At 37.6% G+C, this 72089-nt stretch overlaps 1 long non-coding RNA gene across 1 annotated transcript; it reads right to left on the bottom strand.

Annotated features, from left to right (window-relative positions):
• Positions 1–55404: 55404 nt before the first annotated feature.
• LOC118762908 lies at positions 55405–64971 on the bottom strand. Its single transcript, XR_004998660.1, has 3 exons — positions 64961–64971; positions 57307–57313; positions 55405–55516 (listed from the first exon to the last, which is right to left on the bottom strand). It is a non-coding gene; the product is annotated as an uncharacterized LOC118762908 (long non-coding RNA).
• Between the last annotated feature and the right edge of the window lie 7118 nt (positions 64972–72089).

Genomic DNA, 72089 nt, shown 5'->3' with positions numbered 1-72089 from the left:
CTTCCTTTCACACCACATTAAAATGTCCGGTTTTCTCGTAACTGGGATAGGAAAGAGTCCCTGGCTCCCTTGCAATTTATAATAACGTCGCGAACAAGAGGCAGTCATGAAATTATAACAATATGAACACTAACTATAGAGTCATGAGTATTTTTATAAATATAAAACCGGTAAACATGACATTTCGTACATTAAGTTTTGTTATAAAGATCTTATATTTACTTCTTCATTTAATACACGCGCGCATACACACACACACACACAAACACACACACACACACACACACACACACTCACTTATTAATAAAGATGCAAAGATATCACAAAAACTGTTACTCAGAATTTCACGTCCCTTTCTTCGGACAGTTTTGGTTGGGCATGGAACAAAAATTGGTTTTGTTTCTTTGGTCTCTTCTGCTTACGGCCTTTTCAGTAACTGGATATATGAAATTAATATTACGACTTAAAATATTATTTTACACAATATGATTTTAAATCGGGATTTTAAACACAACTGTCCAATGAACGAGAATGTGAAACTCTGAGTAACAGGTTTTGTTATGCCTTAGCAGTTTTATTAATAAAGCACATTACTCTACCTCCGGTATTCGAGTATTATTTATTTCCACCTTGTTTCACAGTTATGTGCTTACTCTGGTATATAAATATTATATTGTATATTAAGTGCAGGAAAATTATATCAAAAATCATCACAGAAGAAGTAAGTCCAAAATAATATTGTGTTAATAGATAGATGTATAAATATATAATGTATAATTATTTATTTAAAAGGTTTAAAAGTTAAAAATATCTAAGATAATTAAAACTTTTAAACCTTTTAAATAATCATACTTCTATATTATACATCTATATATTAATATAACATTATTTTGGAATTTTATCTTCTCTGATAATATTTTGATGTAATTTTCCTTCACTTATTTCATAGTATAATATAATCGCTCTTATTAAATGTCTAAATTTAGAGTTTTAGACATTTCCCTACCAAGAGCACTTATTAAAAAAATCAGTATATTGTATTCTCTTTGAATATATTTGATTATCGATATATATATATATATATATATATATATATATATATATATATATATATATATATATATATAGGGAGAGTTCACGAAAAAAGTAAAAGACGAAGACAGGTGGTGTACAAAACAAACAGATGTATTAGTATAACGCTCAGGAATTGAAAATGTCTTTTACGTTTCGAGCCTACGCTCTTCTACAGAAAGGGACACAGACAAAACAAGGAGAGAAAAATATATATATATATAGCTAGATGTACACATACACACATACCCAAATGTTGTAACATTTTATAACTAATTTTCGAATCTGCAGTGATCTAATTTGATATCAAAGTTTCAAATTGTTTTTTTTTTAATTCAAATATTTGTTCATTCCTGTTAAATTTTACTTCGATGTGATTCTAAAATTGATAACTTAAAAGTCATAACATAGGGTCTTTGTGGGTTATATAAAATTTTGCTTGCAAGTAAATTATGCGAGTCAAACGCAATCAAGAAATGAGTGCATTTTAATGATTCCTTTAATGTTTAAGTTCCACTTATCACTTTCTCTAGTTGTCTTTTTTACCCAACATCAAAAATACGTATTTAGAGCAGTTTCAGACTTGCATCCAAAAATGGATAACCATATGTGAACTTCTTTGGCATTTTATTTATAGATTTCAGGCAAGCAACCGCTATATTGCAAAAGGGATTAGATGAATACAATAAGCCATTTTCTACATCTGGTACCACAGGTTACAATCACAGCCTTCTAACACATGACTCTCTTTAGGATATTTCTGCTTATTGTAATGTAAGCACTCCTATCCAGTTTCTAATCAGGCTCAAGTTCTCGCTACTTGTTGCTTTATGAAGTGAGATTTTTGTCAGTGGGAATTAAAACACCTGTATATACATTACATTCTGGCAAGATTCCCTAATTAGCACTCGCGTTATTCAATATTGTCTTATTCTCGCATAAGCATGACATCAAATAAAACTAATTGTTAAATATGAAGCATAAACAACTTGTGGCGTCTGGTCCAATCACCAAAACCTACACTAAATTCAATCGAAAAATAAAATTGAAAATATTGTTTATTTTCATATATATCTATCGTTCTCTTCCCACACCAAAGATGCGGTCGAAAAAAAAAGTTCTTTTCTCAAAAAATCCATTTTTATTCATATTCTTTTCTACTCTAGACACAAGGCTCGAAATGTTTGGGGCGGGGGCCAGACGATTATATCGACCCCAGTACGCAACTCGTACTTAATTTACCGACCCCCAGAGGATGAAAGGAAAAGTCAACCTCGGCGGGATTTGAACTTAGAACGTAGCGGCAGACGCAATACCTATTTCTTTACTACCCACAAGGGGCTAAACACTGAGAAGACAAACAAGGACATACAAACGGATTAAGTCGATTTTATCGAATCCAGTGCGTAACTGGTACTTATTTAGTCGACCCCGAAATAATGAACGGGAAAGTCGACCTCGGCGGAATTTGAACTTGGAACGTAACGGCAGACGAAATACCTATTTCTTTACTACCCACAAGGGGCTAAACACATAGAAGACAAACAAGGACAGACAAACAGATTAAGTCACTTATATCGAGCCCAGTGCGTAACTGGTACTTGTTTAATCGACCCTGAAAGGATGAAAGGCATAGTCGACCTCGGCGGAGTTTGAACTTGGAACGTAACAGCAGACGAAATACCTATTTCTTTACTACCCACATAGAAGACAAACAAGGACAGACAAACAGATTAAGTCACTTATATCGAGCCCAGTGCGTAACTGGTACTTGTTTAATCGACCCCGTAAGGATGAAAGGCATAGTCGACCTCGGCGGAGTTTGAACTCAGAACGTAGCGGCAGACGAAATACGGTACGCAGTTTGCTCGGCGTGCTAACATTTCTGATTTCTTTAATTAGGCACAAGGCCCCAATAGAGAAAGGACAAAACAAAAACACATTATTTACATTCGACGTATAATTGTCCTCTTCTGATTTGTTGTTAACACAAGGTTTCGGCTGATATACCCTCCAGCATTCTTCACGTATCTTGGGGAAATTTCGAACATAGTTTCTCATTCCTACAGTATTTTTCGATGTTATTATTATTATTATTATTGTTGTTGTTGTTGTTGTTGGTGGTGGTGGTGGTGGAATCGAACGCGGAAACTACTACGACATATGCCCGTAGGCAATTATGGAGTGAATCTGAGGGCATATACATCTTATATTTTCCTATCCTTCCTTAGTACCGCTTCCCATATGCTACTCATATCTGCATTCGGTCTGCTTAGGAGGTTGTTGTGTTCTAGCGTATGTGCTGCTTCTTTTAGTTTTCGTATATTCCTGTGGTGTTCTCTGTCTATTATTTTAACTTCATCCTACAGTGGGAGGTGGTCTCCATTTTTCCATACATGCTCAGCTCTACCCGATTTATCAATATCTCCTCGTGTTACGGCTTTGCGATGTTCCTCTACCCTTATTTTGAGGGGCGGCATGTTTCGCCTTTGTATAACCTACCACAACAGCATGAGATGGAGTACATGCAGTCTTTTGCTATATTCTCTTCTATTGATGGTTCTACTAGAAAGAAATATTTGTCAAGTGTTATATTACTCTTGAATAGTGTCCTGATGTCATATGGGCCGCATATCGTTTGTATCTTTTCGGAGAGGCCTTTCACATAGGGTAGACAGACTGTAGACAGTTTTATTGGCCTCATCCTCCCTCTTCTTCATAACTGGAGTGGATAGTATACTTCTGGGGTAGTTGTTGCTTAACAGATCGTTATTAGCTTGATCATTTCTTTGTGGTGTGTATCACGATCGCTGCTTATATTCCTTGCACGATGTTTTAGGCACTGAGCAATCTTTCTCTTTACACTGTATGGATGGTGGAAATGGAAGTTGAGGTATTGTCCACTAAAGGTCGGCTTGCGGCATACGGATGTCCTGAATACATACTTGGTGCATGTTATTAATTAATACGTCCAGGAATGCCAGCTGATTTTCTGTTTCCCTTTCCATTGTAAACTGTATGGATGGCCTTATTGAGTTCACGTGATCTAACAGTACTTGAACTTCTTCCTGGTGTGGCCATGGTATAAAGGTGTGATCAACATATCGTAGCCATAGTGTTGGTTTTAGTAGTGTTGATCCTAAAGCCAAATTCTCAACGTATTCCATGTATATATTGGTTAATATTGGTGTTAATGGTGAACCCGAAGGTACACCCTCTTCCTGTCGATATATATCAATGTCCATACTAAAGTAGGTTGTTTCTAAACAGGTCAACATTTCTTATTGTATACCAGTGCGTTCCTTTAGATGGGTGTCTGTCACTAGTTTTTCTTGAATCACCGATAGTGCTTCACCATTTGGAACTTCGGTGAACAGACTTATCACATCTAGACTCACCATCTGCTTGGATTCAGTGGGGGTTTCCTTGATCAATTCTGTGAAGTGGGTGGAATTCTTCATGTACGATGTTAACTTTCCTGCTGATTGGCTGATTATATCTGCAACGAAGTAGCTCAGTGGATGACATGCTGAACCTCTACAGCTCACTATAAGTTTTAATAGAATACCATCCTTATGAATCTTAGAGAGACCGTACAGATCTTGTTGGATTCTCTTTCTATCATCATCTCTGGTTATTTTCCTAAGAAATTAAGATAACCTCTCTTGGATTTCGTTATTTAGTTGAGGTATTTTCCAACACAGATCTTGATCACGAACAAGGATCACTTTACACCAATGAAGTACAGACAACTGACTCAACACCACAGTAAACTTCCACACATGTACGGTCTCCCTATATAGTATTTTCATTCTTTTATTCTTTTACTCGTTCCAATCACTTGAATGTGGCCAAGCTGGATCACCACTTTTAGTCGAGAAAATCGAGCCCAGGACTTATTCTTTGTAAGCCTACTACTTATGCTATATTTTGCCGAACCACTAAGTTACGGGGACGTAAACACACCAGCATCGGTTGTCCATCGATGTTGCGATGACAATCACAGACTCAAAAACATATACACACACTTCGGACATCTTTCAGTTTCCGTCTATCAAATCCGCTCACATGGCTTTTTCCGGCCCGTAGCTATAGTAGATACTTGACCAAGGTGCTATGCAGTGGGACTGAATCCGGTACCATGTGGTTGGTAAGCAAGCTGCTTACCACACATCCACTCCTGCACTAATATGTAAGTATATGTAAGATATCCTGCAAGACTGTATAAACGGGTGGTTAAAATAACTTCTGCGTTAATCTCGAACTTATTACTATATTTTTAATATGAAATAATTGAACTTATCCAAACATTGTTAAATAATTTCTAAGTTAATTTCTTGTTAAGATTGTTTTGATTCGAAGACTCACTTCGCTTAGACATTTCGAGATATGTGTCACTACGCAAAGAAAGCTGTGACCAAAGAAATAATTAGTTGAATAAAATGAAAAACTGAATAAAAATAGAAATTACAAAAGAACTAAATTATCTGACAGATTTGAAATTACTCGAGACATAAAAATGAAAAAAGTTTACCGTTCTCTTATATAGGCATTGGCTTGTATCCAAGACATTCCCAGAAGTCTTTAAAAAAGTTTTTTTTTTTTATTTTGTAATGAAAACTGTCAAAAGCAGATATTAGTTAAAATTAGAATAAGAATATTATAAAAAAAAACACATATCAACGCATCAGAAATTAGCTGTACATAAAATTAAAATTAAAAATAAAATGAGATACGAAACCAGTAAAATAACACCACAGGCTCTGTCTCAGAGTCACTGTCGACTATGGAAACATTATTTTTGTGGCTGTTGTTATTGTTGTTGATCAGGATGTCTTTGTGTTGTATTATGAAAGCGATTTATCAGGAATATTACGAGGACAGCGTAAAAATATTCTTCAAATCCATGGAGTACAATGTTTATTTCTCATATTCGTAGTCTGCAAAATAAACACTCTGATTAAATAGATCTAAGTAGAATATTGATGAGAATGTTGATTTATGCTTAATAAAAATTTGAATTTTCTCTTTCCTTTGCATAAATATTAGTTTATAAATGTGAAATTTCTTCTCCTTTTATGTCGTTATATCTCTGAGGTAGCGGTTGTATGTTAAGAAGGCTACGTTCCAAATTAAAAAAAATAATAATAAATGTTCCTTCTCGAGCCAGGATCATAAGGGCCGGTTTCCCGGTTTCAGTGGCGTAGAAATTCCCCACCTGGACGGGAGGCCTGTCCGTCGCAGGATTACTCATTTTTCCCGCTGAGAGGAGGACTGGAGCAACGTGAAATGAAGTGTTTTGTCAAGAACACAACTCATCGCCCGGTCCAGGAATCGAGACTACAACCTTACGTTCTTGAGTTCAACACCCTAACCACTAAGCCACGCGCCTCCACGTTCCATACTGCAACATTTTATATAATTTTCTTGTAGTACTGGAAACTGTGGAAGCCCATCATGTAATGTAATGTATACAAATACCCAATGTATGCGCTTACTTGTTCACACGTAGGTTTCAAATTGGCGTGGTGGAGACAACTGTAACAAAGTGCTGGGTGTTAAAACACATGAAAGTCACAGACAGGTGATCCAAAATCTGGGGTGGATTGCCTCGCCTATCTATGACTTTCAGGGGTTTTAACATCCGATACTTTGAGGGATCCATCTCAATCATGTAAAATTTGTACCAAATCATCGAACAGGCAGAATGCATAGATTGAGTTCGTGTGTTCGATAATGTTTACATCACTATCGCTTCTAACGCATATTTCAATATATATATATATATATATATATATATATATATATATATATGTATGTATGTATGTATGTATGTATGTATGTATGTATGTATGTATGTATGTATGTAAGAAAAAAAGACGAACACACATGCACGAATTGTGCGTGTTGTTAGTTCGTCTGGCGGCGTAAGATAATATATATTCTTAATGGACTTTAAGGTACCCTTAGACTAAGGGCATTGAGAATTTATTCTCTTTCGTCTAAAAATTGCAGCCGCCGAACGAAATAACAACACGCACACACGTCGTGTATGTGTTCGACATTCTTATATACCTCGCGCTGCTTCTAATTTATATTTCAATATATATATATATATATATATATATATATATATATATATATATATAACAAAAATAATATGAGGGAATATTATTCCAAGCTTAAAGGGAAAATTTCAATTTAGAAATACTAATTCAAATTTCACAAAATATACCACACACACACACGCACACACGCACACACACTCATATATATATATATATATATATATATATATATATATATATATATATATATATATATATATATATATATATATACATATATATGAATTTAAAAAAAAAACACCTTTTATAAATTCAATAATGAAAAATTAAATTATACCATTTAGAAAAATTACATATTATAGAAAGATTAAATATAAGATAAAACATATAACAATGATTAAGTAATGTGCAAAATAATTAACAAAACGTATATATTTGGTATATATTTAATCTTTCTATAATATGTAATTTTTCTAAATGGCATAATTTAATTTTTCATTATTAAATTGATAAAAGGTGTTTTTTTCTAATTTATACACACACACACACACACACACCACACACACACACATACACACGCACCCACATATATATATATATATATATATATATATATAGTTCATTTTTACGTACAAAAAATCCTTTGAGCATTATACGCTCGTAATACGCATCGTAATAGAGTAGCTATTTTTGCAGTTTATCCAACAAAAAGTTTCATTGGTTTTCAAGTTTCAGCTGGTTTTCTGCCGTCAAAATTCTGTCGAAGGCCAGTAATCTCAAACTTCAAAGTGAGTGCCAACCTTCTTGCAAACGATTTATAGGTGTGCGTTTTTTTATGCGTTTATATGTGTATGGCTGTGTGTGTGTGTGTCTTTGCGTTTGTTCTTCGCTTCTGCTTTACAACTAGTTTTGGTTTGTTTAAATCTGAGGTCCGACAAAATAGTCATATATAATATACACTGGACTCTAAAAAACAAGAAAAAAGTACTGGGTTGGATTTTATCGATGAAACTCTTCTGTGTGGTGCCCCTGCTTGTCTGCATTGGACTAACTAAAGGAAGTAAAAATAAAGAGGGGCAATATTCAAACATAGAAAATGGATCTTTTCGGTTTGAACGGCGGTTTTTTCTAGCGGTGTCATATGAAATTGTCACACATAATTTTGACCCTAGTATCGATCTATTGCATTTCAATCTGTTATAGGGTTAGGGTTAGAGTTAGGGTTAGTTAGAGTTGATTAGGGTTAGGGTTGGGTTGAGGTGCATTTTTATTTCTTCAGAAATGTAAATAAACCCAATCTGTGTCTTAAACGAGGGACAGATTCATACGGCACAGAATGTTTTCACCTCAATAGACATCATTGATTGGTGAAAATTGCAGAAATTGAAGAAAAAAACAACAAATATCTTACAAACTATAGAATTTTCTCAATAAAGCCAAGAGAAAAAGATGTTTTATAAACACATTCTACCAGTATACGAAGTTTAAAAGTGTTTAGTTACGTGGAAATTATTTTAAAAAGTTGCCGTTCAAACCGAAAAGATCCTAGAACAGTTTCAATGTAGTTGTCAACAGCCTTCAAATTTTCTAGTTAGACTGATTTAGTAGTATTTCTCATTCTATGATTTTCTTGTATTTTTGTATGTAACATCTTACCTAATTCTTAGCGATACATTCTCCAACATTGGTTTTAATTAACTTTTAGATTTCTACATAATTTTTGGTATTTCCAAGTATCTCACAGCTACCTGTTAACATAGCATTTACGTTGTAAGTGTTAGTTTCCCTAAAATCAGAAAAACAAATTTGTTGCTATTTGTATTAAATTTCTTTCATTCGTCAATAGATATTTTTTTGCTTCTACAGGAAATATTTTAAAACTGTTTTCTAATTGAAGAATACACTATCTTCTTTGTGTTTATGCTATTTTATACTGGATGAACTGCGATATATATGTGTGGATATGTTTATCTTTGGATCTAACGTCTAAAAGGTCTCACGTCATTGCTGATGTGGAAGTGTAGCGATACAACATTTGGGTGGTAAGGGCTATACACATTTGAATACTATGAAACAGAAATTATCACGTGACTTCTGACATGGAAACATAATGTCGTATTACATGGCGGTAAATTATATATAAATTCTACTACAATAAAAATGGCAATATAGGAGCCAAATATATTTCTAACCTGATAAAAACTCTCTCAGTGTCTTGAAATGCAAATTATAGATCTTGCGGCTTTATTGTTCCAGACAATCTGTAAATGTTAATTTCCAAAATAAATTTTCTTTGATGAGTCAAATATTTCTTGTCTTAGGCGTTCTTTGAACTTGAATACTTATTTGTTATTATTTAACATTTATCTGTCCGTCAAGATAAAAATATTCATTGAATCGTTTTTAACTGAAAATTCGATTAAAAATTTTTGGTGCTTGGAGTGAAGTTTTCTTATGTTTGTCATATTGTGTGTTACCCAAAGTAGTTTGTGCTTAGTATGCTTCCTTTATACATTATTGTAATTATCTGGAAATAGTGATAGACACAACAGCTTCCAGTATTGCGATGACGGTCATAATTTTATGCTTAGACTTAGTTATGAGTGTATAATTTTCATTGAGAAAATAGTTCATTGTTTTGTAGGAACCTGAAGCAATCTTAATTATTTAATTCGAACTGGATTCACCTATACATTGTTCTCATATACAAAAATGTCCATCTTTAGATTTTTCTACTGTTACATATTTTAATTATTTATATTTACATCTTCACTGGTGCAGTTATAATATGGCTTTGGTTTATCGAATATACCGCGTGCCTAATTAAATTTCATCTTGTAATATTAAAAAAATCTGCCTGATCTATTTTTCTCATTCATGTTGTAAATTTTTATAACTATAATATTTTCTTCTCTAATTTTGTTACTTTTGGCGTTGATATTTTTTTCAAGGTTTCAATTGTATTACGTGTTCCACATTTTAAGCTCTGTATCTCTGTTTTTTTTTTTTTTTTTTTCATCAAATATGCTTCTTCTTCAATTTGCTGACAATCTGTATCCCAAGTTATTTATTAATCAGAATTCTTTACCATGGTTATCAAACTTTTGAGTTTGAATGTAACATCAAAATAAACTGAAAAAATATTACTTCATATACATGTAGACATTTATTTGATGGAGGTGAAGTGTAAAGTTCAGACAATAAATTTATAATATCCCCGAGGTCGTTGAACACATGTTTTGTTCCAGATAAAGTGGGCGATTACATTTGATAAGTTTCGCATATATTCATAATATTCGTATATTTTCTTACAACAAAATCTGGATATACATTCCATATTTGTCAGTGACAAATGAGATAACCTCCTGTACAATCGTATATATTTACTCGTAGTACTACCATTAGTTGATAAGAATAAATATAGTGAAGTTTAATGCTTCGCAAATGAGGTCATAACAAGACAGAAAGATATCCCGTGTTGTCTCTCATACTTGCCGAAAGACATGAAAATATTAGAAATAGATTTAACATTTATTTTACCTCACCACGTTCTTATTTGCAATAAACATTTGATGTTGCTTGTATTTAATACATTCATACTAACTTAATCGTTGGTTATCTTGATTTTCATGTTTGCTTTCAAATTCAATTTGTAAGTTGTTGATTTGTTTTGTTCGTCATAAGTGTGTTAACAAGAGATTACCAGCCGGCGCCACATGAAAACATTAAGAATACAAATGTTACACAATCAGCAATATAATTCAGATAATACGTTAATGCATTATTTAAGTCTGTACGTATGGGTGTTTTTGTTAGTTGTTTTTCTTAACTTATTATTACATCATGTCATTATATATTTTACTTAGCGGTGAATTAACAATGCCGGTTCTTATATTGCCTAGTAATACTTTGTTTTAGGAAGAATACAGTCTATGACGAAATTCTGTGATGTTAAATGTATTGAATGCTTATGTGAGATTGCCAATATTTCTAGGTGGTGTTTTGGTTGTATACTGTATTGATTATTATATTAAATAATTAATTTGATTATAGTTGTTGTTTTGAAAGTTAATCATTTGAACAGATGCAGTTAAAATGCATTTTCGGCTTTTGCTTGTAGATAAAGAGATATGTGACGTGGGCAAAAATCTGCACATAGATTTATATATTCATATCTACATGGTTATCTCTCTACTTAGCCAGATTGCTAGTTTATTTATCTATCTCTATACACACGCAGACACAGATACGCACGCGCACACACAGACACGCACACACACACACACACACACATATATATATATATATATATATATATATATATATGTATATATATATATATATATATATATATGTATGTATATTCAGGTTTCTCTCTCTCTTACTCTATATATATATATGTGTGTGTGTGTGGAGAGGAGAAACGCGGTTATATATGTATGTATATATAAAATTAATCAAAATAATTAATCAAAATAAAAACATGATGCCAAGGATTCAGAGGTACATATGTTTCGGGCCTTTATTAGACGGATTTATAACAATGCATAATGTGTATCTATGGCCTTCTTCAGCCGCGCACAACTACTACCTCAAGGACATGTATTACATCAAAAATTCTACGTTGGGGATGCAAATCCTCTCATTCGCGTACGACATAATGCGGCAACAGCATAAAAATGAAGCGTCCATCTCGTCCTTCTCTCAATGTAGAATGAGGAAGTTTGGATGTTGAGGCAATATAAATAAATGAATAAATAAATATATACATATATAAATACAGACAGACGTGAAGGAACCTGGTAATAAGAGCAAATAGGGATAAAGATGGAGGGGCGAGAATTCAGGACGAAGGATAAAAAAATATATTAAAAAATATATAAAAAAGTGAAAAATAAGAATGTGAGTATAGAAAAATCTAAAAATGTAGAGTATAAAGATATAAAGAGATATAAAAAATATTTAAAAAATATTAAAAAATATAAATGAATATAAAGGTATTAAGTTATAAAAAAATAAATAAATAAAAAGTAAAAAAAATAAAAAATTATCAGAAATATAAAGGGTATAAGAGTGTAGGAATGTAAAAGAATATAAGGATAAGGGATATAAAGTAGTTACGGACCGACATGGTGGTCAGGAAAATGACAAATTCTGGTTGTAGAAGCCTTGGGTGTCATAAATCAACCGGGGCGTCTGGGGACCTAGTGTATTGTAAATTAGAGTTGTTTGGTTAGGCCGCTTATCTAGTTCTTCGTAACGTATTAAGTGGTCATCATGTACATACGTACACGCATGGATATATACACCCATATACACGCGCACATATACGCACGCATACGCAACTATACGCATACAAGCATACATACGTACTCTCGTGCAAACATATACAGATATATATGGAAAAAGGCGCATGTAGTTGGGTACACGAACCGACGCGCATACGTACGTACATACATACACTCACATGCGATCATATAGGCACACTCGCACTTACACGCATGTACAAGACGAAGTGGATCTCTATGCGTGTGGGCAGGAATATGTATACACCTGCACTCGCGTCCACCCCCACGCACATGGGGGAGTAGATCCCTATGCCTATACACAAAAGTGTGCATATGCACTGACACAGGTATAACAAAAAGATCCGTTCTCGCACACGGGTGAGATACGGAGTCATAGTGGGTACAGAAGGTAGACATGAACGTAAGAAACTTGCGGGCAAAAGATTTTAACAGAATATGCATACACACATATATATATATACACACACACACACACATACGCATATATATATACACATATATGTATATATATATATATATATGTACATATATACATATACACATATACACACATATACATACACACACATACACACACCCATACCCGCACACGCACATATATATATGTGCATACATACACACCCACATGTACATACATACACGCATATATGCATACACACGGACCCACGCACACGTATCCACACGCACACACACACACACCTGTGTGTCTATACGTGTGTGTGCACATACACTTACATACACATACACAGACACACACACATATAGGTATAGGTATAAGATATTAAAGATATTAAAAGATGTATAAAAAATGTATATATGTATATAAGAAATCTACAAACGCATGTAAAAAAACGGACCCGCGCACACGTTCCACACGCACACACACACACATCTGTGTGTCTATACGTGCGTGTACACATACACTTAAATACACATACACAGACACACACACATATAGGTATAGATATAAGATATTAAAAGATGTATAAAAAAATGTATATAAGAAATCTACAAAAGCATGTAAAAAAATTTATTAAAAAAGTATAACGGGGGGGGGTACACATATAAACACAGATATTTACTCATATATACGCACACACATATATACATATACATACATACACAGATACACGTATAATCATAAAGCGGATACATAGATAAGTAAATAAGGAAAAAAGCTAAAAATAGACATATATAGAGATATAAAGTGGTAAAATAGGGGTAAAAATAGGAGTAAGAATAAGGGTAAGGATAAGAATTAGAAATAAAAATAAGAAATAAAATATAAAAATAAAATAAAGAATAAAAATAAGAATAAAAATAAAGTAAAATAAAATAAAATAAAATAAAAATGTAATCGGGTAAAGCTTAACATGAAATGAAGGTAAAAATAAAGGGTGGTTGAAAATGTAAAGTTATAGGTGTGTTTTAAAGGTGACCACGTAGGGGCGGGCGGGGGGAACTGGAAATTGGAAGGGTGGGAAGCGGGGTTTGGTGGTGTGCGCTCAACATCAGAGCCAGAAAAAAGGAAAAAGGTATAGATATAGGGAAACAAAAAATCTAGATAGGAAGAAGGTAGGTGTAGGAGAAGAAATATATAGGAGAAAACATATATGGGAGACAAAATATGTAAGACAAAATATGTATATATAGGAAAATATATATAGGAAAACGAGATGCGCTGGAGCCGACAGGTTGCACTTGGGTGGGAAGAAATTGCATGGGGGAGTTGGTATAATAGCCTAAGTTTTGTAGTATTTGAAAGTATTAATAAGTTTGTGTATACAAGACGGCTAGAACTCTGACCTTTTGTTAATAAGATTGTGTTTCTCCTTGAATTTCAAGATATTCAGGAGTTCTACACAACATAGTTGGCATCCTGCTCTGTTATTTAAATAAGGTGCAGTTGATCCGATGATGACCACCTGAGTTTGAAACCTATGCTTTTGTCTTTTAATTCCCAAAGTTTCTTAGAAAGGGAGGTGCTGCTAGCTTTATGTCTATGCTTAAACGAGGACCGGTGGTTGTAGTATCTAGATTTCCAGGAGGTCGAGCAACCTATGTAGGTGAGTGTGTTAAACTGGGTACTCACCTCACATGAATAGATTACGTTTTTCGCCCTACATACACCACGTAGCGGACACTCGGATGCACATATGCAGTTGCAGTGCACTGCATTTCCCGGTCGTGTGCTGTTAGTCCTAGGCGTAGGTGTTGCATTAAGTGTAGGGGCACTGTTATCCTCCTGGTTGTTGATGGGTGTGGTGTTGCCTCTGTTGTGTTGGCGGGTGTTATTACTAACTGTTTGGGTGTTATGGTTGCCAGCCCGATTATATTGACTACTGTCTGGATGAATAGGGTTCGATTGGTTGTTATCGCCTGCTCTTAATCTAGCTGTTCTAATGTTAATATAGTTATGCTTAGCTATGAGGCAGCTCATGTTGGGCAGGGTAGAGTAGGAGATCCTAATGGTTTTGTTGGAGAAGATACTTCTATACTTATGGGTGGGTGGAAAGTTGTTGGAAATGATAGAGAATATTCTCTTACATAATTTACCCTTAACTGCTATGTTGTATGGTATGTTGTACCATATATATTTGCGTAATCTACTATTTCCGCCTCTATTTCTCCTAATATGATCTGTGTTGCTCTCGTCGGAAGGGTTATCATTGTGTACTATTCTATTGGTTCGCCTTTTTCCTATACGTTGCTTAGAAGTTAAATTAGAATTAGCGTTAGCTTGGGTTGAATACGGAGTTCGTTTATAAGTGGGAGTTTTACAGCTGACGGACGTTCCTGGAGGGTCTACATAGGATATTCTCTGGGTATACCCAGCACTAGAGAGAGCCTGGTTGTAGTCTTGTGCGTGATTATTGAATATATCTCTGTTAGAGGATAGCTTAGTGAGTCTGTCTGAGATGGCTTGGACCGTGGTGCTAATTATACAGGGTGGGTGGTTGGAAGAGGTGTGGATATATTTAGTCGTTTCTTCGGGTTTCCTATACGGGTGGTGAAGGTACTTATTCAAGTCTAACGTAACATCTAAGAAGTTTACTATTTTTGTGTTAGTCATAAATTCTAGTTGAAGATTGAAGGATTTGAAAAATAGTCTGATCTTTTTCCTAATTCTTTCTAGTTTACTCCTATTGTTAGTGGGGTATATGAAGAGAGCGTCATCCCTGTATAGACCCCCCTGTAGATCCGGTACCTCGGAGAAAAGCTTCTTGAGTAGGTAGGCCCCGATCAAGTCAGTCACCTGAGCTGAATCGCTCGAGCCCATAGCCACATCAAAGTTTTCGGGGGTATCGGATCTGGTCCAAAGTTTACCGTCGAATTCTATTATAGTTTTTCTGGCTAATAGTATTATGTCGATTTTTTCTCTGTCTATGAGCGAAAGGCTGCGGGCATATATAAGGGATTTGTTAAGTAAGATGTAGGATATACTGGCGTAGTATTTAGCTATGTCAAACTGGATGAATGAGTAGTTGGGTCTGTTGGTGATTGTGTTAAACCATTCAAGCACATCGTTGGTGTTAATCCATAGTTGGAGTGGGATGTGGGGTTTGATGTGTGGGATCACCTTGTCCAGGATAGTCTTACTGAGTCTGCCTATATCCGATTTAGTCGGACAGGTTAACCGTACTCCTACGTTATCCGGGAAGTCTTTCTTGTGGTCCTTAATACTGATTTTGGGTACCTGTGGTTTGATCGGTTCCGTTCTGTCTAGGAGGTCTAATTTGGTCATAACTTCTTTGATTTTGTAGTTAATTTTCTTAAGGTTATCTGTAGAAGTAGTTTTATATTTTTTGCTAAGCTCTCTCATGATGAGCGATTTGTAGGTTTGGTAGTCCAACCTATACCAGTTCCCAGTCTTGTCGGCGAATGCAGGAAATCTTTAAGGATCCTTAAGTGGGTATATATATATATGTGTGTGTGTATATATATATATATACATGTATATACACACACACGAGTGGAAGCTGAAAAGTTTGGCGCTTCACACACTGTTCGTTTCCACAGTGTCTTGATGATCTGGGAGCTATAGTACAGTAGTAGAGGACATGTTCCTAACTTCCGGCACAGTGAGAAGGAACGTGAAACTACATGGTTACGAAGCGAACACCTTAAACACAGAGCTGCGCTGGCCACTATATATCTCTGCACACACAGATATACGCACACACACACACACACACACACCACACACACACACACACACACACACACACACATGTATATATATATGTGTGTGTGTGTTCGTATATTATTATACGTAGATGTTCCTGGCTTAATAAATAGTGTTACACTCATGATCGGTAGATTGTTTCAATTCGTAAACCAGGCGACTCGTGTTTATGGTCAAAACGCTTCGTTTCACGTTATTCCAATGCTCTCAGCTGTCAAACATTAGTACTCCGGCGGTCCTTCAGGTTTTCTAAGTCCTGTTAAAGAACTTGGAAGGTTGAGCCTCCAGCCACGATCATTTCAACTAACCCTTGTAAATCTTTCTTATAACTCATCCATTTTGCGATATAAATAACAGAAGCAGTTTAATATTAAAATAACAACCTCCACGTCTCTCCTCCAGATCAGTAAACTATTTAGCATTTCCATCAGGACTATCTGATGCAAATATTTTTCTACGAGTCACCATAATTCTTTTGTTAGCGTAATCACGCGAAACTTTTTATTCTGTAAAGCATTTGTATATAAACCCTGATGGTCAGTATCATCGGGGCTAGAATCATTCAGTGTCAAATATTAAATTTTAAATGAAGTATATTGAAGTCCAAAGTATGTAAAGATGCACTCTTCCTTCTCTCCCGCATATAAAGCTGCGGGCGTAGCTGTGTAGTCAGAAATTTGCTTTTCAACCATATCTTTCCGGGTTCAGTCCTACAGTATGGGACAAGTTTCTTCTACGTTGTTTCAACTGAAAGAAGTCCCTATTGCATGTGTGTATGTATGATACATATATATATATATACATATATGTGTGTGTGTGTGTGTGTGTGTATTTATTCCCACCACTGCTTAACAACCGTTTTAATGATAAATTTGGGCTCACGCACACACATTCAGACACACTTACTCACACACTTACAAACACGCGCACACACGTGCATTGAAAATTATTAAATGTTTCTTCGGAAATTTCCTAAATGGAATGCAAGATTTTTGTGTCCAGCGATTTTGTGTCAAATTTTACAGCTTAATACTGTGGTCCATCTTCGAGTTCCAAGCGTTTAGTTTCACATTTCAACAAGAAATTCTAAACAATTTTCAAGAAGACACTGTTACTTCCTTACCGTAGTAAACCAATTCCCCTTTCTTTTGCGTTTATCTTATATTCCGCGTGGAACGGATATACAAACGCAGCAAAAATAAATACCATTACTCTTTTACTCTTTTACTCGTTTCAGTCATATGAATGTGGCCATGCTGGAGCACCGCTTGTAGTCGAGTAAATCGACCCCAGGACTTATTATTTGTAAGCCTAGTACGTAAACACACCAGCATCGGTTGTCAAGCGATGTTGAGGGGGTCAAATAGAGACACAAAAGCATATACACACTCGTACATATACATATATATATATATATATATATATATATATACATATATACGATGGGCTTCTTTCAGTTTCCGTCTACTAAATCCACTCACGACGCTTTGGTCGGCCTAAGGCTATAGTAGAAGACACTTGCCCAAGGTGCTACGCAGTGGGACAGTACCCGGAACCATGTAGTTTTTAAGTAAGCTACTTACCACACACGCCATGTGAAGAAATACTTCATACCTAGAATCAGCAAAATTATACATATGAAATCTCACAGAAATATATGGATTTGGAGACACGAAATTCACTGATTTATCTCTTTAGTTTATTTTTAGAATGTTAGGCTACCAATATATTAAATATTTACAAATATTTACGAGTCCTATGAAGAAAGGGTATTAAATTATGTATACCTAAAACATAAGCGTTTGAAATGCTTCTTAGTAAATGCAGGAAGAATTGCAATAACTGACGCATATTAATTATACAGTGTCACCACTTATCTGGATGTTTGTGCCCTGCGTTACATTCTATGCTAATATTTTATGCCCAAATGCGTCGGCCATATATAATTCTCAGTACAGACTGCTGGACACAAGATTAGAATGATAAGGTCAGTGAGGAAAATTACCCATATTTATGGTTATCGTTTCAAGTGCGAATTACGTAAGCGTTTAAAGAATTTTCTGTGCTATGTTTATGCCCTTTTAACACAAAAGTGGTTAAATATTTATTATTCAGTTTAAAGATACTTGTCCAACATTAAACAATGGTTATCAATCCCCCCTTCTCTCTCTCTCTAACACGATCTTTCACCACAACTTTCTCTCACTCTTACTTCCTGTTTCTGTTGTACCTGTATTTCAAGGAGCCGGCCTTGTCACTCTCTGTGTCACGCTGAATATCCCCGAGAACTACGTTATGGGTGCACGTGTCTGTGGAGTGCTCAGCCATTTACACGTTAATTTCACGAGCAGGCTGTTCCGTTGATTCGGATCAACCGGAACCCTCATCGTCGTAACCGACGGAGTGCTTCCATACATATATACATTCATAAGTACATAATAAGCTTCAAGTGTCTGCGGCTTTCAAGACTTGGCAAAAAAGGAAAAGAAAAGAAAAAAGCTACGAGACGTCCAGGTGAATTTGTTGTAGAAAAATTTAATGTGAGGTGAGAGTTCACTGATATCACAACAAGAAACGCAAATAAAGGTAGTCCTTCATTCATCAAGACTAAAAACGGAGATAGAGATGTGGAAATGAAATTACAATGAAATTACCAATCCTGTGGTTCAAACATGTAAAATAAAATAAAATGACTGAGGCCAACCATATACACCTTGAAGACTCTTTCAAGAAGTTAAAGGCTTATAGCACCCTGGCATGACATTAGGGAAGATAGACATACAAGAATTTGGAATTCTTTGAACTTAAATTGAATATTAATAGATTATTTGGCATTCTCAGAAGATATATATATACTTTGTGTCGTAGGGTATGCGATTTTAACGGCCAAACTTGTCAAATTTCACAACATGGAGAAGCAAATTTTGACAGGACCTTGATGTGTGTACCTACCTTGAGGGAAAGGCAATATGTAGGGGTTTCTAGGTTTGCAGTAAATTTAGAAACAATGCTGTAAAGTAAACTAAATTGTGTTAGTTGACTTTTAATAATGGTTCCATGTATGTGGTACGTTCAAAAAATATCCGATTTAATTTTTCCCATCAAAGCTAATGCCGCATGCGCAATACCATTTAGGTAGGAAGTGACATCACTCTTCCTGCGCATGTAGGGAAGCTTTCATGCCCGTAGGCCGAGTCAGTTCCCGGCTGTTACGACTACAATAGTCATATGGTGCGCACCTGTCGGATTTTCGTCCTTCACCGAACGCCCCGAGCAGAGATATCATGTCAGGTTTTGCAAGAGCTTCGTAATAATCAAACTATCCAGAAGATTCAGCAGGTCTATGGCGATGATGCCATAGGCGAAACGCAGTTCAAGGAGAAGTAAAACCGTTTCAAGCATAGTTGCACCTTAGTGGAGAGCGAGGCACGCTCAAGCAGGCCATCCACAAGCAGAAACGAAAATCTGATGAGAAATAGCTAAGGAAAGCCGTCTTTTAACAATCCCGGAATTTACGCACGAAGTGGGACAAGATCAGTGGATTCCATTATAGTGAAGAATTTGTGTCGGTGAATAGATAAAGTCGGATAATTTTTTATTCAATCCCGTAATCCAAGCTTTCCTGGTAAGCTCCCAAGTAAAACACTGATACCAGCACATTGCACCCAATATTCCAGGAGCAATCTTGGCTCTCTCCAAGTTTAGTAATGGGCCACGTCATAAAATGATTCTTTAAATATAAAGGTAATGAGAAATATGAAAGAAATGAAGAAGTATGTTGTGATATTTATGGAACTTTTTACGGGCAAACGAACGTAACTCTTCCATATATTTTGTACATGAATAGTAAATGAAAACATTCTATTTATGGATAAAGAAATATAGAAACGTTAGAAATGAATGACAATCAAAATGTCACAAAAATAAATTTACCTTGAAATATGGAGCGCAAATGTTAATAACATTTGCGTGATACTTACACCATTGACAATAAAATAAATGCTTAAATATTTAAAGCTGTTGATACAAATTTGTGGCAGCAAATAAATATATTTTTAACTAAATAGAAAGTGATTTCTAGTAGTAACACTTGAGTTAATCAATAAATGCTTCAAGAGAATTACAGTGAAAATGTCACGTTAATTCTGTTTTATATATGGAAGGCAGATGAGTGAATAAAAACTTCAATGTTTCCATAATAGTTAAGTGACGAGCACTAAATGAAGCAAAAAAATAAGTGAAGTTATTGAACGGAATCTTTAGCGTTTGAAATTTCAATGAGAAATATTTCTACTGTTTACATGTAAACAGATAAGGAAGCAAATATTTTTCAAACGAATGACATTGAAAATATCATTGAACAAATTAACGTCGAAATACCGAGCAAAAACGAATGACGAAAAACTGTTTAATGAGCCTTTGTTTCCAAAGACTAATGATACCAAATTTGAGCGCGACGTTTGTGTTTCTTGATGTTGTTAGCAATGCTCTATAAGGGACGTTATTAACAAATATGGTTGGTGGATATTGGAAGGCTTTAGTGAGAGATTTCATAAAAGCTTACAAGCGGTATAAAATGCTTTTATGAAAGATAAGGGTATATATCTTCTAAGAAGAATGGTCTATTTTCGTATGCAAAAATAAAACAAAGCAAATGAAGTCGTTCCTGAAAGACATATTGAATTATGAAGCACAAAGTTTGATAGAAATGGATCTTTTCAGTTTGACCGGCAGTTTTTTCTAGCGGTGTCATATGAAACTGTCACCCATAATTATGACCCTAGTGTCGATCTATTGCATTTCAATCTGTCTTAGGGTTAGGGTTAGATTTAGGGTTAGGGTTGGTGGAAGGGTATATTTTTTTCTTCAGAAATGTAAATAAACCCAATCTGTTTATTAAACGAGGGACATATTCATACGGCACAGAAGGTTTTCACCTCTATAGACGTCATTGATTGGTTGAAATTGCAGAAACTGAAAAAAAAAAAAACAACAAATATCTTACAGAATATCTTAACTATAGAATTTTCTCAATAAAGCCAAGGGAAAAAGATGTTTTATAAACTCATTCTACCAGTATAAGAAGTTTAAAAGAGTTTAGTTACGTGGAAATTATTTTAAAAATTGCCGTTCAAACCGAAAAGATTCATAGAAATGTATATAGCCACTAAGTTGGTTGACTGTTCAGGGAAATGAGAACGTTTATCAACGTGGGTGACTCATTGCAATTGACCGGCTTGTATTTGGTGTGGATAAAATCATCAACTGTTGTGCTATAGAATCAAGCTGTTACGTAACCAGATCCTGTTACCGACCAATAATCGAAAGCTTTTCATAGACTGTAATAGAGACGAACTACTGTTTTAGTTTACCGTGGAAAGAAGCATTTAAATGTTAATTAATTCGTCCAGTTAGATCGTCAAGATATTCCTGATGGCGTAATCATTTCAGGTAGTTCATTTCGTTCGTCTCCATTCTTATTTAAATCTGCTATGATAACATTTTAACTTCATTCTACTAATTACCTATGGCCTAAACATCTGTATATATAAAGGCATGTGTGTATTTGTGTGTGTGAAGTGTGTGTGTGTATGTGTGTGTAGGTAAATGTGATTTATGCACGTCCACCAATTTAGCACGAATGTCGCCCCAATTTTAGGACATTCGTCATGACCCTAGATGTATTTTCGTCAACTTATTTTTCCCAGAGGCACCGGCGAATAGCAGTAAAGATAAATTTTCAACGAAAACTTTTAACAATTTTCAAGTCGGAGAAATCACCATTGTTTGCAAACAGGAGTTAAGTCTCCTTCTATCGGCGAGTAAGTTTTTGTTAAGATCTTTGTTGTTTTTTCTTCCATCGAGGAAAAAAGTGTTTTGTTGATACACGGGCAGCACACACACACACGAACACATATGCAATAGGTGTATGTACGTGTATGTATTTGTGTGTGTGTGTTGCCCATATATATATATATATATATATATATATATATAAACCAATTTCAACGGATGTCGCCCAAATTTGACGTCGGTGTTACTTAGTTTGTTTGAAACAAAGAACTTGATTACCGTAATAATTCTAACTTAATCCCCGGCAAAGCCGCGTTGTACTGCTAGTATGTAATAAAACGATAACAAACAAAGGCATATACAGTAAAATATGACATATACAGTAGAAATATGATTCAAATTTAGCTTCGAGCATGAGAGATAAAAATATTTTCTTTAATAGAAAATGCTAAATTTTAACACATTTCAAAATTTTGGACGATAATTACTTAGTCAATGGTATAAAAAAGCAACTTTGCAATATTATATATTACTTTTTTTATACCGTTTCATGTTGATTACAAAATGTCACTCCCTTTGTATACAGAGCGAGGTTTTTCAGTAGATACAGGCAAATATTTCCATACAAATGATAAACATCGCCCTTTTCTAGCCTAGCCAGGGTCATGGGCCCGGTTTCCCGGTTTCTGTGGCATATGTGTTCCCCTTAGCTGAACGGGACGCCAGTCCATGGCAGCGTTACTCAAGAAACAGGAAGAGAGAGTGAGAGAAAATTGTGGCGAAAGAGTACAACAGGGGTCGCCACCACCCCCTGCCAGAGCTTTGTGAAGCTTTTAGGTGTTTTCGCTCGATAACCACACACAACGCCTGGTCTGAGAATCGAAACCGCGAGTCAGCTGCCCTAACCAGTGGGCCTTTGCACCTTCAAATATTTACATATTTGTACTTATAAAATCGTTAACGTAACATATAAGGACATATTATTTTTAGAAAGCCAATGACTTTATTAAGGTAAAATTCATCATTATCATTCTACAAAGAGTGAATACAGAAAAAATGGATCAAACAAAACAAAGGTAGACCAACAAATTTAGAAACATTGTGATTTTGACTTCCTGTGGTGTTTCTGATCTGGTTGATCACGGTTAAGTGTTCAGCAGTAGCCAGCCAGCATACTGTCATTCCAGAAGCCTTGTTATCTTTTTACTATAGCACTAATGTCCTGGTGAAATCTTTCACTATGTTCATCAGACACTGCTCCAAGGTTATCTGCGAAGAAATCCAGATGGGATTCCAAGAAGTGAACTTTCAATGACATGTGACAACCAATTGCTGAGTAACATATCAGGATATACTTGATGCTATGCTTGTAGGCCATTGCTTTCTTGTTGCACAAGAAATTCTCACAGATCCAATTGAAAGCATTCCAGGCAGGCAGTTCCAGTTCATCCAGTGTTGTCTTGAAGTCGACATCTTTGAGTACTTCGCTAATATGGGGTCCGACAAAGATACCCTATTTCAGCTTCGCCTCTGAGATTTTGGGAAGCTTTTTCTAAAGTATATTCAACCCCTCTGGCATTTCTCTTCTCTAGTGTCTTTACAAACTGTTTCATCAATCCAGGATTTAGGTGCAAAGGGGACAATAGGATAATATAGGACAGTCCTAGCTGGTATGATATTCTGGATTCCGGTTCGATTCCCAATAATGTCTAGCAGTTGTCCGGCTATTCCATAGACACAAGAAACATCAGTATTTTGTGAAACCAGACTGCATTCCCATTAAAATTACAATGACTTTTAAATCTCCACATATTTTTAATGAGTATCTTTCATATACCATGGCATGAAGTAAAAGTTCTATATTCTCATATGATTCATGAAGATGAAAGGAGTTTGCAATAGGTATGGAGGGCTTCAAATTACCATTAATGAAAATATAGCTTTTAAACTTCGTGTTGAAGAATCAATAAACAAACGCCACTCTACAGAATCATCATTTTGGGATAAAAATTCTAAAACTCCATCGATGTTGCTGCAGAATCAAAGCGGGCCTTCAACAGAAAAACACGTTTGTAGGACCACATTTCTCAGCCGAAAATAAGTCATACGAACACTGTACTCTAGCAGATATTTCTACATCAGTCTTGATGCCAACAGTTCTGCTTTTTCTTTTGAGAGGGATAGGTCTCTAACAAGGTCGTTCAGTTCAGCTTGGGAAAATCTTTGAAGTTCAAAGTTATCGTCATCTGCCACGTATTCTTCCTCAGCTGCACTATAGTGACAATCAGCATTATTATTGGATGTTTCATAACCATCATCTTATCGAACAGGTATTAGCAGACTTCCATTGTGAAAGACAGGTTTCATTGCAGAATCCAAATTGGGACATTTCAGCTCCCTCCATATCATTGGAATTGCAAAAGGCATGGACTTCTTCTCATTGAACCAGTCACGTAAGCCATTTCAGTAAGTTGAGCAGATAAAATGAGGTGCCCATAACTTGTCCTGAACTCCAAGAGGACAGTCAAAGAATAGTTTATAAATCTCCTTGGTCTCTGGTGTTTTTGTACGTCTTTGAGCTTTCACAATAATTTGAACACAGACATAACAAAACACACCAGGAAGATTTCTACACTGTCTTGACATAGCTAAAACACTGTAAAACAATTAAGGAAATAGTTAAAAATGGTTATACTTATATTGAATTTGAGATGATGAAATATATCATCAGACCTATTATGACTGGACAATTTGAGATGTTGAAATAACATTAAGCAGAAGATTAGTCAGTATTTTTTGTCGAGTATATATTTATGACATTTTAAAAACAAACCAGGATGGTAGAGATTTTGAAGTTTTGACCCCCTCCCCCACCGCGGCCTTTGTCACAGAGAGATAAAATGAAGAGAATGTCAGAGAAGGAGGTTAACGACTTTCACAGAGATGGTACTGAAATCATCAGCGATTTAGTCCCAGAAATACTTTCACGATTCAAATAGTAATCGTGAGTACGGGAATATGAAATGCTCTGGCATATTTCTGTGGCATTAAGTAAACAGAATTACGAAGTTTGTGACAAAATCATATTTGTCAATATTTTGCATCACGCAGTGGGGCTGTTAATTCCTACAGAATAATGTATTAGCTTCCAAACAGTACGGTTCCAAAAGCCAATACCAGTTAAAGCTACAACGTATCTTACTTGCATGTCAACACACATCACTATATAACACTTTATTAAACAATACACATAGGCGTAGGAGTGGCTGTGTATTACGTAGCTTGCTTACGAACCATATAGCTCCGGGTTCAATCCCACTGCGTGGCACCTTGGGCAAGTGTCTTCTACCTTAGCCTCAGGCCGACCAAAGCCTTGTGAGTGGATTTGGTAGACGGATATTGAGAGAAGCCGTCATATATATATAGGTATATATATATATATATATATATGTACGTGTGTGTGCATGTTTGTGTGTCTGTATTTGTCCCCCTCCCCCAGTATCGCTTGACAACCGATGCTGGTGTGTTTACGTCACATTAATTTAGCGGTTCCGAAAAAGAGACCGATAGAATGAGTACTAGGCTTAGAAAGAATAAGTCCTGCGGTCGATTTACTCGACTAAAGGCAGTGCTCCAGCATGGCCGCAGTCATATGACTGAAACAATTAAAAGAGTAAAAGTGTATTTGAACAAAACAGTAATATATATGTTAGAACAGTTTTTACTCTCTCTCTCTCTCTCTCTCTCTCTCTCTCTCTCTCTCTCTACACACACACACATATATATATATATATATATATGTTTGAACGGTATCGCGAAAGTCCTGGCTGGAGGTCCAAACGTCTCAGTTATTTCACGGGTCTTCCAAATACTTAAGGGCCGTTGCAATAATTGTCTGAATCTGGGAGGGTAATCTGTTGAATAAAACCATAGTTAAATGGTCCTAAAATATATTCTTTTACCAAAAGACAGGAACGTGTCAGTACTCCTCATATATAAACATATATATATATTTATACATATACGCATAAACATACATACATAACTACACGGACACATAGAAACGCACACACACTCACACACACATACACACACACTCACCCACGAAGTTTCCTCCTCGTGCATGCATATATATATATATATATATATATATATACGTAAAATAATATATACATGGATAAACGTATGGACGCACGCACACACGCACGCATTTATACTTATATTCATATATACCATTATTTAATTATGTATGCGTAAGAATGTATGAATTAATCGATGAAAATGATGGTATTTACTGAAATTATACATAGTTTACCATAGGTTTTGTCAGCTACATCCGAATGAATACACATTTTAAAATATTAGCATGGAACCATTTTAGTATTTTGTGAGACAATTTTGACGTACAAGTTACTGAATACTGAGTTGATTGTGAAGCGTTCAGAGGAAATAACGGCAAAAGACTGTTGAGAAAACAAAATATTTAATTTCCCGATGGGAAATAGAAAGTTCTTATTCGAAACGCTGTTGCTGAACGAATTTTGACAAGAAAATATAAAATGGGTCACGAGAAATGTGTATATATATATACATATATACATACACATCTATATTGCACGTACATACATACATACATACATACACACATATGTATGTATGTATGTATGTATGTATGGATGGATGGATGGATGTATGGATATATATATATATACATACACACGCACACACACATATATATATACAGCTGTGTGTATACATATACATATGCATATACAGTGCACGATGGTTAAATTGTCGGCATTTTGTTATTTTGAATGCCACGCATACACATAGTTCGTTTTTGGTTTTCCCGACTACATAGTATTGTAGGGTCGGTTGGGCAACGTCTGTTAGAAAATCACCACAGTGACCCAAATCAATCTGCTAGAAATTCGGTGGCCTACATCAATTGCTTCGAAGCGGTAGTGTTGCCCTTGGTCAAGAGGGTTGTTGCTGGAAGAGGGTGGTTGTCTGGCAACAGTACTCTGCACCATGTCTTACAATCAAGAGAACACAGTTATGATTCTCATACAATCTCTGCGACTACATCACCCTTAACATCTGGCCACCTAACTCTCCAGCCTGCAACCCTCTTTATTATTATTATATGTGGGGCATAGATGAGCTAGAGACCAATAAAACTGGTTGTAACACCAAAGAACTGAAGGCAAGGATTATGGCAGCATTCACCAACTTTAACAAGGAGACCGTCCAGAAGAGTTGCAGGAGATTCAGAAGTCATCCGGAGGCCGTGGGTAAAGCTAATTGAGATTTTATTGAATAAATTTATGGTTTTCAAGATGTTATGTAATTTTGTGAAATATACCTGTTAAAATGAGATGTCAGTACTGTTTTCATATTTGCCTATTTCAGGCGATAGTTTATTTACCGCACCCTGTAAATATACATATGCACTGTATATCTCAACTAGTAACGCTGTATAGATACGCCTAAACACTATACTGGAAGCTGACTAGATGATCATGCTCTGCCCGTAGCGCGAACTCATACCGTTGTTGTACCGTTGGTACTGTTCAGAAATAATACATATGCACACATACAAACACACGCATATATATTTGTGTGTCAGGGTATGTGTATATATATATAAGGATAAGATCGTTAATTTAAAATGAAATAACGATTATATCAAGTGGCCAGCATGGACAAAATAACATTCAAAAGTAATAATTATTAAAATTATAAATTAGGGTATCTACGAGATACCACCATGCTGAAAATAGCAGCCATAATCTGACTCTAAAACCACCTTAAGTATCCATATAGCAACACGGAGAGAAGACAAAGAGACAAGATGAAACTAGTAGAAAATTACTGGATAATTCCAGATCCCGGATTTCTGTCTTTGCATTTAGGAATGCTTTGCCTCATCAGTGGAATATACACAGAAGGAAACATAAATATATAAATGCAAAGTCAGAAATCCGGGATCTGAAATTATCCAGTAATGTTTTACTAGTTTCATCTTGTCTCTTTGTCTTCCCTCTGTGTTGCTATATGGACACTTAATGTGGTTTTAGAGTTAGATTATGGCTGCTATTTTCAGCATGGTGGCATCTCGTAGACACCCTAATTTATAATTTTAATATATATATATATATATATATATATATTATTTATCGATACAGTTGTGCATAGGGTAAATGTGTTTGAAAGTTGTGCTTTCTTTGGTATGTTTGCTCGCAAACAATACTTATTTTAGTGCTGTTGACACCGCTAGATTGAATGGTACTGCCCAGGTGTCGAAATCATAATGATATCCGTTGGGGAGGTGATGATGGAAGTATGTTGGATTGTTGGTATGGCTGTTTTTGTGTATGTGGAGTAGTATTATAACACATTGTTTTGATATATATATATATATATATATATATATATATATATCAACAATTGAGAGTAAAATTAATTAGTTAGTAATCAATTTCCTTCGTGGGTTATTCTGAGTAAACACTATCTGAGAGAAATTTTTCTTTAAGTATTAGAAATAGCTAAAAAACTTTTTTGGCTGCTATTTCTAATGAGTTCAGTATGTGGCAAAGTAATTTATTTTACTAAGCCCTTTTATATTAATGTAATATTTTGAATTCGCCTTAAATGGTCCTTTTACATACTGAATACTTGATGAAATTGATTAATAACTAATTAATTTTACCCTCAATTGTTGAAATTATAATTCATTTCTCTCTGTTTATTGCCTCGGTTTTCACCGCTAAAATATGGTGTTTGCTAGTTTAGCCCGCGTGGGTGGAAAGGGAGAACAGGAATTCTTCGCTTGCATATTTTGAATTTGTTGGCACTGTCAGTTTGAACGGGTCGTCTGAGGTGTTAAGTCGCCAAAAGGGTATGTTCCTACTTTCAGTGTTTCCAAATCCAAATTAAGAAATTTTGGGCTGACGAAAGAAATGTCGAATTTTATTTGGCTGATCTAGAAACGTAACGTTCTCAAATAATCTTTGCACTTGTGATTTTTTAATGTTTTTTACCCCCATACCTTCGTGGGTTATTCTGAGTAAACACTATCTGAGAGAAATTTTTCTTTAAGTATTAGAAATAGCTAAAAAACTTTTTTGGCTGCTATTTCTAATGAGTTCAGTATGTGGCAAAGTAATTTATTTTACTAAGCCCTTTTATATTAATATATATATATATATATATATATATACACATTCACACCCGAAACCTCAAAAATGGGTTTATATGTAATTTATAGAGAGAATGGTAATCGGATCTTTATGAGGAACTAACAAGCAAGGCGAATATGTATTGGAAGAAGAAAAAAATGAAGCAAAAAACAATGATAAATGGGAGAAGTAAAATAAGACCTATGACAGAATCCCAGAATGAAATCTTTAAACATGCAAGAGATTCTCTTTCAATCAAGCTCTCCCCCACTGTTAAATGTAAAAGAGATATAAAATATCGATCGTACTCTATATAATGTTAATTGTAATCTCAAGTTTAAGTGTGTCAGGGGCTTTTAATGCCCACCATTTCTTATCGCTTTTCTCCACTATTTGAAAAACAAAAAGAACTTAAGAAAGAAAAACACTCGATCGTGCATATAGTTTATAAATCTTTTAAATGACCATGTAGTTTTATCCCAAGTTTCTGTACGTTGTCAAACCCCAAATTTAAGGGGTCGAAATGAACTTATCTTTATCTACTAGGACAGCCAAAGCTTAAAAACTGAAAATCAGGATGAATTAATTAGAAATATCTACTGGCATAATAAGATTTATATATATATATATATATTTAAATTTCTTTCTCAGTGATTCACTCCCCATGAGGGAAGTTTCTCCTACTCTTCAATTTCTTATCAAATGTGTGTGTCTGTGTGTGCACGTGAATATGTGTTTTAAAAACCTCGCACCCGAAAATATGTTGAGATATATACTTATATTAAATATATACACAGTGGTTCATGGCAATACATATGTAATGTCCGGAAATAATAATGATTTACCATCATGACATGAGGTAAGAAATATTGTAAACTTAGTACAAAATGTTGTATATACACCTACAGACATAAACAGATATACATACCTAGATACCTGTATTCATTAATATCTATGTTTATAAATATGTATAGAAATGTGTGTGTGTGTGTGTGTGTGTGTTATTTCCAAGAATTTTACTTTCAGCAATAAACTTTTTTTTGGTCATTGTCTTGCAATGCAACGTGGAATTTAACTTAGTCCTACATGTTTCCAAATGTGCTAGGTGAACTCGTCTACATTTCAACCACAACAATTTATCTGTGTGTGATTGTATGCATGTGTGTATTTGGTTGTATATATGCGTGTGTGTGTCTGGTTGTATCTGTGTGTGGTTGCATGTATGTGTGTGTGATTGTATGCGTATGTGTGTGTGCTTGCACCTGTGTGTATGTGCTTGTAGATAAATTGCATCCGCAGGTAAATTGCTGTAGATGTATTGTTGTAGATCATAGGTTCCTGGTGGGCATTGAGACAGTCCAGGTGGGCGCTGGTGCCTATGGGGGCGGCAGGCGGTGGAGAAAGAAGGAAAGCGTTGGGTGGAAGGCAGTGTATTGGGGGACGCTATGAATTTATTATATTATTATAATACTTTTTTACTTGTTTCAGTCATTTGACTGTGGCCATGCTGGAGCACCGCCTTTAGTCGAGCAAATCGACCCCAGGACTTATTTTTTGTAAGCCTAGTACTTATTGTATCGGTCTCTTTTGCCGAAGCACTAAGTTACGGTGACGTAAACACGCCTGCATCTGCTGTCAGGCGATGTTAGGGGGAAAAACACAGACACACACAAACACACACACACACATACACACACACACACACCCAAACACACCCAAACACACACACACACACACACACACACACATATATATATATATATATATACGACGGGCTTCTTTCAGTTTCCGTCTACCAAATCCATCACAAGGCTTTGGTCGGCTCGAGGCTATAGTAGAAGACACCTGCCCAAGGTGCCACACAAATTGTATAATATCATTAAATATCAAACGATTCATACTATTTAGTAAAATAAAAAATATTTATCCATAAAAATAGGGATCGGGGCGCTGTGGGTATTATGTGGTCATGCCCCCAACAGTTTAAAAAACTCTGTTGTAGATGAAGTGTTGCTATCAAATTCGCCAGATACTGTATGCAAATGTAGTTGAACAGCATTAACTAGAGTAATAAATATAGGAACTTCTCAAGCGATTATATATAAGCATAATTTCTTCTAAAATAATATTCCGCACCTGTTGTAGACAGTTATGGCCGTTATGACGTCATATGTGCTACTCATACATATATTCAACTCGTATACATATTCTCTTATGTATTGTAAAAGATTTACTGTGTATTACAACATCTGTTTCATCCTGTGTTATTTGGAACGGTAACTTCGAATTAAAACTTAACAGAAATGCAAATATATTCCAAACATGAAATTGGATAAACAGTATGATAACTGTTTATATCATTCTACCTGTCTCCTAGTCTGTCGGTCATTTACATCCACGTATCCGTCCACATAACTACCTACCTACTGTTGTGTGGAAGTAGAATACCCCTATTGGTTGGCTCCTAATGGAATGTACCACAATATAGATGGACGTACGCAGAGAGTCATTGGAACAGAGTAAAGCCAAGAGTTGCATATTGTCGAGGGCTGTTACCAGTAAATTGAGTAGAACGATTTGCAAGGACATTATTATTATCCCGTTATCGAACGTGCGATACAACACCTACCTACCTGCCCACCTGCCTGCCTACCTACCTACCTACCTACCTTCCTACCTACCTACCTACCTATTTCTTTACTACCCACAATGGGCTAAACACAGACGGGACAAACAAAGGCAGACAAACGGATTAAGTCGATTACATCGACGCCAGTGCGTAGCTGGTACATAATTTATCGACCCCGAAATGATGAAAGGTAAAGTCGACCTCGGCGGAATTTGAACTCAGAATGTAACGGCAGACGAAATACCGCTAAGCATTTCGCCCGGCGTGCTAACCATTCTGCCAGTTCGCCTGCCTACCTGCCTACCTGCCTACCTACCTACCTACCTACCTACCTACCTACCTACCTACCTACCTACCACCTACCTACCTACCTACCTACCTACCTACCTACCTACCTACCACCTACCTACCTACCTACCTACCTACCTACCTACCTACCTACCTACATATATAGGTAGATAGATAGGTCACGACAGAAACCAGTTATACTGAATTACCATATTTAGACATTCACATAAAAATACACGACTCCACAATCACAACACATATTTTATAAAAAACAGACAACAATACTTGAACTTCTATTTTTGCCATCCCTCACACATCAAAAGGAGCATTCCATACAATAGGGCGAGACGTATGAAACAAAATGGCATTATATGTAGGTTTGGGAAATAAAAACATTTAAAAAATTATTTTCTCTATTTTGCTTTTATTGAACCTACAAATGTGTCATGTCATTTTGCCCCACCCTGTATATATCAATACACACAATCCCGAAGTAACCAACAATTTTCACACTATAACAACAAACCTACCGATACTCCTACTAGGCCGCAACATGAAAAATCTGGTTGATGAAAGCCTCTAACGAAACAGTGAATGCCAGCCAAAAAGTCTTAAAGATCACCTCTCAAGGGCAAAATTCACATCAGAGAGTGAATCAGAATCCGAAAAGGAATGGAAGATAGCAGATGTGGAACATGCCAGAGCAACAGTTTCAAATATTTAGAGAGTGGTTTTCACATAAAATTTAACAGTGGATTCTCGTTCAAAGTAAATGCAGATATGAACTGCAAGACACAGAATCTCAAATACTGCATTGCTTGCCCCAGGAAAATTATACTGGCGACGTGCAAGAACCCACAGACAACACACCCAACAAGAGGAACTACTTAAGATTCCACTAAGTAAATATGTAGAAATATGTGTAGTAGGAAAATTCAAGATCTTCCCCTTCTACAAATGTTGAGGGGATGAACCAAAGTTCTGAAAGTCAATGGAGCTACATTTTATCAAAACGTTCTTGCCAAAACTAAACGTTTAAAAGAAAAGCAAAGACAAAATGCATGAACACTCCACTCTTTCAAACGGAACAAATTATGAGCATTACATAGTTATCTCACAGAGGTACTGTACCTAGCTAACCTTCCCGGAAAATATGACTGGACAGAAATATTCTGAGCGCTTGAATACTCAAGTTTGGCCATTTCCAAACATGATTTTGTATAAAATCATTCAACATTGGGGCGAATGTATGTTTTCTTTGGACTTTGAACTTATTAGATTTATTTCATATTTTATAATTATAACTGTACTTCAGAATCACTCTTTCAGTCCTCAACTTACCCTAAAATGTAATGTGTATATTTACAAACATATTGATATGTTTATAATTAGAGAGAAAAAAGGGAGAGAGAAAGGCATGCTCTCAAAAGCAAAGACAGGATCAAGAAAGACATCCTGAATTATAATCAAACTTGGACAGGCTGACCACATTGAAAAGAAGCCCCTTTCTCAAGTTCCTTCTCTTTCATTTTTCCGTTGTCTTTTTTTCTTTTTTCTTTTTTCTTTCTCGTCCTTCTGCTTGTCTTTCTCTCTTTCTTCTAATAACAAACTTTAAAAATGTCATTTAGCTTCAACCATCTGTTAATCAGAGACCATCCCTAGATACATTCTTCTTTCTTCTTCTGCTTTCTTTTCTCTATTCTATCTGTCTTCCTCTCTCTACCCCTCTCCTCCCTTCCTTCCTCTTTTATTTTTCTCTTTTTCTAAACAAAACAAAACAGCATCCTCTTTTCGATTTGTATAAAGGAAAGAAATTTTCTGTAAAACTAGGCAATCGGATGTTGTTACACACCGTTGCTCATAATGCACACTTCTTTTAATTCTTTTTTTTCGGTTACACACTTCTTTTCCATCTTGGCTCAAATCGTGGGGCAAGATTGCTATCTCATTCTCGTGGAATGCCTTTGAGTGTTCTTTTCAAGTTGCACATGTTCAGAATTGATGAACCTGGATGTATGCTGTATTCACCTTGACTCTGACTGCAGTAGAACATTCACTTGATTTTCTGCAGAGAGTACGACTTATATTGGCACCAGTCGATATACTGTTATGTGCTATGTCTTTAGGCGTAGAATTTGGTTTACACTCCTTGACGTCTGCGTATAAAAATCATATGACTGCATGAATGTTATTTGCGCCAATAATCAAGATTATGTTAAATCAGTGATGTGTTGTATGAGATTATGAATAAAAAGCGTGCATTGTGCTTGCGCATTAGATCACGCGAAATTTTGAAGATAATTGCATCAAAAATCTAATCTGTATTTATCGAATGAATGTATCATGGGATAATATGACTAACGAATGTCAGGTGAGGTAAAAACCTTAAGAAAATTCCAGCTGCTCTAATGCTGAAATTTATCAACGATGTCACAAGAGAGCACATAGAACCTTATGATATCAACGACCGAGTATGAATATACACAACTATAGTAACATTTGAAGAATACCAAAGAAAAATCTACAACATATAAAGGTGAAGGAGCGAGGGGTGCTAAGAAGCTTGCTTCTTAACCACATGGTTCCGGGTTCAGTCCCATTGAGTGGCACCTTGGGCAAGTATCTTCGATTATAGCCTAAACCTTGTGAGTGGATTTGGTAGACAGAAACTGAAATAAGACCGCGTGCTGGCAGAAACGTTAGCACGCCGGGCGAAATGTAGCGGTATTTCGTCTGCCGTTACGTCTGAGTTCAAATTTCGCAGAGGTCGACTTTGCCTCTCATCATTTCGGGATCGATAAATTAAGTACCAGCTACGCACTGGGTTGATCTAATCGACTTAATCCGTTTGTCTGTCCTTGGTTGTCTCCTCTATGTGTAGCCCCTTGTGAGCAATAAAGAAATAAGAAACAGAAAGAAGGCCATCCTATATATATGTGTGTATATGTGTGTGTGTGTGTGTGTGCGTGTGTGTAAATGTGTGTATGTATACGTGTGTGTTAGTCCCCCACCATCGCTTGACAACCGATGTTGGTGTGTTTACATACCCGTAACTTAACGGTTCGGCAAAGGGACCGATAGAATAAGTACTAGGCTCACAAAGAATAAGTCTTGGTGTCGATTTGTTCGACTAAAGGCGGTGCTCCAGCATGGCCACAGCCAAATGATTGAAACAAGTGGAAGAGTAGAAGAATAGACCAGTAGTAATGAAATTACTAAACGTAAACAAAGCAGATGGAATACAAAGCTTTAAGGAAATATCAAACGGCCTGCAAGATTTTGAATGGTTTCGATTGATAAACACGATAATAAGATGTGAGGGGAATAACAAGTTCACACTTCTCCAATTTCCTCTTATGCAAACAAAAATTTAACAAAATTAACTCTTCTCACTAGAACGCGAACTCGGGACGTTGAGAAATAGTCTCTGCTACCATAGAAGAAACTTTGAATGAGCCAGTATAAATTATGACTTTGCTTCCAAGCCACAAGCATTATACAGCGAGACGAAGGGGGAAACATTACTGATAAGAAAACACCCTCTCAAGTTTTTGCATCATTCTGGTGTAAAACCTGGAATGAAAAGCAGGATTTCAGCTTAATGCATCGTGGCTAAATGCAGTTAGGGGCCAATACTGTATCTCTATCGACAGTAAAATATACACAGTTGATCTGGAATATTTTAGCATAGCTACAGGTAAACTATATAATGAGAGAACGCCGGGAAGAAACGTAATAGTTGTATATTTGTAGAAAAGTCTATTTTACAGAAATCTTATACTATGTAAATTTAAAAGGATTATAGAAAGTCAGATTGGCTTATCGACATGGATTGTTATAGCATAGATGAATATAGTTGCCAAGAATGAAACCACCAAGTTGGCAGAAAACTGCATGCCAAAATAAAATGTATAATCTGTACACATTGTACATCAACCATTTCCTCCAGGATCATTTCAATTCCAACAAAGCATTAGACAGATTTTCGAACAATGTGTTAGACAGATGAACCTGGATGTATGTTGTATTCACCTTGACTCTGACTGCAGTAGAACATTTACTTGATTTTATGCACAGGCAGGTGGAAAGAAGGGTGTATGGGGTGTGTGCTGAATAACTTCTGAGAAACAGAGCATTAATGTCTGAAGTCAGATAACACTGTAGAATCCTTGCGACAGTGTGGCTTGATTTCCCAACTCAAGGTTGCTGAAATGTTTATATTCGGGACACATATCTCATTCCTTTGTTGCTGTTATGTAGAGGCTCATAAAACCCGAGCAACAATCTATCCACACTTCCAACTGAGATCGAAACGATCCTCTCCAATGTTATTGGTATTTCAGAGGAATATTTACCAGACGATATATTTTCTGTAATTCTGTTCATTTTGTCATTAAATCCATTATCATTCCTACTATAAAAAACAAATGGTTATATGATCGAATTTGCAAATGCTGGAGATATTATAGATGTTTTCGATCTAATTTGGATTCTTTGCCATCAAATTTGAATTCTTTGCTATCAAATTTGAATTTTTCAATTGGTGCTCAAGCCTTGAAAAAAAAAGTGAGTTGAACTATATCAGCCGTAAGGGAATACATGTCTATCTTATCTAACTCGTCCAGTAGAGTTCGATGAAATAACTCATGAACACTGCGATAGCTTCTACCAAAAGATGCCCCATTACTTCAACCGATCTAAACAAGGGGAGATAATAAACGACTGATTCTTTTATTATTATCTCCCCTTGTTCAGACCGTAATGGAGCATCTTTTGGCAAAAGCTATCGCAGTGTTCATGAGTTATTTCATCGAACTTTTCAGATATCAATTAGTGGGCTCGACTGGACAAGTTAGATAAGATAGGCATGTATTCCCTTACAGCTGACGTAGCTTAACTCTCTTATTTTTAAGGGTTGAGCACCAATTGAAAAATTTTAATTTGATTGCAAAGAATTCAAATTTGATTGCAAAGAATTCAAATTTGACGGCAAAGAATCCAAATTAGATCGAAAACCTCTATAATATAACCAGCAACTTTTTTGCAGATGTCCTGATGATTTATACTTAAAAATGTTATCAATACGAAAACCACAACTCGGGTTAATAACAGTATTTCCAGCTGGCAATGGGATTTGGTCAAAATAAATGCTATTATTGTTGAACATGAAACATTAGTCTCACGCCCCAAAACCTGCGCATCAACGGTTTCCCTATCCCTCTTCCACACAAAGAATGCTACATACACTTAGACATTGCTGAAAATATATACTAAGGTGGTGTGAATAAAAATAGAGTCACCCTAGAATATCATTCCAGATTTAGAAAAATATGGTAGTCGTAACTCTCCTCACGTAAGAGATTATTCGAATGTCATTACTCTGTCTCAGGCAACACCTGTGTCCAAGTGCAGGAGAAATAAACACATAAATATAGTGCTGAAAAGGGAAGCAAATAGCAGGCGGCGTGTCGGTAGTAAACTCCCCAGGAAGCACCCGCTCCCTAATGACCTGCCATACAACCCCCACATAGTCACACGAACATACCTCAAAGAAAACTTGGTTGTGAAATGCTCAAGTACATCAAAAAAGATTATGCATGTGTATGCTTCTTGAAGGGGAGAAGAAAACAGTAACATCGACAGAAAGAGCTGTCTTTCTTGTACTCCTGATCACTACATCATATCACGCTTCAAAGGCTATGCGTTAGCATTCGAAGGACAGGAAATGGTTACGAAATACCGAGCAAACAAAAGTATCAGCAAGCCCTTGGAGATCCAAGATGCAATCAATAAAGTAAACTGTGATATTCCTGAGGAGGACATCACGCCTGTGATTAGTAACTGCGAAACATTTCATCAAACTTTACCAATAGATGCGACACGACGTTGTCACAAAAGCAATATACAGTGTGATTTTGAAAGAGACTGTCCTGGAATAAATATACAGAATCATCCTGTTTTGGATATGTACACAATTATCAACACAAAAAAATATTGGCGGAAAGTTCATATCAAAACTACTGTCAGGCGTAAGAACCACAAGCCAGATATTGTTGTTTCTTAGACAAGTAAAAGTATGTATCACCATGGAGATCAGTTGTCCTGTTGATATGAATATCTCCGAAAATCAAAGAGAAAAAGGATAACAATGAACACTCGATTGGAAACCTCTAGCTTCTATATCTAGATATAAACTTTACGTTTATGACAATAATTATTATTGCGCTTAGATTTTGTTAGTAAATACCTCAGTGAATGTTGAGAAAAGCGAAAGCTTTGTTTGTATGCATGCATATGGATGGAAGCACTCCGTCGGTTACGACGATGAGGGTTCCGGTTGATCCGACCAACGGAACAGCCTGCTCGTGAAATTAACGTGTAGGTGGCTGAGCACTCCACAGACATGTGCACCCTTAACGTAGTTCTCGGGGATATTCAGCGTGACACAGAGAGAGTGACAAGGCTGGCCCTTTTTTGAAATACAGGTACAACAGAAACAGGACGTAAGAGTGAGAGAAAGTTGTGGTGAAAGAGTACAGCAGGGATCACCACCACCACCCTGCCGGAGCCTCGTGGAGCTTTTAGGTGTTTTCGCTCAATAAACACTCACAACGCCCGGTCTGGGAATCGAAACCGCGATCCTACGACCGCGAGTCCGCTGCCCTAACCACTGGGCCATTGCGCCTCCGCATGCATATACGCATACGTAGATAAACTTTTTCGATCACGCATTAGCTTCCGACAAGAAAACCACACACACGATCGTACATGTTTCGAAATATTTGTCCAAGTGCTTGTATCTAAAATACCACTGACTTCCTTACCAGATTCTATAACGGAACAAATAGTTTTGAGGCTGTTTAAAATGTTATTCTTTAATCTCGTCAGCACACCGAATACTGCGCCATCAGTCTTGAGAGAACCACTCATATAGGCGCGTCATGCATGAAAGCACACATAGATCGTAGTAGACCAAAGTCGTCGGTGACGGACGTTTGAAATCCCATGTAACATGGTTTCGGTCTATTGGACCACGACACACTTCATACCAGTCAGATTTCGCAGCTACGATATAGAGAATACTAGCAGTATCGCCCGGCGTTGCTCGGGTTTGCAAGGGAAATAACTATAAAGCATTTTTAGAGAGTTATAGCCAAAAAAATAGCAAAAAAATGGAAAAAAAATTATGCTAAATTTTTTTTTAGAGTTAAAAAGGTCGAGTTGCGTCCCCTAGACAGTCTGTGGTTTGTGTTTCTGATTCTCGACCCCATGTCGAATTTATCGATCTTTTTCAGAACTGGGGGAACTTTTCAAACTTTTCGCTGCGTTAGTTTTGAATTATGACATTGGGCTTTGTGTGTGTGTCAAGTTTCATCAGAATCGGTTGAAAGCCGTGGTCAGGGTGAGGGTACAACCTAACAGACACACAGACACGCAGACAGACAAACTGCCGTTTATATAGAGAGAGAAGAGATTAGCATCTTTTTTAATGCTGATGTCGCAAATAGCTTGTAGTTTTATTAAAAATTATTGGCGACGGAACATCTTTATATCCAAATTAACATTGATGTCCGAATGCTTTGTCGGATTCGTCACTGAAGAGTTTAAGTGAGTCGAAAAACTGCCCCTGACGATTTTCCAACGACCTTCTGCACAAACAATGTTGTTTTAATACGCTAATCGCTTTATGAGAATATTTTCTTAGAGAAATCATTACAGTTGGCGCCTGTCTACATTTGAATATACATTATAAATATTACACAGAATATTATTTTAACTTTCCTGATTCTAGTGAGTATACTAATATACTAACGCAAACACACGCACAGGCATATATGCGTTTGGGTCTATATATCTGTCTACTTGATTCTCTGTCTGTCTGTCTCTCTATATACACATACATACATACATACATACATAAGCGCAGGAGTGGTTGTGTGGTAAGTAGTTTGCTTACCAATCACATGGTTCTAGGTTCAGTCCCACTGCATGGCACCTTGGGCAAGTGTCTTCTACTATAGCCTCGGGCCGACCAAACCCTTGTGAGTGGATTTGCTAAACAGAAATCGAAAGAGGCCCGTCGTGCATATATATATATATATATATATATATGGTGTGTTTATATATAAATATATATATATATATATGGTGTGTTTGCGTCCCCGATGGTGGTGTGTTTACGTCCCCGTAACTTAGCGGTTCGGCGAAAGGGACCGATAGAATTAGTATTAGGCCTCCAAAGAATAAGTCTTGGGGTCGATTTGCTCGACTAAAGGCGCTGCTCCAGCATGGCCGCAGTCAAATGACTGAAACAAGTAAAAAGAATAAAAGAGTATACATACATACAGTCTTAAGTACGTACGCACGTTCGTACATACGTACATATATACGTATGTATATATACATATTTTTATTCTTTTATTTGTTTCAGTGATCTGACTGCGGCTATGCTGAGGCACCACCTTTAGTCGAGAAAATCGACCCCATAACTTATTATTTGCAAGCCTAGTACTTATTGCATCAAGCTCTTTTGTCGAGCCGCTAAGTCCTTTGATTCCAACCTCAGTATTTGATACATTTGTTTTAGACAATTTCTCTCTACTTTGAGGTTTGTATTTTAAGCTTAGCCACCAACCAATATTTTTATCGACACGCCATCTCTAGAAAGATAGTCAACCAAGAGTGTAGAGCTCTTACTACCCATAATTTGGGCCTGTTAGCTTCGCATTTCTGTAGCTTTTATTATCATTATTATTATTATTATGTTTTTTCCTTCTTTCTTCAAATTTTCTTCCGTTTCTCGCCGAGTGTTTTCCACACACCTAGGGCAGGGAAGGGCATTGTATGCATTCCCAGATTATACGCTCAAATTCACAGATAAAATATGTATTTAAAAATTAATAAATAAATAAATTCATGGATGGATGTTATTTTCACAGCGATAGTGCTCTTCTCAATACATGAGCCGTTCCAGTTAATACGACTTTTTGCACTTCCTGTAGGGATGGTATGCCTGGAATCATTTTCAAATAGGTTTCAGTACATTTTTGTATCATTCCTAGAGATCCTACAATCACTATTATTATTATTATTATTATTATTATTATTATTATTATTATTATTAATATCATTATTATTATTATTATTATTATTATTATCATCATTATTATTATTATTATTACCATTATTATTATTATTATTGTTATTATTATTATTATTATTAATGTTGTTGTTGTTGTTGTTATTATTATTATTATTATTATTACTGCTATTATTATCATTATTATTATTATTATTATTATTATTATTATTATTATTATTGTTATTATTATTATTGTTATTATTATTATTGTTATTATTATTACTTTTTTGGCGACCCGGCAGGATCGTTAACATGCCGGACAAAAAGCATGACAGCATTTCATCCGTCTTTACTTTCTGATTCCAAATTCTTCCGAGGTCGACTTTGCCGTTCGACCTTCCTGGGTCGATAAAACATATACCAATCGAGCACTAGGGTTGAGGTAATCAGTTTAACACCTCTCTCGAAATTCCTGGCCTTGTGCTAAAATTTGTAACCATTATTATTGATATTATTTTTATTATTGGCTTGAAATTTTGGTGGAAGGCCAGCAATTTCTGGGAGAAAGGAAGTCCACTCCACCGACCCCAGTGCTCAGCTGGTCCTTATTCCGCTGAGCGCGAAATGATGAATGGCAAAATAGACTACGGTGGCATTTGAACTCACTACGTAAAATCGGAAGCAATATCGCTATTCATTCTGTCCAATGCGGTAACAATTGTGACAGCTAGCCGCCTTTATTTTCATCATTAACCATCTTCTTTCAATTCTGTTTCCATTTCCTGCCGAGTGTCTTCCTGAGAAATAGGGGAGAGAAAGTCACTGTATACATTGAGAGGCCATTAAAATAAGTTCAGCAGATTGTTCATTTACAAGATCATGTGATAGAGAAAAAGGGAAAGAAAGACAGAGTATTATTGTTATTATTGTTGTTGTTGTTTTTAATTTTAATCTGCATCTTTGTTACAGTTACTTGCCGAGACACACCCAGCGTCCTAGGGTGAGTGAAGGATGAGAGATGTTACAATGACTGAAAGCTTGGGGAGGGGAGGTAGTGAAGCATCTCCATATAATGCAACAGACACATTTAAATGGATAGGGTTTTTCTAAGGATTTGAGCAGTATATGTCAGCACAATCTTTTGGATTTCTCTGAGATATAGTTCTACTGGAATCTTATCTAGATGTTTCTGACATCGCTTTTTAATCATACATAGTGCACCTACAATAACAGGAACAGTTCTCCTTTTAAGATGCTGCATCTTTTGTATTTCAACTTCCACGTCCTTATATTTACTTATTTTTCAAATTCCTTGACAGATGTATCTTTATCAGTGGAAATACTTACATCTATTAGTATATGAGTATTTTCTTTTTTCTCTTAAATTGTTATATCTGCTCGATTAACTTGGATCGTTCTGTCAGTGTTGACTGGAAAATCCTAGAGGATAGCGACATTTTTACCTTCAACGACTGGCTCAGGATGATGTCTGTACCAGTAAGTAGGAGAGGTGTTTTTGTAGTGTTTGCATATTTTCCAGTGTGAATACTATCCTACCCTACCGTGGCGATTTTTATATTCGTTTGGTGTCAGTACAGGATATCCGGTCAAATGTGTCGCAGAATCTGCACTTAAGACCAGAGGGCCAGAATCATTTTGAAGAACGTTAGCCTGGTACTTTTTTGTGAGTAAGCTTTGGTCTTGTGACGCCCACATAAAACTTTCAGTCTCTGCTTTCAATCCTGACCTTCTCAGCCACTGATAGATTGTTGCTTGATCTACAAGATGAGAAGCTATGCGAGCCACTGCCTGTTACTGCATCAGGGTATTATTATTAATATTATTATTATTATTATTATTATTATTATTATTATTATTATTATTATTATTATTATTATTATTATTATTATTATTATATGTTTCACTTTTGCTTTATGTCTGTAAAAGTTGGCTCCAAGTCTCACCCAGAGCCTCAAGAGACAACAGGTTGGAAGTTCACGTTGTTGTTATGCCTAGCGTGCTATATATTTGGGTTTTTTTTTTGGTGTTGTACTAGTGAATGTCTAATACGTAAATTTAAAAGAAAAAGTTTGTTTTAAACCTTGGGATTACATAGAGAGTATTTTGCGTAAGATATGAGCAGTTCCCATGAGCACTATTTTTTGAATGTCTGCCATTTGGGGGTTTCCTGGTATCTGAGTGAGGTAGCAATCAGCCCCTTTCGCTATCATTCCCAGGGCACCTATGACAACAGGTATTGTTTTAGTCTTCAGCTTCCACATTTTGCTGATTTCTATTTCAAGATCTTTATATTTGCTCAGTTTTTGGTAGGTCTTGACAGATACGTTTATATCGATTGGGACAGTCATATCAATGAGGAGGCATGTTCTTTGTCTGAAGTCTTTCAATATGATGTCTGGCCTATTTGCATCTATCTTCCTGTCAGTTTGAATGGTGAAGTTCCAGAGGAGTGAGATGTGGTCATTTTCAAGCACTGGAGGTGGATTGTGTTCCCACCAGTTTTTTTCATGGGGCAAATCCAGGTTTTTGCAAATTACCCAGTGAATATATTGTGTAGCTCTATCATGCCTGTTGAGGTACTTTGTAGGCGCTAGAAGACTGCATTTGGAGACAACATGATCAATGGTTTCATTTTGTTGTCGGCATACACGACATGTTGGGTTATTGCCGTTCTTTAATATGTTGGCCTGGTAGTTTCTTGTAGGTATGCATTGATCTTGAGCTGCTATGATAAACCCTTCTGTTTCAGATTTTAAGCCAGAGGCCATTAGCCATTGATGGGTCAGGGCTTTGTCAATATCTGCATTATTCGCTCTCTTTGGGTATTTGCCATAGAGAGGTTTTTCTTGCCATTTATTATTCAGAATATCTAAGGCCGCAGTTTTGGCACGGGTTTTCATACGCCTAGCTTTTTCTGTGCTTGTTTCTTGTATGTCTATCTCTAATTCCGAAATTTGTTGTATTCGGAATTCACTTAGATATTCCTTTGTCTGTCTTGTTACTGAGTATGATGCTTTCTCGTTTTCATGTTTTGAGACAAGTTTTAACATCTAGTCCTCAGACTTTTTCAGGTAGGTGTCTAGGCCAATTGTAGCAATCTTCATTGTTATTGCCAGTTGCAAAAGTCCACGGCCTCCCTCTTTTCTTGGCAGATAAAGTCGTTCTGTATCTGCCTTAGGGTGGTGCATTCTATGCATTGTCAACAGTTTTCTTATTTTTCTGTCGAGCTGACATATTTCAGTAATTGACCAGTTAACGATATTGAAACTGTAAGTCACAACTGGTATGGCTAATGCATTGATCGCTTCGATCCTGTTTCTTGCATTCAGCTCTGTCTTGAGTATTGCTCTAATTCTTCGATAGCTTTCTCTCCTGATCCTTTCCTTCATCTCTGAATGCCTTATTCCGTTCCCTTCAATTACCCCTAGGTACTTGTAGCTCTCTGCTGGGTCTAGTTCTTTTATGACATTCTGCTGGTCAAGGTTAACGTTAGATGTTTCTGTCCTTTTTCCTTTGATAAAGGTAGCTTTTGCACACTTATCGAGGCCGAATTGCATTCTGATGTCGTCACTGAATTGTTTGACTATCGCTAGTAAGCCCTTGAGTTGTTGTCATTTTTTGCAAAAAGCCTTAAATCATCCATGTAAATGAGATGATTTATATTTTTATCAAACACTTTATACCCGTACTGCGCGTCATCGAGCAGTTTTGAGAGAAGTATTAAGGCTAAACAAAAGAGGAGTGGTGACAGTGAGTCACCATGGAAAATGCCACACGAAACTTTTACATCACCAGCATTTAGGGATTCATTGTCACTGTTCAGAGTTAGTGTGATTCTCCATGATCTCATACTTACAGTCAAAAAGTTTCGTAGAGTAGGTGCTATCTTATACATTTCTTGGCATTTCCTAATCCAGCTATGCGGTAGGCTATCAAAAGCCTTTTTATAGTCTATCTAGGCTATTGATAAGTTTTGTGTGGCGTTTGTGACAATCTTCTAAGATCATCTTATTGATGAGTAGTTGATCTTTACAGCCGTAGGATCCACGTTTACATCCTTTCTGTTCATTAGGGAATATGCTGCTGCCTGTTAAAAAACTGTAAGTATATTCCGTCAGGACAGATGTTAGCGTTTTGTACATAGTTGTTAAGCAGGTTATGGGTCTATAGTTTTTGGGTTCATTTGTTTCTTCACTTTTTGGAAGCAGGAATGTTAACCCATTAACTAGCCAAGGAGGCATCCTACTAGGGTGTTGCAAAACATCATTGTACAGTTCTGTTAGCAGTTCATGGCTCTCTGGGAAGGCATTCAGCCAGAAGTTAGGAATTTTATCCTTTCCTGGAGACTTCCATTTGCTTGACCTCCTGAGAGCAGATCTTATATCTTCTACCTTGACACCCTCCCACTTTTGCTCTTCTAAGGGGTCCAGTTCTGTAGATATTCTGTCAATTCAGGGGGCTTTTTCGTTGTGTGTTTTTTCTTCTGCCCAAAATTTATTCCAAAATCCCTGAACTTCTTCTTTTGTTGGTACAGACCTTGCATTAAACGCTGTTTTTCCTATCTTCCTGTAAAAATTCTTGGGGTTATTTTTGAACATGTTGTTGTCCTTGAAAAATCTAACACGCTTTTCATACCGCGCTATGCGGGCAGCTTTGGCAGATACCTTTTGTTTGATGGTTTCTATGGTGGCATCGATATCAAGTATAGTTTTCATATTGTATTTTTTCAGCAATTTTGGGGTTTTTGTAGGTCTGGTAGTCTTGTGAACCTTAAGGTTTTTCAAATATTCAATGTCAGATCTAAATAGTTTAATTTGTTTTTGCAGACGCTCTTGCCAAGAAGGCTTTTTGTGGGAATGTTGCCGTTTTCTAATCTTTACACCACATAGGATCGTTGAAATTTTCGCGGATGCATAGTATAGGTGGTTGAGATTTGTGATATTAACATCATTAGCTGAAATTATATCCTTAAGTACAAGCCGGATTTTACCAATTATTTTCATGTTTTGGTCAGAATTGCGGATTTTAGAGAGTGCATCACGTTCATCCATGCTGGTTTCTTTAATTTTCAGCCATTCAATCATGATTTGATTTTTTAGCTCATGTAGTTCTGTTGGATCAATATTTGTGAGACTTTCTTTATCTATTTGATGTTCATCTGTCTTAGTGTTTATGATTGGTTCAGGGACTATTTCACTTCGCCTATCACTTAGACTAACTCTTTCAATCCTTACTTCGTTTTTATCAGCCCTGGGCTGGTCTATAATTATTTCCTCTGTATTATCTTCTCTAGCTGCAGCTTCGTTCATTTTATCCGATATTGCTTGTCTAACTTGATCAATCTCTACTTCAGTCAGTAATTGTTTTTATATAATGTTTCTTCTGACGTTGACAAGTTTGTTACTGTCTATGTAGGGTCTTACTTCAGGGTGTTTCTGTCTCCAGTTTAAGTATTTTTGTACAGTGTTAGATTTATCTGTGGGGAAATATATGGCATGGTAGAAGGCCTCAAGAACTACTTATTATCTTCCCTAGACCATTTTTCCTTCTTTTTCTTTTGATTATTTGGTGACGAGCATGGATGGCCATCTGTTGGAATATTCCGGTTGTGGGGTACGTCCAGCTCCTGTGTGTTGGGAAGATTTGATCCAGTAGCTGATTTTTCGATCAGAATTTGGTTCAATTTTCGGGTATTATTATTATTATTATTATTATTATTATTATTATTATTATTATTATTATTATTACTGCTGTTGTTGTTATTATTATTGCATTCTGTCTGTCATTAACTTCTGAGTTCAAATTCCGCGGACGTTGACTTTGTCATTCCTCTTTTGTGGCCCAATTAAATAAGTACCAGTCGAGCACTGAGGTCGCTTTAATCAACCTCTCCTTCCCTTAAAACAACTGCTGGCACTGCGCTAAAATTTGAAACCAATTTATCATTATTATTATTATTATTGTTGTTGTTGTTGTTGTTGTTGTTATTATTATTATTATTATTGTTGTTGGTGTTGTTGTTGTTGTTATTATTATTATCATCATTTGATATTTGATGGAAGAGGTAAAATCTGTGAAGTGACAGACAACAAGAATAATGTATATTCGTAAGTATGTCTCAGACGTTTCTCTGTTACAGATTTAGCTGGCTAAGTTCAGCTAATTTTCAAGCTTAACTGCATCGTTTGGTTTAACTATCTTTTAATGTGCTACATATTATCATATTATATAGATTATAACACAATCTATAATGTCACCTAACTTTTCTTTTTATATTTCTGTGATATGATCATATCGCTTCTTTGTTTCTTTATTGCTTGATCAGTTTGCACCAAGAAATACCGCTGGATTTATATCAGTCAATTTCAATAACGTTTAGTGACTGATGTCCGTATCGTTTTTCTTCTCTTATGAAATCAAACTTCCAGCTAAATTCCAAATGTATTTTTCTACGTCCTTTTTTCTGCTTATTTTATTCTCTCCAATCTTTCTACATTTACATAATTTCATGATAATAGTTCTGTCTACTTTTTCACACATGCGATACCTACTTACTTTGCAGTTTTATATAATAGTTTGTCCATCACATTTGGCGATCACTTAGCAACGGCTACATTAATCTCTCTTTATATAAAGCTGAAGTTGTCTGTGTATGGCAGGTTTGGTAGCCTTCAATTAACACTATCTCCTTCGAGACACTGCGGCGCAAGTTGACCAAAATCGAGAGTATGATAGAAGAAGGCTTCCTCCTCATTCTGTAGAAGAAAAAATTCAAATCGGACCATGTTAACATCAAAAGGGTGCTTTTTTTCTATGAAAAGCCCTATTTTTTAACGATTTTCCGGCCGCTGTGTCGCAATTTTTCGGTGTATTTCAACCAGAAAAATATACACTTAAAGAGAATAACAAGCTACATAATGCAAAATTTTTAGTTTTCAAAAATTCCAATTCTAAAGGGTCGAAACAAACCCAAGCAACGCCGGTCGATACTAATAGTAAATAAATGAAAGTGGAAAGAAAAAAATAATAGAAAGAAGATGAAAACGATGCCTCAAGTCATGACGTTCACCGACTGGTGATCAATGAAAACGATGACGTCGACTATAAGATATTTCATCAGAGGGCTGATCCATGTTGTGGATCAGGGAATCACAACTGTTCCCACCTATACTATATTTTCCGTCACACTACTGAAGTGATGTATTTCATTATCGCAAAACCTTAATACCTCCATATTTGCAATGAAAGATCTGCTGTGTGTAACTCCAAAACCTTATAACCCTCAATAGGAAAAACAGTCTCATAGTGAAGGGCAAAAAGCCACGACTACTTTCTTATATACTTCATTTTCATTTAATCAGTCTTTTTCCTCTCCGTCAAAACTTAATTCAGAATTTCTCATCATTTATGGAACTGGTAAGATGACATTTTCTCAAATCATTTACTGTTATCCAATTTTTTGTTTTTCGAACATCACAATAATTCTTCAACTTAAAATATTTCTTTTTCTACATTTAATCAACATCTTGCTGAAACATACCCTGATATTGACAACCCTATTTTCTCCTCACTATTCTTATGACATTGATATTTTTACCTATCCCTCAGGTAAATTATAATGTTGCAGATATGTGGAGAACGGTTATTTGTCTGTCTGTCAAGGTCCGACAAAGAAATTTACTGTGTCCGAAATATGGCATCTATTCATAAATGATGACTAGAGGATGCATTTAGATATGCAACTGTGTATCATCTATAGGATGCTGTGTGATTGTCTTGCCGCGTCATTGTCTGATTATTTCCATTTTTCTACTAACATCTTATATTTATTTTTCTGTTTTCATAGCCAGTTTTGTGGGAGCCCTTCAAGACGGAAGTTTATCGTTTTCGATTTATTTCCTACTGGTTTCACCATTCAAGTGAGGTCATGATGGGTCACTGATAAAGAAAGGTTTAATCGAAGAAATCAACTTTATGCATATATTTTATTAAGTCTGGTACCTTCTCTTTCAATCTTTGCGGAACAAATGTATGTATGTGTGTGTACGCGTATGTATGTATAGACCATTCCTATATTACATGTATATATGTGTGTGTGTATATATATATATATATGTATATATATATATGTGTGTGTGTGTGTACGACTGGCCACCACATTGCCTCTCTCTGTAAAATCTACTCACATGGCATTGGTCGACCAGTGGAAAAACATTCACTCAAGCTACCGCAAAGTGGGACTGGATACAAACCACATTACTCCGAAGCGAGCTTCTTATGCACACAGCTATGCCTATGTCTATGTCTTCTATTTTACTTATATTCTTTTCTACTCTAGGCACAAGGCCCGAAATTCGGGTGGGCGATGGGGCCAGTTGATTATATCGATCCCAGTACGCAACACGTACTTATTTAATCGACCCCGAAAGGATAAAAAGCAAAGTCGACCTTGGCGGAATTTGAACTCAGAAGGTAGTGGCAGACAAAATACCTATTTCTTTACTACCCACAAGGGGCTAAACACAGAGGAGACAAACAAGGACAGACAAACGGATTAAGTCGATTATATCGACCTCAGTGCGTAACTGGTACTTAATCAATCGACCCCGAAAGGATGAAAGACAAAGTCGACCTCGGCGGAATTTGAACTCACAACGTAAAGACAGACGAAATACCTATTTCTTTACTACCCACAAGGGGCTAAACACAGAGGACAAACAAGGACAGACAAATGGATTAAGTCGATTACATCGACGCCAGTGCATAACTGGTTCTTAATTTATCGGCCTCGAAAGGATGAAAGGCAAAGTTGACCTCGGCAGAATTTGAACTGAGAACGCAACGTTAGACGAAATACAGCTTAGCATTTCGCCCGGCGTGCTAACGTTTCTGCCAGCTCGCTGCCTCTATTTCACTTATATTAGTTTCACGTTACACATCACTAAATATTTTTGAAGTCCAGCATAAGATATTTCACAAAAACTTTCTACGTAAAAGCGTGCCATTAATTTCTTTTATTTGTGGCAAATATATTATTTCAGTATCAGATTTTCTGTGGTATTATACTTTTCTTCTTTTTCTCCAAACTAATCTTCCCAATTTCTTAAAATTCCTTTTGAGAATATCATATCTATAACCTATTGCAAGAAAAACTAGAGGCATATTGCCTTACCGAGGCATATTACCTCATATTGGGTATTCACTCGGTTTTAAATATTAATCTAATACGTATAAGAGTATCCCTTGCTAACATATGTTTTCATTGATGTATGCTGCTCTGTGCATTGTTCCTTAATTCCTACTCTTTATTGTATTCATAAAGCCGTGTTTGCTCTAAAAGTCTCTTATCTCGGGTTCTTTATCTAACATGATATCAGTGGTGGTCGTATTGATTTTTCTCTCTGCAAGGTTCCCTTAGAGCATTTATATAAACGGAATTTTATGTCAATATATCTACTGAATCCGCGTAATATATGTAGCAGCATTTCCACTTGTTTATCATTAATATTATCATTACTCAGTTTCGTGGTTTCACGGAGTCGTTAGGGAGTCGGATCAATTGCCTTACGTTGTATTTCCCGGGTCTTTACGTACCGAGTTCAAATTCCGCCGATGTCAACTTTGCTTTTCTTCCCTTCCTTGTCAATAAACACTTGTTCGAGATAACGGGTTTATAACCTCACCCAAAATTGCTGGACTTGCACCATAATTTGATATCATTGTTATTATCATTACTCATTTTGATAAATTCACGGAATCGGATTAAATGCATTGCAGAGTATCTCCTAGCTCTTTACGTAGCGAGTTCAAATTCTACCGATGTCAAATTTTATTTTAGATACTTTGCGGTTTGGCTATTCCATCTAATATCTCTCCCGTCTTGTATCTAAACTAGAAACATTATTATTACTCTGTGTGAAGGCGGTTAGCTTGAAAAATCGTCAACACGGCGGAAAACATGTTTAGCGGCATTTCGTCCGTCCTTACGATCTGAGCTCAAATTCCACCGATGTCGACTTTGCTTTCATCCTATCAGGATCGATAAAATAAGTACCAGTTACAGACTGGTACTTATTGTAATCGACTAGCTCCCTCCTGTAAAACTCCAGGCCTTGCGTTTATAACAGAAAGGATTATTACGCAGTGTGATGGACGGGCAGATCATCAGCATGTCAGACAAGATGTTTTACAGGATTTCTTCTGGTTCTTTAAAGCCGTGTTCAAATATTATTGCATTTCACCCTTTCCAGGCTCTCAAAATAAAGGACCATTCCAGCACTGTAGTGTATTTAATAGAGTAATCACCACCTACAAAAATTTCAGATCAGTTACTTAGATTAGACACAATTATGACTACTTAGTGGTATTGTAGTGAAGGCGCATGGCTCAGTGGTTAGAGCGTCTAGCTCGTCTAGCTTGCGATCGTGAGGTTGTGAGTTCGATTCCCGGACCGGGTTGCGTGTTACGTTTGTGAGCAACACACTTTATTTCACGTTGCTCCAGTTCATTCATCTGTAGAAATAAGTTCCGATATCACTGGTTACAAGCTGTATCGGTCTTTGCCTTTCCCTTGGATAACACTGGGGGCGTGGAGAGTGGAGGCTGATATGAATGGGCGACTGCTGGTCTTCCATAAACAAGCTTGCCCGGACTTGTGCCTGAGAGGGTAACTTTCTAAGTGCAATGCCATGGTCAGTCATGGCCGAAGGGGGGCTCGTAGCGGTATTGTATTGATTGCTTACTTTCCTACAATGGGCAATTTCAACTCTGTACATCTTCGCTACAGCCATATTTTGTTTATTTTGTGGTTTCTATTATATTTAAAATACATTTTAGCCCACAAATATCTATACACATCATATATTTCTTTATTCTTTTAATATCTAGCCATAGTCATTATTAGAATTGACCATCATATCCAACTTAATCATTGCTAATTAGCCATGTCGTATTTATGCAACCAAAGATACTTTTATCTTAGTTTACATGTTCTTCATTGTGGAAAAGATTTTCAACTTGCGTATGAAATGATGCTGTCCATTTAAACTAAGTGGTAGACTGTAGTTTCTCCAAACTTGTAGCCAATTGCATAACACTTTAAATGTGAACTTCTGAACTTAATGGAGCAAGAAACACAGAGGATAAAATTACTGCCGATGAATTCCCTTGGATTCCTGTACCAGAGTCCGAAATGTATGCACTCTAATTTTTTCACAGTGAACGTACCGGCCGCCTCGGACACTCGGCGAAGAGCACCCTCGGAGGAACCGTGCGGGCCGAAACGACCGGGAGGTGGACGCGCTACTACCGCAACGCGAACGGCGACGACGCCTACGATTGTAAGACGCTCACCTAATGAATTATTATATGTTTTCCACTGTGGTATACCAATTTTGGTGAACCTTATAAGCAGTTGCCATGAATACTTTCCCCGTGCAATCAATGTTCCATGACTGCAACACCCTACTTTATGGATTATCTCTTCAAAGCACTTGTTTAATTTTGTCTGCAACATTTTATAACTCACTGTGTTCATGCGTTTATAGTAGTACTTAGGCTTTTCACAATTATTATTGATTTCCCGTATACATCCGAGCCCAGAGAATTAACAAAAGAGAGTAGTGGATTATATATTTCTCAGAGTTCTTAATGACATTGTTAGTATTCTATCAATCCACCCCATTAGAAGTTCCAAAGCCCGGCGATGACCTAAAACAATCGTCAGTGCGTCGTACAAAATGCTCCTTCACATTTCTATCGGTTCCTTTCTCTCTGAGCTTACATCCGAGCGAGGTTAGCTTTGCATTTCCTCCTTTCAGAAGCGATAAAATAAAGTACTAGGCGACCTCGTAATCCACTTGCTCCTTCATTCCAAAATCTCTGATCTTACGCCAAAATTAGAATTGCTCAGAGTTATTAGAAACTGAGTTCTTAATTTATGTAGATCACCCCTTTTGTTTCTAGAGTTGGTTGTGTATATTTTATTCTGCAGTGTTCTCTGCTTCCTGTTGTGTTCTGTTTCCGTATGGATTAGATTGTATTACGTTGGCTTCGTGTTTCTCTTTTTATATTATCCCGTTCAGATAAATGTACCCGGTGGATATTTAGAATGTCACTTCATGCATTTGATAGCTTTTAGTTTTTTTTTATTTCTGATTGACTCTCTGGATTGCTTTACGCCAGATTTTGTAAGCGGATTCAGAGATAATACTTAGATTCCGTGTTAATACCCGAGGGTATCAATTTGACAGAGAAGAAAGCTTTTGTACACTAAGGTTTTCGGTTATGGTCCATGTTTTCTAACATGGAAATTTTTCCTCATTGTGTATATATGTTTGGTTGAAAGTCTTTCTCGATTACTTTCTTATTCTGTTCTTCGAGATCAAAACTTGAGGAATTGTGACTAATATTTGGTATAGTTATAGGTAAAAATTATTTATTTTCTTAATTAATTTCTCTGGCTTACTAGAAATGTTACAACGTTTTCAAGTCACTACTACCCGCCATGAATATAACTCACACGTGTTGATCTTACGTAGATGAGAGTAAACAAACATAGGTCTAGGTGTATATGTGAGGTAAGAAGAATGCTTGCAAACTACATGGTTCCGGGTTCAATCCCACTGCGTAGCAACTTAGACAGCTGTATTCTAATATAACCTGGGGCCGACCAAAGCTCTCTCAGTGGATTTGCAAGACGAAAACTGAAAGAAGCTCATCGTATACATATGTGTGTGTGTGCGTGTGTATCTATATGTTTATTTTTCTCGAGCCATGCCTGGCTCATAAGGGCCGGTTTCCCAGTTTCATTGGCGGATATGTTCCCCGCCTGGACGTGACGCCGGTCTGTCGCAGGTGAGATGCTAGATGCAGGATGAAAGAGTGAGAGAAAGTTGTGGTGAGAGTCATTAGAAGTTCACCTTTGCCTTCTGCCGGAGCCGCATGGAGCTTAGGTGTTTCGCTCATAAACACACACATCGCACGGTCTGAGATTTGAACCTGTGGTCCCTCGACCGCGTATCCCTGGCGTGCTAACATTAAGTATTTCGCCTGGCGTGCTAACGTTTCTGCCAGCTTGACGCCTTTGAAAATAACAAATATTCTTTTCTGCTCTAGGTACAAGGCCCGAAATTTTGGGAGGGAAGGGACCAGTTGATTAGATCTACCCGAGTACACAACTGTTACTTAATTTATCGATCCCGAAAGGCTGAGAAACACAATCAACCTCGACGGAATTTGAAATTAAAACATGAAAACAGACAAAATACCTATTTCTTTACTACCCACGGGGGACCAAAGACAGAGAGGACAAACAAGGACAGACAAACGGATTAAGTCGATTATATCGACCCCAGTGCGTGACTGGTACTTATTTAATCGACCCCGAAAGGATGAAAGGCAAAGTGGGCCTGGGCGGAATTGGAACTCAGAACATAAAGACAAACGAAATACCTGTTTCTTTATTAGCCACAAGGGGCTAAACATAGAGGAGACAAACAGGTACTAGGTTTTGAAAAAGAACTGAGGTCGATTAGTTCAACACAAATCCTTCAAGGGGTCAACACATCGTATCCGCAGTCCAATAGATGCAAGAAGTAAAAGTGAAAAGTTTTACACACACACACAGCCTCCCCTCACACACATACAAACACACAAACACATCTCTCTCTCTCTCTCTCGCTCTGTATATATATATATATATATTCCTGTACCAGAGTCCGAAATGTATGCAAGCCGGCGGGGCTCGCTCTGAGCACTCTAATTTTTTTCACAGTGAACGTACCGGCCGCCTCGGACACTCGGCGAAGAGCACCCTCGGAGGAACCGTGCGGGCCGAAACGACCGGGAGGTGGACGCGCTACTACCGCAACGCGAACGGCGGCGACGCCTGACGATTGTAAGACGCTCACCTAGTGAATTATTATATGTTTTCCACTGTGGTATACCAATTTTGGTGAACCTTATAAGCAGTTGCCATGAATACTTGCCCAATGCAATTAATGTTCCATGACTGCAGCACCCTACCTTATGGATTATCTCTTCAAAGCACTTGTTTAATTTTGTCTGCAACATTTTATAACTCACTGCGTTCATGCGTTTATAGTAGTACTTAGGCTTTTCACAATTATTATTGATTTCCCGTATACATCCGAGCCCAGAGAATTAACAAAAGAGAGTAGTGGATTATATATTTCTCAGAGTTCTTAATGACATTGTTAGTATTCTATCAATCCACCCCATTAGAAGTTTCAAAGCCCGGCGATGACCTAAAAAATTCGTCAGTGCGTCGTACAAAATGCTCCTTCACAGGAACTACCCACATTCACTTATTGACATATGCATTCAACGTGTCCTTCAACTCAACATCCAGGAACTGAGACATCCCGAATCAAAGACAAATTTGCGACCAAAAGCCTTACCATACATCTCGACACACAACCCTCTCAACAATGAAGCCTTCGACACCATCCTCCAAAACATACCCCTCCTAAAAAAAGACCACAGAATGAACACAATCCTCGAAACACACGATCATAGAAAGCAAGAGACATCCTAAATCTATGAAAAGTCTCCTAATACAAGCCCGAATACACTCTTCAACACAGAAGCCGACAGTAAAAAAATGTGGAAGACCCAATTGCGGGATATGCGATTATCTAATTGAGGGATCAGAGTTCTCCTTCAAACAGTGACAACGGTTTACAGTGAAAAGCAACTTCACATGTGCTTCGGAGAAACTGATATACACACTAACCTGCTCTGGGTGTCAAGAGCAGTACTTAGGCCAAACAAAAAATAGTTTGCGTAAAAGAATGGCCCTGCACAGATCTCAGATAAAAATTCCCCAACACATAGGTACTTGCGCCAACAACAAAACACCAAGCTTCAGGATTTTCCCCCTCTACCAATTCAGGGACGATACAACCTCGTGATAACGAATAAGTAAAGAAACTCTCTTTATTACAAAAAACTGGCCACTTCTTAATAGGTCTACGACAAACGATATATACACCTGAGCATTAGAATAACACAAATACACACGCAAATATTACATTCCAAAGAATCCATTACAAATCAGCCCCAATCACAGCTGTAACCCATATCGTGCCAACTTCAAGTCATACAACACCGCACTACTTCCATTCATTCATATTCTCCCTTCTCTTTCTTCTTCTTCCTCTTCTTCATCATCATCATCGTCATCATCACCACCATCATCATCATCATCATCATCTTCTTCTTCTTCTCCCTTCTTCTTCTCCTCTTCTTCTTCTTCTTCTTCTTCTTCTGCTCCACCTTCTACTTCTTAACTTTATCACTAATGCTTTTCAGTATAACACCTACGCAAATTCTATAAACAAACCTTTCAATAGAAATATTCTCATGAATTGAACTGCAACTGCTAGCAGCCACTGACCATTCAAAATACGACAACCAAGGCACTCCCAAATTTTCCCACACTTTCTCCTCATTATTCTTCTTCTTCTTCTTCTTCTTCTTCTTCTTCTTCTTCTTCTTCTTCTTCTTCTTCTTATTCTTCTTCTTCTTCTCCTCCTTCTTCTTCTTCTCCTCCTTCTTCTTCTCCTCCTCCTTCTTCTTCTTCTTCTTCTTCTTCTTCTTCTTCTTCTTCTTCTTCTTCTTCTTCTTCTTCTTCTTCTTCTTCTTCTTCTACCCTACCAACGACCTCGAACCCACAAGTGTGAACAAGAGAGACAGAGAAAGGCAGAAACAAGGAAAATGCCACTTATATTTGAACACTATACAAATATTCCTTTAAAAAAACTTTTCTTTCAATTTTTCTAAATTTAATTATTTAATCGTTACAGTTGAAAAGGTCTCAAAATGACCGAAACCGGTACTGAAATGTTCTTTATAAAATTATTTTAGCATTTTCTATCTTGACTTGTTTTTTCATATATATCAACTCGTGTGTTCCTTTTCACCCTTATACATACATATATATATATATATATATATGAATACGCATATATATATATACATATGTGTGTGTGTGTGTGTTTATATGTATATGTTTATATATGCATATATATGTACATATATACGTGAATATCTGTGTATATATATACATGTATATATATGTGTATATGTATATGAATATATATATATATATATATATATATATATATATATATATATATATATATACATGTGTGTATATGGGTATATATACATATATATATATATATAAATTAATCAGCCGAAATTGCGAAGATGATCCGGTTTTTGACTGAAGATCGAAGGCTTCGAATGTCCCGCCCTTTTTTTGCATCGTCTTCTAAATGTTTTGCGTTCTTGTCCCAGTTTGTGTTTTTTTACATTTATCCTATATATATATATATATATATATATATATATATATATATATATATAGTTGATTAACTGTTGAAGTGGACGGACGTCTATTTGTTTCTCTCCCAAGTCAGTAGCAAGCTACACAGCTTCAAAACTAACTGACCTTAAATATATATATTTGTAACCACGTGTTTGCCTACAAACCGTAAGTACGTTTTCATTTAACTACAAATTGTTATATACACCTGTTTTTCTTTTAATATCCTCAAACAACCAAATAATCAAAAACTCACACCCTTAAGAGAGAACATTTATATATATATACACTTCTTTAACTCTCAAGAAAGAATATATATATTTTCAAAAATCAAAAGGAAAACAAACAAAAGAAAAACAAACATGACTAACTTGCAGGCCTGCAACAGATGAAATTGGTCTGATAACGAAATTGATGTTTTAATAAACACATGGTTCTCTCTTTCCCAAACAGAAAATCTAAATGTTTTGTGTTTGAATGAGATTGCCGAAAAAACATCACAAGTGGTCAACACACGATCCGTCAAACAGATTCGTAGCAAGCTGAAACATATCGAAGTATCTTTCAAACTGACAAAAGGCCATTATGAAAAGCTTCTTCATATTTTCACAGTTCAAGAACAGCAACAGCTAGAAAATCAGCAGCCACAACAACAACAACAACAACAGAATGAGCCACTCCTGGTTCCCAGCACAATGACTGACCCTAACATCGGTCCAGCACAACAACAACAACAACAGCCACAGCAACAAGAACAACAACAGCCACTCATCAACTCTAGCTTACTAGATGATTCACTAAATGCCAGTATCTTTTCACTGCTCTCACAGCAACCACCACAATTATCATCATCATCATCACCACCGCTGCCACCATCGTCTTCTATCACCAAAATTACCAACAGAAAACCAAATAAGAAACCACTGCCCTCTTCCCCCACATCACCACCTCAATACTACTGCAGTAACAAAAACTTAAAGAAACATAGGAAGCAGAATGCGCCCCCCACGGCACAAACAAGAAATCCCCAAATATGCCGCTATTCACTGCGCCAGAGACTCTGCACAAATAGTGACTGCATCTTCACGCATCTACCCGGCACTAGACGCACTACCGGCCAAGGCCAAAGCACGCATCCCACAATAACATCAACACCACCAAATAGTAAATCGAAATTCAAAACACACACAACTCGGAGTCCCAAAATCTGCCGGTATTCCCAACGTGAGAGAACATGTCTACTGAGTGACTGTCCCTTCACTCATCTTCCAGGGACCCGACGCACAAACAGAAACGGGGCTTCAAGCCAACACACAAACCTGAATAAAAATAAGAATAGAAACACACCATGCTGCAGTAATGCTGGTCCAGTCTTTTCAGGAAGACACAAAAACAACAACAACAAAAGTGGAAACTACAACCCTATCCAACAGTGCAACCACAACTCCAGCCAAAAACTGCTCCCTAAGCAGGAAAATTCTTTTTTAGCCATGTTGAACATGGCAAAAGAGATACACAAAAACATTCTAGCCATCACTCAACACCATCCTATGCTATTACCCCAGTGCACCAATTCCCCACATTGCTGCCACTAACACACACAAAAAATCCAAGCCCCCTGCAACAGTCAAAACCAGCCACTACACTAACCTCCACATTCCTACTCAATGCACAAGGTGTCAGCCCTTCCATCAATGCACAAAAATGGAAGGTCCAATTCATTGAAGACTGGGTTGGTAACCATTCACACCACATCCCTTTCTTCATTCTCACTGAGACCCACCTTGACAACTCCCACTTGGAAGCCGAAGTGAGAGTGAAGAATTTCACAACCATCCGCGCGGATCGTATCGGCAGGAGGAAGGGTGGAACTGCCATTTTCCTGCATGATTCATTTACGGCAGATGGAAATAGTATATTCTCCAACGGCTACTGTGAATCAGTCACCGTGCACAACAAAGCCAATGACCTGACAGTAATTGGGCTCTATAGGCGGCTCCAAACACCCATACTGTGCTTTAAAGAATGCCTCAACAGCATTAAGTGCTTTATTCAACAGTGCCATTCTAGCAACATACTCATGATGGGAGACTTCAATCTACCCTGTGTTGACTGGACTACAAACTGTTTGAAACCAAGCACTCCCGCCTCAACCGCTGACAAAGAAGCAGCAGAGTCACTTTTCGACTTTACGAATGAGTTTTTCTTGTCCCAACTTGTCCTTGCACCAACAAGACATCAGAACATTTTGGACCTAGTGTTTAGTAACCACACTAACACTATACATAACGTTACAGTGGAAAAAACCCTTCTTTCAGACCATGACATGGTTCTCTGTAACATGAAATTCCACCAGCCGAAAGCTAATCCTAGTGACCTTCCTCCAGCCCACCCATTTGACAACATGGATCTCCATAATGCCAACTGGGATGCAATCAGGAACGAGCTATCACATGTTGACTGGTCCTTTACACATACACACATCTCCACCAACCATAAAACATCTTGGCAGATCTTTGTAGACACCGTCACAGACATATGTGCAAAACACTCCCCACCAAGACCTGTGAACAAAAAGTGCAGAATCCCCCAAAAAGAAAAACCATTATCAGAAAAATAAAAAGAACAAACTAAAAGTACTGCCAACAGCAACACACACATTCGACGGCTATCGCACTGCTTGAATCCAAAAAATATAACCTCCAACAATGCATGAAGACCCTCATCAATAACCAAAGATCAGCTGAGTAAAGTGGTAATGTAAAATATTTCAAATTTACAAGTTCGAGTCGAGTACTCCCTTGCATGCTCCGTTGACTCGAAACCTTTCTTCTCCACTGTAGGCCCTCTAATTGACGAAACTGCTGCACTCTCCAAGATAATGCCAAATCCATGGCCGAGATACTGCAGAAACAATACTGCTCTGTTTTCAGCAATCCTGATATGGCCGATCTGGGCTGTATCAGTGATGTCACCCCCAACACACTATATCGGACATAACGTTTAGTGCCCCTGATGTCTTAGCGGCGATAAACGAAATAAAACACAATTCAGCAGTAGGCCCCGATAGGTTCCCTGCTTGTGTCCTGAAGGTGTGTCGACACCAACTTGCATCTCCCCTTGCTAATCTGTGGAGAAACTCACTGGATGCTGGCTATATTCCAAAAAACCTTCTGTCCCAGTCTGTTGTCCCAGTTTTCAAAAAGGGAAACAAGTCCCTTGCAGTGAATTACCGTCCGATCTCACTCACCTCTCATATCATCAAGGTATTTGAGAGGGTGGTGAGATCTCGAATAACCCAATTTCTGGAAGCAACAGACGGCTGATCTCCAACCAACATGGTTTCCGTAATGGAAGGGACTGCCTAACGCAGCTCCTGCATCACTTTGAGGACATTTTGAGAGCTTTGGGAGAGGGCTCCAACACCGATGTCATCTACCTTGATTTCAGTAAGGCCTTCGACAGGGTCGATCACAAGATCCTATTGAAAAACTATCCAACATTGGTGTCTCTGGAAAGTTACTGAAATGGATCAAGTGTTTCCTGACAGACAGATCTCAACATGTTGTAGTTGAAGGGGTAAAATCAAGCCCAGCCAAAGTCAGTAGTGGCGTTCCGCAAGGCACTGTGCTGGGCCCACTTCTTTTCATCATTTACATTAATGACATTAATGACATCATCAAGCACAGCAACATAAAAATCTTTGCAGATGACTCCAAGCTACAGAAGGTCATAAATGAGGCGAGTGACCGGACATGCCTTCAGTCAGATCTACTGGCTGTTATCCAATGGGCAGAAAAAAACAATATGCTGCTGAACGAGGATAATTTGAGCTAATCCACTTTGGAAAAGAGGATGCCCTGAAACTCCCATACTCCCTTCCTTCAGGTGAAACTCTCGCGGCGTCCAACAACATCAGAGACTTGGGAGTAATTGTGGACAACAACATAAGCTGGGCCACTCATATAAACACCAAAGTTGACATGGCCCGCAGAATGTGTTCCTGGATTCTCAGAACTTTCCAGTCGAGAGATATCCACACCATTATCCTTCTCTTCTCCACTTTTGCCCGACCCCACCTTGAATACTGTTGTCCACTGTGGTCTCCCCACACAATACAAGGTATCATAAAAGTTGAAGCACCTCAAAGGGCAATCACAAAAAAGATAGATGGCATGACAGGCCTCGACTATTGGGGTCGACTAGAAAAGCTAAAACTATTCTCTCCAACGTCGTCGTGAGCGCTACATCATCTGCATGATGTGGAAAATATTCCATCAGCATTGCCCAAATGATGTTGGCATCACCTTTAAGGTACATCCAAGGCTTGGGCCCCGTGCCATCCGCCCAAAACAAAATCGCACTCTCATCTCATAACACAATACGGCACAATTATTTCACCTCAATTGGCCCCGCTCTCTTTAACATTACACACAAACACATTAAAACAGAAACTGACCCTATAGGGTTCAAGAAGTCTTTGGACAGATTCCTTCAAGAAATCCCGGATAAACCCCCTACACCCGGATATGTCTCTGTAAACAATAACTCTCTACTTGAGTGGGCCATAGTGCCCAAATTCTGACTTGAAAGACTTCACCAGGTGGTGCTATTAAGTTAGACATGGCCTGGGCCAATAATGGCCGAAACCTATCAAAGTATCAAAGTATCAAAGTATATATATATGTAGTATATATAATAATGTGTATATAATTTATATACACATTATATATAACAACACACACACAACACACACACACACACATATATATATATATATATATATATATATATATATATAATATATATATATATATATATATATATATATATATAAACATATATAATATATAATACTTCACATGCATCGTGCATTCCATTCCCGAAAGATATAACAGAGCCATTTAATGTTTAAAATCGATTATCCAGCAGTAGGATTGTATGCCCTCGTTCATTGCACTCTGCCAAATATATGATTTCTATCTAGTATTAATCAGTGTTTATTTATTTGTCCATTGTTAATTCCGAGGTAACTTGATTACATTTCGCATCTTTCATTGGCTGCTTAGAATCTGCAGGCAGTGTATGGATATACATATATATATATTATATATATATATATATATATATATATATATATATATTTAGTAATCCCCCCAAAGATGAACAAACAAAAGAATCAACAACGCGAGGACGTGATCCGTGTAATATTTGCAGACGTTTGGAGCAACGTACTTCAGAACAGAGGAAGATCCAACAGAAAAGAAGAGGGGGAAGAAATCGCCAACGATTCACATGTGGTTATAAATATGATATATGATACAACCCCGCACATACATACATACACAACCACACACACACACACACACATATATATATATGTATATATATATATATATATATATATATGATTTTTTCCTCTGTCTTCCCTCCTCTGGATCTTTCCTTCTCCTATGTTTCCGACGAAGAGCTCCGCTTGAAACGTTAAACCCTCCTTCTTTCCTTCTTTCCTTGAGCGTCCAATAATGCTATATTTGTTCCACGTCCTCGCGTTGTTATGTTTTTTGTTCTTTCTTGTTTGGATTAACTTATATATATATATATTATTTATATTATATATTATATCATATAATATACACACACACAAACACACACACACACACCCCACACACACACACACATATATATATATATATATATATATATATATATATATATATATATATATAATATATATATATTTATATATATAAGTGTATGCATACACATTATACGCTTATAATCCTTTCACAAATAGTCATATATACTTACAAAACTTGCGTGTATCCACATGCGGCAGGGAAACAAGAAATTTACGTGTATACATCTATATAAAGGTAAAGTAGATATATATGTTCTCACTTCCGCACCTACAAATACACATAAATACAAATACAACTACCGTCTCTGTCTGTCTGACTGTTTGTCAGTGTGTCTGTTTGTCTTTCTATCTGTCTGTCTCTCTCCCCTCCCTCTCTCTCTCTTCCTTCCTCCCTAGGTATTTATTTACATGTATATTTAGCCTTGGTTGAATAGGGCGATAGTTGAAAAAGCCTGGCTAAACACGCAGTCGACTCGAGTTTTGCAGTGAATTAAGACTCTGCTTTTAGTACGGTATTGTTACCACATTAGTAAATACGTTCCATTGTTATTCTTTCGCTAGCTTTAAAATAATGAACTCATTTAGCACATACACACGCACACACCCAAACTACATACGGACACTCACATGTATTTGCTCGCGGATATATATATATATACTAGCATTAAAGCCCCGTCGTTGCCGGGTCATAGTGCTAGTGCATGTATATATGTGTATATATATATATGTGTACATATTACATTTACATATTAATATATATATATATATATATATATATATATATATATTATATATATAATATATATATATACATCTACACACAAAATACAAAATACAAAGTTATATCTTGATATTGGTAGTGATAACAATACTCAAAATATATAACAGACTGAAATTGTTAGCCCGTCTCTTGTAATTTCGATCAATTGTATCTTGTCCTCCCTCTTATATAGATGTGGCTACAATGGAGCCTACCACTACATCTGGGGGGAGGTGGGCATTAAAATTTTTTCCGGATGTCCTACGTCCCAGATATAAGGGTAAATGTAAAATATTTCAAATTTGCAAGTTCGAGTCGAGTACTCCCTTGCATGCTCCGTTGACTCGAACCTTGCTTCTATTGTGGCGAATTTACCGCCTCTGATTAGATACCATTCATAGTCGCACACCAAGACACTTTTCGAAGGTGCTTTCCTCTATGTGATTTTATTATTACCCACAAGGGGCGAACATAGATGGGACAATACAATCTGGTCAGACAACGAATGGGTTTTTACACTAAATCGAATTAAAAATTTTTCATGAATTACAATAAATGGACAGAAATCGAATGATGGGACAGACCGGAAGACGTTACGGGTGGAGTGGGTGCGGGTTTGGCTCGGACCCCACGAGCCCCCCCTCCCCACTGATACTTTTGGTTGCACTTGGTATTACATTTATGTTGTATCTTTCACTCGCAACTTTCGTGCTACATCCTTCCATCGTTCTTCATACACTCTCCTAGTCAGGCATATTCTTTCCAGCCCTATCTTCCTTTTCAGGTGAAAGATGAAATAGTTCATCAAACCAGGGCCGGAGATGAACTTGCCTGACTGTAAACCTTTCATTCTCGTCTTCCATATCACCTCTTTCGCAATTGCTACTACAACGAGAAAACAAACTTACCTTCATTCACGAGGAATCCGGTGGGTCAATTTTTGTAATCGACTCAGTCGACAGCTGTACTCTTCGTGTACCTGACAACAGGTGTTCGGCATAAACCCACACCTCAGACACGTCGGACAATGAACAATCGCGTGCGGGACGGTTTCCCTATCCCGCCCGCATCTTGGACATATCGGACTGTCTTGGCCACCGTGCCTTGCGAGTTTATCCCGAACAGGTAGAGCTCCTCTGTAGCATTGCCATGCCAGAGACTTCTGGAAGTTGTCCAGTGTCCTCGGCTCGAACGTACGTCGGAACAGACTGGCCAGCTGATTATCGTCGAGACCTAGGGTTTCCCCCAAGGTATCTTCACATTCCGCCTCTACCAACCCTCTATAGAGGAATGTGGTGGAACCCCCACCGCAGGCGTTGCCCGAGCGACGGAATAGCAGGAGAGCCTTGCGACACTCCGTGTACCAAGTACCTAGTTTCGATCTACGATTCAGCCAGTTTCCCATCCACCGAAACTAGTGAACTTGGGAAACATCAGTTTTGCTAGCGAAGACCACACCCGTTCACCATCCAGGTAGAGCCACAGATGTCTTAACCTCAGCGCATGTCTGCGCATCATCAGCCAAGGCATCCCTAGCCCACCCTTTAACGGTTGTTGACAGCAAGTAGAGCGTTTCACAAGTGGTTTCCCGCCCTTCCACAAGAAGTAGAAGAGCTGTCTTTCCAACTTGATCAACCACGAATCAGGGCAAGGAACGACGGAAAGGCGGTAGTGATAACCGATGCGATAAAACATTGGCCACCTCCGCCCTCCCCTTCAGGGATAGCCACCGCCAAGACCAGGTCTTGGCTACTGCAGCCACCTTGCTCGTTACCTCGCCCCAATTCTTCTCTATTTGGAGGTCTGGACCGAACCAGACCCCTAGCAGTTTAATCGGACCCTCCGTCCAACGTCCCACGACGCTGTCAGGAGGCATCGACTTGCCTCTCCAGGTGCCGAGTTGCAAGCCGACTGACTTTTCGCGATTAACTTTTGCTCCTGTCACCGTCTCGTAAACCTCTATGGCCTTGCCTACTTTACATAGGTGGTCCATTTCGGTTACGATGATGGTGATGTCATCCGCGTACGCTGACACTGATTTTCCATTACCTGGCTGTCTCGGGATGCCGCTCAGTTTTCGCAGTAATGGCTCAAGAGCCATCACGTACAAAAGCGGGGAGAGCGGACACCCTTGACGAACCGAGCGTTTGATTTTGAACGGCTTCGACAAGAAGCCGTTCACCCGAACTACGGAGTCGATGTTATCATAAATTTGAATAATCCACCTGAGGAAGCCAAGGCTCAGCCCGAACTGTGCCAGGGCAGACACCAGGTAACGATGGTCGACCCTATCAAAAGCTTTAGATTGGTCTAAATGGACCAGTGCCCCCCTTGGCAGATCACTATTAAACCCCTCTATAGTGTACCGCATTAGATGGAGATTATCCTGAATGGATCTGCCCGGAACGGCACATGTCTGTGCCTCTCCGATCAGACCATCCGCGACACGCGCCAATCTTTTCGATAACACTTTGGCCAAACTTCAACTCTGTGTTTAGCAGAGTGATGGGCCTGAAATTATCAATGCACTCCCCCTTGCTCGGGTCCTTTCTGACGAGAGTCACTACTCCCCGGCGCACAGATCTGGTATAAGCCCGTTCTGCTGCCAGTTCGCATAGACCTCCGCCAGTAGGTGCCCGAACAAGTCTGGCATACTCTTATATAACTCATAGGGTAGACCATCCAAACCCGGCGCCTTGCCCGCGCCGCAGTCCGCCATTGCCTCAAACCACCTCCTCAGCGTGATTGGCCCTTCACAGCCCTCCGCATCTCGCCCCGATAAGCGCGGCAGCCCGTCGAGTAGGTCCGTAAAGGCCCTCCTCCTATCCAGTCCGCCGCACTCACCGAAAAGCTGAGCGAAGTGCTCCTGAAAGGCCTCACACATCTCCTCGGGTTCGTTTATCAACTCACCTTGTTGGTTCGTCAAGATCGAATCGTGGCATCGTTACCATGCCGAGCTTCCACCACTCGGGCCCATCTCACGGCGTTGATTCCTTCACATCCCATATGGCGGATTCTAGCCCTGACAATGCAGCCCATGTGTTTGGCCTCGAGGTGCTGGTTTAACACCAGTCTCTTGGACGCCACCTGAGCCGCAGAGCCAGTTTTCATGGCTTCCTCTAATTCCTTAACTAGAGTAGTTTCCCTTCTAGCCTCTCTAGCCACTACTCCTATGCTATATCTAATAGACTCAAACTTGATGGCTCGTTTGAGGGCGTACCACCATTTGTTATTAATGATGGTACCAGATAGTGCCCTCTGAATTATATTCCTAATCCGGTCTTTGTACTCCTTAATCGCCAAAGGGACGTATTAAGTTTCCAGTAACCGGATCCTCTATTTTTAACCTTATCTATGTCAAGCTTACAAGTGACCATTTTATGATCACTGTAGCTGATCGGGTAAAACTGTGGACACTTAGCTATTTTACTGTCTACTTTTCTAATTAGTATTCTATCTAAATATGACCTGGAAGATCCGTCGCTGTTTGACCATGTCCACAATGGAGCGTTCGGAAATTCCAGCCTATAAGGATCTGCTAGCTCAAAGCGGCTTAGCAGTTCCATGAAGCCACTGTTGCCTTTTCTATCTGGACACGAGCCAACATAATCTACATCCGCTTTGCAAATTGTGTTAAAGTCTCCTAGCACCACTAATGAATGCGAAGTACCAAGAAAGTTTTCTAGTTCACGAAAATAATCACTTTGCCCTGTATGGTTGGGTGCGTAAATTGCAACCAGTCTGATAACTTTACCATTACTGAACGTCAAATCCATGACGACCAGCCTACCTTCTGGATCTGCAAAAATTAACTTTTTCTCAGAAACCCGGTTTCTTTTTAATAGGACACAACACCCCACTCCCGCCTGTAGGACTGCCAGGAGAGAAAAAACTCTCGTAGCCGTCAAACAGCGGGAGTAGACCTCTTGGCCCCTCTAACCGGGTTTTCTGTAGCAACAATAACATCTAAATTACGCGACCTGATATCATGCAGGAAGCGACCTGCTTCCAGTCTGCTCCCAGCCGCGCACATTCAAACAACCAACATAAATGTATCCATTACTTACCTTATATCAGTGGTTCGGTTTTCTCTTGTTCTTCTAACTCTTTTTCTGGGCCTCGTGGGGAGTCTGACGTAGGCCCTCGAATATATGTGTAGATGTCACATCCAATCTAAGTGGGCCTACGTCATGGAAGAATTCTGACTTTATCCGCCCGTAATCCTTCCGGCCTATTCTGTAATTACAAAGTCGTTTTTTTTCTCTACTTTCTCCACTTTGGCCATGGCTGCCAACACGTTTCCGAGTCTGCTATTTGCTGCCTTTACGGCCATATATGAGTTCATTGACTCTTTTTTCTTTTTAAAATTACTCTGGAGGGGGTTTTCCGTTTTTCTTTTTTTTTTTCCGATAATTTTTTTCCCACCCCTCCTCATTTATCTTTTCCTCGCTCTTTTTTTTTTTCCTCCGCGCTGGTTCTGCTGTCACCGTCACCTCCACCACCTTCAGTCTTCCCTTCTGGGCCGTCTGACGCTGCTTCTGGTGACACATTGTCTTCTTTTCTTTTGGCTTAGGTGCTTCCTGCGGTTTGGGTTGGGGTTGGCATTCCGCCCTTACATGCCCCTTCTTGCCGCAGCCGAAGCACCTCGGTTTCCTGCCCTCCACGAACACTGTTATTTTCTCGTCTTCACTAATCTTTACCGTTTCTGGAATTTCTTCCAGTGTTTGCACCTCCGCCTGAATGGCTATCACTATTTTTTGGCCTTTCCAAAAATCCTCTTCCTCCACTGTGGCCTGGAGATGTTTATTTTTTCCTCCAGACCTACCATCACTGCTGCCACCAGACATTCAGCATCAGCCTCTGGCGGTATGTTGTTCATTGAAATTTTTGACGTCCTTTTTCCTTTATACAATGGTAGTAAGACAATGTTTTCCGCTTTGATCGGCTCCATCGATAGTTTCTTCTTCGCTATATCCTCCGTAGTAAAACGCACCTCCACTGTGCCGTATCTTTTTCCTCTGTTTATATACGTTATTTTGTCCATAAACGGTTTTAGACAAGACTATTTTTTTTCTTTCGATTTTTGGATCATTTTTTCGTTGTGTCGTAAGTTTTATATTTATTCTTTTTTTCTCTATATCGTCATGTATTTGTATGTTTGTGGCCACAGTCACTTCTGTGCCTTCTTTTTTACGCAGTCTGCAAATTTTTTAAAATTGTCTATATTTATTTTTTGATCTTTTTTCCAGCCATTTAGCGAATTTTTTTGCTGGAGTTGATGCTGGTACTGGTTTTCCATTTTCTGGGCGACGCCGCCTCTTTTTTCTTCGGCGACAGCGCCTCTTTTTTTCTTGGCGACAACGCCTCTTTTTTACTTGGCGACAACGCCGGGTATTCATCCTCGCTCGTCACGGCGCGAATAAGAGATGGGGGACTCCATCTTGAACAAATGGCTTTAACAAGCCTTTGGTAAATCCAAATTAATTGTAGTTTTCCCCCACTGAGGGGGGAACACCAACGTGAAGTCTTCGCGCGAAGGCTGACTTCGTCCGTTAGACAACAATAGACAAAAACAGGTAGACCAACAGTATTAATAACAGAGATAATAGTACGAGAGCAAAAATATATGCAACTTACTAATAACGCAAAAATTGATTTCCGCCATGGTGTTTTATTATACCCACTAGGGGCTACATAGATGGGACAATACAATCGGGAAAATGAATAATGAATTATGAAGTTTGTACAATGTGGTGCAATGCCCACTCGATCCCCGTAATCGAGCGGTTACATTTCGTCATTTTTTTTATTCGTCAACAATATTTTCAAATAAAACATTTTATACATTTTCAACATACATTTCAAAAAGTTTTACAAAGTTCAACATTTTTTTTTTTTTTTTTTTTTTTCCGAATTTAAAGTTCTTTTATCATTTCCAAATTAAAGTTTTCACAATACCTTTTCTTTTATATCTACTCTCATATTATGTCTACCAAATCTGAGTAATTTCCATCGTTCGAGGCCACCTTGGAAGTCGGCATTTCATATGTTTTAACACGTTCTCGCCAGCTGCCTCGATGAACGCCTCGGCGTCGTTCTCGTGGACGAGTGCACCTGTTTCTTTCCATTCGGTGCCCATCCTGACCCACGTATATCCGTTTGTTTCGCTTATTAAATTTTCCATCTCCTCACAGTGCTTGTGATGGATCAACGTTCCATAGTATTGAATTTTCTATTCGTACCTGCGTTTTCTCTAGTTTTTCTCTTAGGACTTACTTCCTCTTTTTTCTCCTCCCTCGGTTTCTCTCTTTCTCTCTTTTTGCTTTCTCTTCTTTCTTTTTCTTCTCTTGTCTTTTTGGCTCTTTGTCTGCCGTCTCTCTACCCTGTGCCTTAAGTTCCTTTCCTGTTGTTTCTTTTCCTTTTTGCATACCATCTTTTCCTTTCTCTTGGTTCTGTTCCTTCTCTTGTTCTTTTTCCTGCTTTTTCTCTTTCCTTTAATGTACTTTCCTTTTCTTTCTCTTGCTTCTGCCTTGGCTCCTTCTCCTCTACTTCTGCACCCTGTGAATTTTGCTCCTTTTCTACTATCTTCTTCCCTTTTGTTTTCATTTTCCTTCAGTGCGCTGTTACTTCCCTTCTCTTTGTTTCTCCGTTATTTCCTTCCTTGTTTTCGCTGTTCTTTCCTTCGTGTTCGTTTTTCCTTCTCTCCCACTGTTGTGTCTCTTTTTGCTCCGCTGTGAATTCATACAGCGGACATTCCTTTTTTATGTGCCCTCTTGAGCCGCACAGGTAGCATTCGGTTTTCTGCCTTCCACTATTACACTAATTGTTTTTTCGTTTTCTATTTCTATTTGGAAGGGAAATCTTTCGATGTCTTCCAATTGTGGCCATCAGCCACAACTCGACTCCGAATCCCTTCCAATTTACAACGTTCGTCTCCTTAATTGACCCTATTTCTACTTCCTCTTTTGCTGCCCCAATAATGGCTGTTACCAGCATTTCTGTTTAATATTTGGGGGCACCTTTGGGACTCTTACCCGTACCCCTCGTCTTCCTTTATACGTCGGCCACATGGTGAAATTTTCCGCTTTCAGGACAGTGGAAGCCAATGAGGCCGCCACTTCCTTTGTTGCGCATCTCACCTCCACCGTACCATATTTCTTTCCTCTGTCTACAAAAGTCGCTTTTTTTCATGATGTCCCCCAGACATTTCTCTATTTCTTCAATCGTCACTCTCACCAGTTTTCTCGTGTTTCTATCTTGCGTTCTATACGTTATCGTCTTGTTATTTTTTTCTTCTTCTATTGTTTCCACAGGCGGGACCTGCTTCACGCTGTGTCACCCTCCCTTTTGACGAACTTCTCGTATTCCTTCAATTGTTCTTTTCTAAAGAACACTTCTTTATTCTAAGTGACTCGTCACTTTTTGTTGTGGCGACCCCGCGTAAGTCTCCATGACTTGAGGGTCGACACACCTTCTATAAAAGGTTCAAACACGCAGCGGCAAACGCCTCGCGCGATTCAATTTTTTGACAATTTTTTTTTACAGTTTTTTTCCAAATTTTCACATGCAAAAATAACTCACAACCACTTGGGTAATTTCCGCCATGGTTGTTTTATTATTACCCACTAGGGGCTACATAGATGGGACAATACAATCGGAATGAATATGAATTAATGAAGTTTTGTACAATGTGGTGTAATGCCCGCTCG

The sequence above is a fragment of the Octopus sinensis genome, linkage group LG4 (assembly GCF_006345805.1).
Source record: "Octopus sinensis linkage group LG4, ASM634580v1, whole genome shotgun sequence".
Taxonomy (NCBI): domain Eukaryota; kingdom Metazoa; phylum Mollusca; class Cephalopoda; order Octopoda; family Octopodidae; genus Octopus; species Octopus sinensis.
This window is presented reverse-complemented; position numbering and strand designations above follow the sequence as displayed.